Raw genomic sequence first — 69,474 nt, 5'->3', positions numbered from 1 at the left:
ACAGCTGGAAAAATTCGCACTTCGGGTCACTCGGATCTCAAGGTGCCACGACAACGCCAAATTTGGTCGCCAAGTTCAGCTGTTTTGGATCCCACGTCAACCAAAACGCCAAATAGTCATCCAACATGAAGGGAAAAAAATTGCAGTGAGGTGGCGTTGTTCAAGTTGAAAGGATGCTGGGCGGCTTTCCCAAACTGGTGCGGAGGAGACCTTTTAGCTGGCCTGCCATGTGCCTGTGGGACCTTTGAGCAAAAATGGGAAGACCAAAAAAGGAGAGGAGTGAAGAGGGGGGTTAGGAGGGAGGGGCACCAGACTGTAAACTGTTTGGGGATGATTTTGTGTGTGTGTGGGTGTGTTTTCACCCATCCTTACAGTGCTTAAGTATTTAGATCAAGTATAGTTTCAGCCAAAAAACTGCCCAATGGACTTCCTATTTGGGGGTGTGACCATGTCATGACCCCCCCCCCCCCCTCGACTCCCTATCCCCCACCCCCTACCAGGCCAGCCCCTCCCTTTGCTCTTCCATATCACATCCCGGCCAGACTCTCCCCTTTCAGTGTGTCGGGACGTCGGCTGCTGAAAAGGGGGCCATGCCGTTCAAGGTGGTCCTCAACGGGCCAGCCCCTTGGGGCTTTCGTCTGGTGGGCGGCAAGGACTTCAACCAGCCGCTGACCATCTCTAGGGTGAGTTTGGAACTTTATTCTTTGTTTTTTTTTCTTTAAGAAAGACAGAAAGAAAGTTCTTTTGGGAGTGAATGAGGGAGGTTCGGGAGGGGGGGTCAAAAATGTGACTGCACCTGTGCCACTATGTTTGCAGTAGGCTTAGATACAAATAGCAGCTTACGTTATACACACACACTCACACACATACCAATGGCCTGGGTATAAAAAGTCACCCCTTATTCAAATTCCACGTTTTGATGAAACCAAGAAAATGAATCCCTCCCCTTGACAAGATAGATCACACTTATACTATAAAAGGATGTGCACACTTTTGCAACCTCCTTCAGTCTTTCTAACAGGTTCTTCGTTACATTAATTGCGGCAAATTTTATCTTGTGTAATTTTTTTTTGACTACCACCAAACAAAAAATCTTATTTTTTTTGTAAGCACATGTGGGAGTTACCAAAATATAGAATGTAATATCAATACATATAATCACAAAATTGGTAAAATATGTTGACTTTCCCCAAACAGCCAGTGTACAGTATTTCCATCTCCGTTTATAGAACATCACCATACAATCTGATATGTCCAACAAGACGGTGGCCTGCATGGGTCAAAAAGACAAGCTAAGCTTATCCTTTTGGGACGTGGTTAGACAAACAAAAAATTACAACTCATCTTGTTCAAACAAATACTCGAAGTTGTAGTTGAAACGTACGCTTGCAGTGTGTACGACGTGTGAAAAGTGACACAAGTGCAGCAGCATAGCAACAATTTTGACGCGATTCGATCAAGTGATCCATCCCCACTGTCTGCACGCTATTTTTAGGAAAAGACATCAGGAACAACTGGAGCCATCATTTCAAGGCCAATATGTGCGCGCGCGCGCGCGCGCGTGTGTGTGTGTGTGTGTGTGTGTGTGTGTGTGTGTGTGTGTGTGTGTGTGTGTGTGTGTGTGTGTGTGTGTGTGTCTCCCCCCACTGCCTTTTTAGGACAGGAACATCACCTCCTGGTCTTTATGGGCAGCCAGTAGAATGTAAACATCAAGGATTTTATTTTCTTAAAGAGATACACACGCATTTTGATTGTAGTCAGTGTTCATCTCAAAGAAATGTCACAGCCAGTTTTTGTGCTCCCCTTATTTCTGCAAAGGCTATGATTTTTTTATTGTTTTTTTTAAACCCAAATCCGAATAAGTGATTTAGGATGAATGTTTAACTTTTTTTCCTATTTAAATATTTGGTCACAGCATTTTGAAAGTGTTCTTGAACTCATTCACTGCCATTCCCGAATTTATTCGGGAATTAATAATATGACGGGGAGCGCCGTTCCAGAATTTGTTTGGGTTTTGTTTTTTCTTGCGGGGGGTGCCGATAAAGCGTTACGTCAGATCTCTAGCAATGTTTTTTTTCTTTTCCACAAGGGGGCAGCATTGCACTTTTTTCCATGTTAGCGGTTTGTTGCAGCTTCAGGTGGCACTACATAAATCAATATGTATGTATTGTATTGTATTTTATACAGCCTTCCCCATTTCAAGCTCAGATAACTCCAGAGCCATATAACTTGGGAATTAACTTTCTTTCTGGTGCAAAAAGAGAGTCTAAGGTTTCTTACGCTGCATTGAATGTTGATGTCGTGCTAAAACTCAATATTCTGTGGGTCCTGGAATTCAAGTGACAATGACAAAAACCCTGACACTGGAGTGGACACATTTTCGCACTTCTGGCAGTTAATGAGTTAAAAAATCAGATGACATCGTTATGAGTCTAGTAATTGTAGAAATGACACTCCAAATGACAGCAGTAATAAAAATAAATGTATTTTACTTAATCGGTTCCCAGAGAGAGTGTGTAAGGCGAAAAGTGTGTATCCCAAAAATTTATTTGCCATATAAACCATTAAAATGAGAATAATCCGTTTTCAGGTCCCATAAAACATAATTTTCTACTTTCTAATTTTCTAAGCCTTTTGGGGGGGGGGGGGAATAGAGGACCAAAACAAGCCGGCTGCCATTTTGTTGTTAGAAGAACGGGCTCATTCGCGAACGACACATCACTCATTGAGGCAGCTCCGTGTGTATCCCGAAAGAAGTTCGTAGGCCAAGGTAAAATTTTCAGAAATTTAACGTTTGCGAACCGAAAAGTTTGTAAGCCAAGGGGTTCGTAAACCCCACTCACTTTATCACTTTATTTAAATAAAAAAAAATGCATTGAAAATACCTTCTTTTAATTTTTCCCCCAACTGAATTTTCATGAAAATGTTTTTTTTTAAAGAGCAAAGGAAAATATGTCTATTTTTAAGAAGTCCAATATTTTTGTAATATTTCTCATTTTTTGCAAACGGCAAAAAAACACAACGCTTAATTTTATCAAAACTGTCATGGTATGTAACCTAAAATGTTTCTCAAATTTTGGTTTGTTGTCTCGACATTGTAAAGTTGTGTCTCAGGACTTGTCGTTTGGCATTTTCAACTCTGCTTTCTTGTACTTTCCATGCAAATGAGACACACATGATCACCACATCAAAATCAGGCGTCAATATCCGCGGCATATAGTTGTTAACGTACTCCTCAGTATGCCGTGGTGTTTATTTTGGAGACTCAAACCATCCCCTTGAGGAAACATCTCCTTATTTGCTTGCCAGATGCTCGCTCATGCTCACCAGCTGCATGCTAATTTTGGCTGCATGACAGCGCCGACAAAGCCTCGGACCGTCTACGTTTTTGCCGTGAAGATTTTGCTTTGAGAGCGCATCCTGAAAATGACCTTTGGGAATTAAAATGCATCACCGAAGGTTTTTGCCAAGCAACAAATTTCTTGTCAGTTTTGCTTCCAGGTGAATGTGGAAATCGTTTACTGTCTATTGACTCATTCACAAATTTATTCGGGAATTAAAAATGTGACGTTGAGCGCCATTCCCAAATTTGTTCTGCGTTTTTTTTTTTTATGCTTGGGTGCTGATAAAGCGCTGGCCATAGCCTCTGGCAATGTTTTTTTCTTTTCCACAAGGGGGCAGCATTTTCATGTTCGCGCTTTGTTCCAGCTTCAGCTGTTGTTAAAGGGCTGTATAAACCAATATGTATGTATTGTATTCTATTTTGGACAGCCGCCCTCATTTCAAGCTCATATAACTCCAAACCCATATCATTTAGGAATTAACTCTTTTCATCAATGACAATGACAAATACCCTGGCGCTGGAATGGACACAATTGTGCACATCGTCTTGCAGTGAATGAGTTAATTTTGCTTTACGAATCATGATCTGTCAAAATTAGAAACACCTGTCGTCTTTTCTGCCGAAATAACATCCACTTTTATTTTTAGCTAATCGACAAGCAACTGATTTGCGTTCTTTGGTGGAGATTTAAAAATAACCCAAAACAGACATCACAGGCAAATCCAGAGACGATGTTGGTAAATTACGCCGAGTACTTTTCAAATGACTTGCATTGAGCGAATCCCGTAAAAAGAAGAAAGAAAACAAATGAAAGAAGGGAGTGGGAGGGGTCGGGGGGAGCTGTGCCAGTTTCGTACATTCCGAGCGGGAAAACATCTGATGCGTGCCATAAATCAGCACTCCCTCTTCAAGTCCATATTTATAGTCACATGACCTCATTGTGTGTGTGTGTGTGTGTGTGTGTGTGTGTGTGTGTGTGTGTGTGTGTGTGTGTGTGTGTGTGTGTGTGTGTGTGTGTGTGTGTGTGTGTGTGGTAATGGATAAGGTCATGCATCGGGAGCCAGAATATTGTTTGGCAACTTTTGGGTCGATCTTCTGCGACCTCTCGTTAGCCTTCTCTGATCTGACAGCAAGGACTATCTGATACTGTCTGGGGTGGTTGGGGGGGGGGGTGCACCAAGTCTGATGCAGTTGCGTAGGTTCCAAAAAAAAAGTTTGAGAATGGATGTCAAGACAGCGATGCCAGTCAAAGTGCAACGTTGCATTCCTTTTCATTTGGTGATCAGCACCGCTTTTGAGTCAAAGAAATAAATAAGACGGATGATAAGAGACCAACAAATGCCAATACAGTGATAACTGTATAACTCATTATTGCTCTTATTTTTTTCCTAATTATAATTAGTTCGCTAATAGATAACTAATAGCTAGCCAGCTAGATAGCTAGCGAGCAAGCATATCAAAGGTAGCCTTTCCAAGACATCAGGACACCTTTTAAAATTGTGAAGAAAACACACATTATATCTCATTTCATCATAGAGGTAACAATAAATTGAATAGATGTTTGAGTTGGCGGAGTTCAGTGTTGTTATTATTAGTTTTTATGGGGGGAGGGTGATTTTTTTTTTTTTTTTTTATAATAATAATACATTTCATTTCTAAGCGTCTTTCAAAGCTCTCAAGGTCACTTTACAGTCACAAAGTTCACTGCTTCTATTGTTCCAGAACACAAACCGCTACGACAGTCTTGAAACTCCGCTTTTGAAATGACCGGTCGTTCGAGGAATGAGTTTTTGAGTGTTTCCTTTTTCCTGCCACGGCAGATTACACCCGGCAGCAAGGCGGCCGTGGCCAACCTTTGCGCCGGCGACCTGATCGTGGCCATCGAGGGGGCGTCCGCCGCTGACATGCTGCACTGCGACGCTCAGAACAAAATCAAAGAGGCCACCCATCAGCTCACAATGACCGTGGAAAGGTGAGCGCTCTCTTATTGTCTTATCTTGACTTTGAATGGAAGAAAAACAACCCCAAAAGGGTTTGGTGGCACCTGACAGGCTGATTCCTTAGGTTTTTTTTTTTGGGGGGGGGGTCCTTCATTTTCTTTCTAAGATGTCGATGTAGCTTGAGTTTTTAAAAATGCTTAAAAATAAATCATTAATTTGCCGCCATTCCCGAATTAATTCAGGAATTGAACAGTGGAACGTGGAGTGTCATTCCCGAATTAGTTCGGTTTTGGTTTTTCTTAGGGGGCGTGCCGGTAAAGCGCTGGTCAGACCTCTGGCAATGTTTTTCATTTCCACAAGGGGGCAGTGTATCTACCCCGGTCAAGGATTGACGCTTTGTACTGATTTCACAAACGTTTATTGTGGAACACCGGGAACACCATAAAGGACATTGAAAAACGACAATTAACATTACAATAAGTTCGACAAGACATACAATAAATAAGCAAATTAATAACGTACCGTGTGCACCTTATTAACCAGAAGTAGATAAACTCTGACGTAGACTTTGTCGTAGACTCTGTCATTCTCGCTCTCTCTAGAAGTTACTCTCGTTCTGTCTCTCTGTAGCATTACTCTCGTTCTGTGTCTAGCGATTACTTTTTGTTGTCATGGCAACCAATGACAATATACCTGCCAGTTACAGGCAGCATTTGCCTTTCTTACAGCCGTCCACATTTCAAGTTTAGATAACTCCAGACCCATATCATTTAGGAATGAACTCTTTTTTTCTGATGAAAGAAGAGAGTCTAAGGTTTCTTAGGCTACGTTGAATGTTTATGTAGTCCTAAAACTCAATCTTCTGTGGTTCCTGGAATTCAAGTGACAATGACAAAAACCTTGGCACTGGAGTCGACACATTTTTGCACATCTGGCAGTCAATGAGTTAAGCACGCCCATACATGAGCTTCTGCAGCCATTTAACGCAAACTGGTTAGCGGTTGGCTAGCTGCTCGTCTGATCACTTTGATTCACTTTTGTGCATGTTAGCGCTTTGTTACAGCTTCAGGTGTTATTAAAGTGCTATATAAATCACTGTATTTATTGTATTTTGTACAGCCGCCCCCATTTCAAGTTCAGATAACTCCAGACTCATCTAATTTAGCAATTAACTCTTTTTTTAATGAAAGTAGGGAGTCAAGTTTCTTACACTACATTGAATGTTTACTGTATGTAGTCCTAAAAACTCAATATTCTGTGGGTGCTGCAATTTGAGTGAAAATGACAAAAACCCTGGCACTGGAGTGGAGACATTTTGCACATCATATGCCAGGGAATGTGTTAATAGGGAAAAATACCAGTAAAAAAATAAAAATCTGTCTGTCGGCCCATCCAATTTTATTTATTTATTTAGTTAGTTATGTGTATATGTTATTTGTATGTATATATTATTCGTTTGTTTGTGTATTTATTTATTTGTATGTTTGTTCATTTATTTTATTGCGGTGCTATTAGAGGCGAAGCAAAACTGTGGTCACCGCGGGTGATGGAGGACGGCAGCCCCTTCAAGATCAACCTGCAATCCGAGCCGCAGGTTTGTTGGGAAAGCTATGAAATTTGCACTTTGCAGCCTTCCCTGAAAGTATTTTCACAGGTGAAATTGAAAGCCATAAATAAATAAACTAATACATAAAACAATTGCAAAGAGGTTATTTTTGACAGTTCTGTTTGGGTTACTGTTTAGAGAGTTAATGGCGAGTTAATATACGGGGGAAGAAGCTTTAAAGAGTTGAAATGTCTGCTGGATTTGGTGCGCCTGCCTGAGGGGAGTAGCTGGAAAAGGTGGTGGGCAGGGTGTGCAGGGTCCAGTCGGATTTTTATTTATGTAATTATTTATTTATTTAATTAATTAATGTATTTATTTATGCGTGTATTTATTTATTCAGTGTGCAAGTCTCGAGGACTTGCACACTGGAAGAATCAAGTCAAGGGCGGGGAAAATCTGACTGGACCCTGCGCACCCTGCCCACCACCTTTTCCAGCTACTACCCTCAGGCAAGCGCACCAAATCCAGGAGACATTTAAATTAATGAATTAATATCTGATTAATTAATATCTAATTAATTAATTAATAATTAAATCATTAATTATATATTAATTAATTACTATAAATATATTAATATAAATAAATAAATAAATCATTCATGTTTACGCAATCAGGTTTGAATATTTTAACATGTCTGTTTTTTTTAATGTATTGGCACCATCTGCTGATGGGTTGGACAACTTTGACCTTTTGACCTTGGTTCAACGCAGGAGTACAAGGCCATCGGCGTGGCGCACAACCGGCGAGCTCAGCCTTTCGTGGCGGCGGCCAACCTGGACGACACGCATCAGGTGGTCAGCACCACTTACAATACCCCCATCGGCCTGTACTCTTCCGGAAACATCCAGGACGCCATGGAGGGGCAGATGAAAGGATTTGTGCACCCCAAGCCTGACAGGTCAGCAACGCCCTTCACCTTTCCATCGTATAACAAAACAAAACCCCCAAAAAATTACGTCGAATTAAATCATAATAACTAAATCATCATACAGTAAAGTCTCGTTATATCGATATTCAAGGGAGTCGGAAAAAATATCGATATAACCGGGACTATCGATATATCCGACCCTGTTTGCATGTAAATTTCTCCGTGCGTGCATAGAAATAGTATCGATATAACCGGGACTATCGATATATCCGATATCGATATAACGAGACTTTACTGTATATAATAATGTCAAAATAATAAAATTGTCATCATTACATCCATGTTTTATTCTAAAAAAAATAAATAAATCATAATTTAGATTTTTGTTTTAATAATTTCAAAACTCCCCCCAAAAGGGGAACATCTTAAATCATATCATTATAATTGAAATATTTCATGGCCAAAACAGGACAAAAAGGATGATTTGTCAAAATCAGATACTTTTTATTTGTGAAAATTACCGCGCCATGGTGTATATATATATATATATATATATATATATATATATATATATTTTGTAGCTACGAGTTGTCTCCAAAAGTTAACCAGCGTCCTGTTGCTCAGTCCTCGCGTCTGGTACACGACATGTCGCTATGACGATATTAATATCCATCGATTCATGTTTTGCTGTTACCTAACCTTATCAAAAAGCAACACATCCCTTGTTCTAGGCCATTTCCTGCTTAGACGGGCCGCACCGAGCATGTTGAGTCGCGGTTAGTATGTCGAGAGATGCGTCGGCTGGGCGTTTTAGGGCAGGAGGGATGACGCAGTGATTTACGCTACATATGTATATATGTGCATATATATATATATATATATATATATATATATATATATATATATATATATATATATATATATATATATATATATACAAATCAAAAGACTTGTTGCTATATAGGCATAGCACAGGCTAAAACGCGCTAACCTCCTTTTCTTGACGATGTGCACACAGCCCGAGGACGTTAGCTAACATCGAGGATTCGGACGTCTATCGCATGTTGCAAAGAGACCACGAAGAACCGGGACAACCTCGACAATCGGGATCCTTCAAGGCGCTGCAGGAATATGTCGAAAGCGACGGTCAGTTCACAAAATCGATTGTGGGCATTTTTTTGGGTTCAAATTTTGCAGCTACAATCAATCAAATACGGGATGTGGATGATGTCACTGTGGGAAATGATTGATTGGGGTTCTTGAATGGCCGAATGTGGTACGCAGGCACCAAGCCGATGGTGACCAGAACGGTCAAGGCGCCCACCACCAAACCCAGTGCACCTGCTGGAAATTTGCAGAAACTTCCCATCTGTGACAAGTGCGGAAATGGCATTGTGTGAGTACAACTTGGCATGCTATTCGTATCTCACCGTAGAAGTGAAGAATATACAAAAATGAGACCGCCCGAGCGCTGAAGCATAAATTCCATAAAATTCAGCTTTCCCGTAATCAGTCAGCTTGTAATTCTGTGCTGAACCACAAGATGGCAGTAAATCCCCCAAAAACAGGATCTGTCAGCCAAGGGTGTCAGTCATTTTTTGCTGCGGGCCACATTGTAGTTCCGCTTTCCTCTTATGGGCCATTTGAGGAAGCCTTTAGAATGTTTAATCCCCTCCACATATTCAACCTAGAGACCGCAATAAATTAATGAATAACTAGTTTTCAAATTTGAAGTAAAAAATCATGACTGTGATTGTGGTTCACATGTGACAATTTGACATTTTGGTTCGGACTTTAGCAAGCAAAATGGAATTTTACAAGTTTGATTTGCTTTTGCGGGCCAAATAAAATGAAGTAGCGGGACAGTTTTGGGCCCCGGGCCTTGACTTTGACACCTGTGCGCTAGCATCATGGATCGAAAGAGGACGCAAAATTATTTAACAATGGTTCATAAATGGCTGTATTTATTGAAATATTTCTTCTGTGAAAACAAAAACAAGAAAATTATCTTCAGAACGTGTAATCACTTTTTTTTTCATTCACAGTACTTTTCTTGTCTTAGTTTAAAAGACTTTTTTTATTGTTGATTTCATTGTTGATGTAATCTTTTTAATTTCTTAACTCAAACCTTTTTTGTCGCCTCATTTTTTACTTCTTATTTGATTTAAAATGTGGGCATTTAATTTTTAATTTGATAGTTTTTTTTTTTGTTTTGATTGGTCATGTGTTGATTTCTCGTACTGCTCCAGAGGGACGGTGGTAAAAGCTCGTGACAAGTTCCGCCACCCGACCTGCTTCGTGTGCGCCGACTGCGACCTCAACCTGAAGCAGAAAGGTTATTTCTTTGTGGAGGGTCAACTGTACTGCGAGGCTCACGCCCGGGCCAGGAGCAGGCCGCCACCTGAGACTCACGACTTGTAGTTCAGCATCAGACCCGGGATGGGACTTCACATCCCCACCTGGCACCTGGTTAGCGCCTTCCCGTTAGCCCAAATCGCATCACTTCCTGTTTACGATTGTCCCTATTTCCTGTTTGTGACTGACTCATCATCACACAAATAAAAATGGCTCCCTGAATTCATTGTATCTCTTGTGATGAAATGAGATGAAATGAATCTGCACAAATAGGGAGTCGGAAGGCGAACATGTAAGTGCTCTGTCTCTCTCTGAAAACAATCAAATTGTCTTTTTAATCATTTGACGTCTATACTTTGACCACAAAAAGCATTTTATTGTTTTTGTTTGTGTTTACAGGCCTTCAAGTCCTTTTTCCAGTAAAACATACACGAGCCAAAATCATGTCCCCACAAAGGAAGGGACCCACAGAATATTGAGTTTTAGGATGACATAAACATTCAATGCAGCGTATGAAACCCTAGACTCTCTTCTTTCATCAGAAAAAAATAGTTAATTCCTAAGTTATTTGGGTCTGGAGTTATCTGAGTTTGAAATGGGGGTGACTGTACAAAATACAATACATTTTGGTTTGAATAGCACTTTAACAACAGCTGACGCTGGAACAAAGCGCTAACATGGAAAACATTGAAATGCTTCCCCCTTGTGGAGGGGAAAAAAACATTGCCAGAGGCCATGGCCATTGCTGTATCGGCACCCAAGCATGAAAAAACAAAACCCGAACAAAGTACAGGTAACATCCAACTTACGACCGAGTTCCATTCCGACCAAACGGTCATAAGTCAAAATGGTCGTAAGTCGAAATACGTACATTCAAAATGTTGAATAGAGACTTGGAGGCTAAATGACTCGCAAACTCCCCCTTCTGGTGCCATCACACGGTCGATTGCTGTGCGAGAGTGAGGTGCTGGCTGCCTGGCCAAAATTGTCCTATGCGTTGCCGGCCCGTTAGCGCGTTGCGGTAACACCTGTAGAATTAAAATGTTAAAAATAAGGTCTGGAGGTCGTGGTCGTAAGTACAGGTGGTCGTAAGTCAAGCCGGTCGTAAGTCGGATGTTACCTGTATATGGGTCTGGAGTTATCTGAGCGGGGAGGGGGGCGGCTGTACAAAAGGGAAATGCTGCCCCCTAAAACATTGCCAGAGGTCTGACCAGCGCTTTATCGGCACCTCACCGCAAGAAAAAGCAAAACCCGAACACATTCGAGAATGACAGTGAGTGAGTTCAGGGCCAGTAGCACCCGGAGACAATGTATGGCAAAGTCTGCATTCAAAACCTGCTGGACTTGTAAACTGGAACGACGGCCATATTTGTCATCTTTTTCTGGACGTTAAAGGGCCGGTAACATGTGCAGACGTCCAAGAAGGCGCTCCTGTAGTTGCTGTTCATCCAACCATAGAGGATGGGGTTGACGAAGGTGGAGCACATGGCCACCACGTGGAAAGCGCTGAACAGCAACTTGAAGTCGTCCATGTAGACCACGCGGCTATCGATGTCCACGGCGAGCTGGAAGGCGTGCAGCGGCAGCCAGCTGACGGCGAAGACGGCCACCACCGTCACCAGCATCTTGGTGGTCTTGCGGCGCCGGCGGTGGGCTCGCGACAGGCGGCTGGCGTTCATCTGGAACCGGGTCATGGAAAATTCAAATGGATCAAGGTGCCATTGGTAACCGCGAACTAGTGTGCGTCCATTTTATTTATTTTTTTGTCAAACAATCTCGATATGTAATTTCCAAGATGCTACAAGAGGTTAGCAGAGCAATATATATTTTTTACAATTCGACGAGGTTATGGCCGAAACTCAGAAATGATCAAAATGTGATTTGGGCTTTCTCTCGTATGCGAAAAAAATGCCTGAATTACATGTTAAAAAAATGTATAACTTTGATTGAATAATTGTACTTTCCAGGAGTCTGAATTTTAACATTGGTCGTTATGATCGTAATTGGAAAGTTCAATATTTTATTCTGGAAATTGATGATAAAGCTCCTCTCCTCAGTTCAACATGCCAAAGCAATGTTGTTGCATTTGACTTGGATTTGGCACATAGTATAAAAAAATTGGAATTGGAAGGGAAAAAAAAGGATCCTGGTCATGTCACCAATTCCAAGCAAACCTTCACTGATTCGTTTATCTTTAATACTCACAAAATTATACAAACAAAAGACTCCTTATTCTCCATAAAATTATTTAACTCATTCGCTGGGAATTCCCAAAGAATTTGTTTGGGTTTTGTTTTTTTCTTGTGTGGGGGGGGGTGCGGATCAAGCTCTGATCAGACATCTGGCAATTCTTTCCCACGAGGGGGCAGCATTTGCCTTTTGTACAGCTGGCCCCACTTTCACTGCAGATAACTCTAGAACCAAATAAGCTAGAAATATAAAGTGCTATGTAAATCAATGTCTTCTTCTTTTCCTTTCGGCTTTTCCCTTCAAGGGGTCGCCACAGCAAATCAGTGCCCTCCATCGAATTGTACTTTGTACAGCCGCCCACATTTCCTGCTCAGATAACTCCAGGCCCATATAACTTAGGAATTAACTTTTTTTTTTTGGAAGAAAGAAGAGTATAAGGTTACCTACAATTTGGTTACTTACAATTTGATATTTGAATTTGATATTTATGTAGTCCTAAAACTCAATATTCTGTGGATACTGCAATTTGAGTGACAATGACAAAAACCCTGGCACTGGAGTGGACCCATTTTTTGCACATCGTCTGGCAGTGAATTATTTAATGAAGGCCAAAAAGGTCAAGGCAGGGCCGTGGAGTCTTATTATGGGCTACGGAAGCAGATACCTCTCTTCCCTTGATGATTCCTGCTTTGATATATGTTCAGAAGCACAAACAGGCGATGAAATAAAGAATAAATGAGATAAAATAAAGATTTGACCTTGGTCCAGATGCACGCGTAGGCCGCCGTGTTGACCGCCAAGGGCAGGCTGTACTGCAGCAGCATCATGGCCAGGCTGTAGGGGGCGCTGCCGCCCTCCTCGGGCCATTTTTCGGCACACACCCGGATGGACTCTCCGGGACCCAAATGGAAGATGGCGTACTCGCGGAAGATGGCCAACGGGCTGGCGAGTAGCGCGCTGACCACCCAGGTGACGGCCACCACGGCGCCGCACGCCCGCCGGGACATGCGCGGCGCCCCGTCCGGGCGTCGCGCCACGCAACGGAGCCGATCCACGGCGATGACGTTGAGCGTGATGGTGGACACGTGAACGGCGGCACCTTGAGCGCAGGGCAAGACGAAGCACAACACCCGTCCGAACGCCCACTCGCCGTGCAGGGTGTACGCCAAAGTGAAGGGCAGGCACAGGGCGGCCACCAGGAGGTCAGCCAGGGCCAGGTTGGCGATGAACAAGTTGGTGACGGTTCGCAGGCGGCGGAAACAAAACACCACGTAGATCACCAGGGCGTTGCCCGCCACGCCCAGGGCGATGATGGCGCCGTACGCCAGGATGAGCGCCACGCGCACGGCCGGCAGGCGGGTGCTGTCCTCCATGCTGGCCGGGTAGGCCGCTTGGTCCCAGGCGGGCGCTGTGCTGACCCGGCAGCAGTTAGCGGCGGGCTCGATTGAGGGCTGCCATTGGCTTGCGTTGGCGGCGTCCATTTTGTGGCCATCGGCCAACCTGCGGGATCAACGGATGGTTGACGTTTTCAACTCCGGGCGACTCTTATGTCGATTTTAACACTTTTAGGCGATTTTAATACTCCCATGACGGCGTGAAAGGGGGCATGGACAGCTGACTGATGCAAAACTGGGCTGAGCAAAGTGTTGGAACACGGAACTTCCAGAATGCAAAGCATAATCAATCGCACGGTGGCCCCCTTTGCACCCCGCCGACCAGACACATGCTCTGTATGAAAGGTGCCAATTTTATTTTTTAGCTTAAAGGACAACAGACGTCTCCGGACAAGTTGTGTCCATAATTTGTAATGGCTTCAAATGACTTCTACTGGGCATATTTTAATAAGATTCCACCGCATATAGCTATATTTTACGTTTTAAGACTCCTGCTGAACATTCAGGAAGTCTTGTTTTTGAGTTGGTGACGAGTCCGTACGTGACGTCACTAAAGGAACGCCCCACACCGAAAAAAAGACACATTGTAGCGGTCCTTCCATCACGTCAATGTATTTTGCTGTACTTGTTTGGTCTGGGGACCACGTGTTGCACCCAAAAGCTGCCAGAAGAGGGCGTCCAAGCTCCATATAAGGAATTTATCAGCCTGTGGAAACGGAGGTGGCCACAAGAGGTCGCCATTTTGTGCCTCTTTTTCGTTGAGACATCTCACCTCAATGTTGCCTCATAATGGCACGGAATAAATTATTTAATCGATGGCAAACATGTATGCTTTCCTCTTCAGAACTATTTGAATCATATTCATAACTGGATGTGTAACAAGAAAGCATATTCTCCGAGTCTGAAGCCATTGTTTTGATTCTCGAGCAATGCAAGATGTCTTGGTGTGACGTCACGAACTGGGGGCGGGACTTTCTGAAAATGCCCAATTCGCAGCTCAATTTTTTTGCAGATTTTGGACACTTTGAGTCATTTTTATTGCTGTTTTGCATTTGAATAAAAATATCATACTGCGAGTATAAAATGTTTTTCTGATGTCAGTTAGGAAACAAAAAAGTGACGTCGGTTGACCTTTAAATCTTAAATGGTGGTTTTGGGGATGATTTGGCATATTTGACAGAGTGAGAATATACCGTAAGTCACAAGTGTGAAAGTCAAGGCCCGGGGTCCAAACCTGGCCGCCACATCATTTTATTCGGCCCACCAAAGCAAATCAAACTTGTGAAATGGCATTTTTCTTGCTAAAGTCCGAACCAAAATGTTAAATTGTCACATGTAAACCACAATCACCGTCATTATTTTTCACTTCAACTTTGAAAATGAGTTATTCGTTAATTTGTTGTGCGCTCTAGATGTAATATGTGGAGGAGATGAAACATTCTAATGTCATCCCCAAATTCAAGACTTTGACACCCTTGCCGTAGTCTATTTCCGAATCAATGAGCCATGTGTCGCTGCGCGCTCGTTACCGTCACCAGCGGTAACCCCTTTCACGGTGCCTTTCAAATCTGCATCAGATTTTCTTTTTGAAAACTGCACATGAGGATTGAATTGCGTCATTTTCCAGATACACACGATGTCAATAAGACGGGACCTGTAATGTCCACTCTAAGATAAAAATACATTAAAAAAATGAAATAGGTGTCCAAGTCTCACCTCAAGTTGTGAAAAGAAGTGAACGTCAAGTCCTCTTGCAGTCCAGGTCCTTGCGCAGCTTGCGTTGAAGATGATGAGGCTGAATGAGGACGTCACGGAGAGTCAACGCTTCGTCTCTACTCAGAAGCCGTGTGAAAATGGGACCATCTCCGATCTCCCCGCTGCATGTCTCAACCCCACCAAACATCGCCACCCCTCCCCCCGCCGTCGCACAGGATGCTGCAGGTTGCAGGTCAGGTGGTTACGTGATCGTCCGTGACAAATTTTTCATATTTTGTTCGCTTGATTTGGAGGCCCGTATTACATTTAATTACAATTGTGTGCTGGTTTAGTGTATTCTTTATAACATCCCCTGAACATGGAAAGAACATCAACAACCAAATGTCGCTTAATTAATTAATTAAGCGTGTGTGTGTGTGTGTGTGTGTGTGTGTGTGTGTGTGTGTGTGTGTGTGTGTGTGTGTGTGTGTGTATATATATATATATATATATATATATATATATATATATATATATATATATATATATATATATATATATATACATGTGTGTGGTATATGTGTATATATGTGTATATACTATATGTGTGTTTGTGTGAATATATATATATATATATATATATATATATATATATATATATATATATATATATATATATATATATATATATATATATATCTCCAAACATCCATTTATATATATATATATGGATGTTTGGATATTATGTAATGATGATTTTCCCAAGATTGCATGATGCAACTCTAATCAGTCGACTTATAGTCATCTTTCAAAGGTTCCTAATGAGCAGGTTTATTTATGCAGTCCAGCAATTAAAATGCAATTTAATTCAAGGGCAGGAAAAAAAAAAGCTTTAAAGCGCATGTTTACATATTTGTTTATCTCGAGCGTTTTTCCATGAATGCTAATGAGGTAATCAAAATCCCTCCTCAAAGTCCACAGGGGTGTCGGGAAAGCGGGGAGGGCAAATCTGGAGGCGTCCCAACATGGCGGCCATCTGATGAGCTGAGCATGTCCTCCTTTGACTGTCGTTACCTCTTTGGTCAAGTCACCACCAATAAAAACTGAAAAGTACTCATCGGATATTTAGAATTGTTGGATGGCAAAATGAATAATTGCTTTATTTTTGTTGCTGCAATAGATACCATACATGATACTGTAGCCGTTGAGGAAGGAGCATACATGACTGAATGTGGAGATGTGTTTATTCCAACGGCTGACAAGTGGATCTGCCTTGAACATGGGAAAAAGCAGTAAAATAGTCTTATCATAACCACGCCCCTTGCTGTACACTTGCTGGGTGAGATACATTGTCTTAGTGCCCGCCACAATACAGTGAGATGTCAACTTACAAACTTAATTGGTTCCCAGACAGAGTGTGTAAGGGGAAAAGTGTGTATCTAAAAAAAATCCCATAGGAAACCATTAAAATGGGAATAATCCGTTCCCGGGTTTCCATAAAATATACTTTTCAACCAAATAAGCCTTAAAACTACACACAACATACCTTATTCTATGTATAATAAATGTGCTATTGTATTGTAATGAAAGAAATACACTGCATTGTATCATAAAGTCACTTTATTTACATTTGTGATGGTCATTTATGGAAGTCACCTTCCATAAGGACTGTTGGTAACTTAACCTCTGGTGCTGTTCGGTCGTGTGCTTCCGCCGAAGATCACTCCGCCAGCAGTGGTGGGTGTGTATTATGAAAATAGTGCTTATTATAAGGTTTAATTTTCATAAATTTGACGTTTGTAAGACAAAAAGTTTGTAAGTTGAGGTGTTTGTAAGTTGAGGTCTCACTGAACATTGATTATTACTAATCCTACTTACAATCGATAAATGATAAATGTGTTTTATATACATTGCATCTGTGGTTTGACAGCTTCTGAGCCACCCTGCTATGCCACATTTTGCCAGTAAACAAGAACATCCTTCATTTTATTTTTGGTCTGCATCCTTTCACACCGCCTCAGCTGTGGGAGAGATTCCAGCTTAGCATCCTTGGAGGCCTGGCGCTTTGGGAACAAAACCACAAACAAACACAAATGTGAAAAGAATAACGCACATGTGAGAAAATGGTCTGAACTCTGTTACTTGCTTACTAAGAAGGGGGAGGCTAAAAAAACAAGCTCGTGGCTGATTTCATGGCCGCTGTGGAAGGAATACAAGCTAGATCAGCCATTAAATGTTTGAAAGGGGGTCAGCGGGTACACCTGCAAGTCAAGAGGCTTGAAGCCTCTCCGTTAACAATCAATGCCTCCTTGTGTTTTTTTTTTGTCCTGGCTGCGCCAGTTCCAAGGCCCTTTAAAGCCCAGTCACGTCACTGATGTTATGAATTGGCGCCCACCCGCTGTCATTTAAAGGACAACCGACATCTCCGGACAAGTTGTGTCCATAATTTGTAAAATGGCTTCAAATGACTTCTACTGAGCGTATTTTACAATGATTCCACCACATAGAGCTATATTTTACGTTTTAAGACTCGCGCTGAATATTCAGGAAGTCTTGTTTTTGAGTTGGTGACGAGTCCGTACGTGATGTCACTAAAGGACCGCCCCTGACCGTAAAAAAGATGCATTGTAGCGATCCTTTCATCATGTCAATGTATTTTGCTGTATGTACTTGTTTGGTCTGGGGACCTCGTGTTGCACCCAAAAGCCGCCAGAAGGCCAGAAGAGGGCGTCCAAGCGCCATATAAGGAATTTATCAGCCTATGGAAACGGAGGTGGCCACAGGAGGTCGCCATTTTGTGCCTCTTTTTTTGGGTGAGAGATTTCCTCCCAATGTTGCCTCAAAATGGCACAAATAAATTCTTTAATCGATTGCAAACATGTATGCTTTCCTCTTCAGAACTATTGGAATCATATTCATAACTAGATGTGTAACAAGAAAGCATATTCTCCGAATCTGAAGCCATTGTTTTGATTCACTAGCAATGCAAGACGACTTTAAGTCATTTTTATTGGTGTTTTGCATTTGACTAAAAATATCATACTGCGTGTTTTGGGTATTTTAGATGCTATAAAACGTTTTTTCTGATGTCTAGGGTGAAATAATTTTATAGAGTCCCAAACGAAATATTTCTACGTTTCAAGTAAACATAATTACAATAACTTTAATAAATAAATCATGAGAAACAAATACTGTTTTTTTCTGCGAAGCGAGATGGTGACGCGCGGCAAACGCTGAAGTGTGACGTCCATAATAATAGCGGAGGCGTATCAAGCTGGTCGGAATTTGATTAGAAAAGCGATCGTTTCAATTTTATGTGAAGAGATCCAGAAATTTGAACAGTTAAATGTTTCTAAATCAAAACAAACATGCGGCTCAAACCTCTCAAGATGGAGGACACAGATTTGCTGTGGCGACCCCGTCAAGGGAAAAGCCGAAAGGAAAAGAAGAAGAAATGTTCCTAATTTTTCAGTAAAATTATGAAACTAAATATAAGAAATAAACCATGAAAACAAATAATTTCTATTTCTTACGTTTGACAAAGTATTCGTTTTTCCCCCGAAGCGGGATGGTGACGTTGGCAAACCCGGAAGTGTGGCATCATAGCAATTGCGGAAGCTTAAAAAGCCGGTTGGAAATCGATTTGAAAAACGACAGTTCAGAATTGATGTGAAGAGATCCAGATTTTTGAAGAGTTACATCTTTCTACCTTTCAAGTAAAATAATGAAACTAAATATAAGAAATAAACAACGAAAAAAAAAGTTTTTTATTGTTTACGTTCGTCAAAGTAACCCCCCCCCCCCACGAGATGGTGACGCTCGCAAACCAGGAAGTGTGGCATCGTAACAAGAGCGGAAGCTTACGAAGTCGTTCGGAAATCGATTCGAAAAGCGACGTTTCGAATTTATGTGAAGAGATCCATCTACTTAAAGAATTGGAGGTTGTCAGCAAGATGTATATCGGACCATATATGTACCAGCCAGATGCACAGAAAATATTGAACGCCTCGACATGGAGTGGAGACGAGACCCATCGAGATTGGAAGAACGGTAAACTATTTTCGCTTTTCTTGTGGACACTCAACCAATGCCTGAATGTCAACAATGTCTCGTCAGACGTCAAATGTCTTCGAATAACTCGATTAAAAGATCAGTTAACAGATAATCGACAATGCAGCGTAATGTCGAATCAAAATATGGTTGGGAAATTTCACTCAATACTTGCCTATTAACTCAAAATTGAGTTGAGACGTGGTACCCATGAAAAAAATCTGCTATTCAAACTAGGGTTTGTAGACTTGTCATGCCTGCCTTAAATGCACAATAAAACTAAAAAACCGCTAAGTGCCTCTGATTAACCCCAAATAAATGAAAGTGGTTCTTCGACACAGTGTTTTTCCTTTTAATTTCTCCTTGAGCAAAAAGAAAAAAAGAAAAAATATATATATATGGAATGCAACTCTATGATATCAGAAAGACTCTAAACCAGCATGTGGTACTTTAATTGGAACAATTTGTCACATTTAAATAAGAAAATAAAGTAACAGAGTGACGTGGAAAACGATTGTGGAGCATTTACAGCAAATATAAAACAATTTCCAAAATGTAGCAACAGAGGACGCCAAATCACCAACATAAGGCTTTTTTGTTGCGCGTTTGTAGCATTCAATTTGTACTGTATAAAAATAGACATTTAATTTCTGTGTATACCTTGATTGATGTAAATATATATATATATATAAATATTCATATTCATAAAATATTGTGTTGCACATATAGGTTGAAAGAAAAAAATAGATTTCTACTTTTAATCGCCGGTGCAATACTTAAATGTTATCTAAAAATTGTGATAATAATAATACATTTCAATTAAAGCACATTGATGTATTCATCTCTACGGATGTTATTGTGTCTATGATTTGTGTCATATATATTTTTTTTATATTAATTTTGTGATGAGTCAGTGGTTCTTTTTTTCAGTTTTGTGGACCCATACAGATTTTTTTTGCCCCTAAAATGCCTGCTGTAAACAACAATGGCCGAATTCCTCTTCAGTTTCTGTCATAGTTCATTGTGACATCTTTAGATGTTCATGTTATGATTGACATGTCCAATCCAGTGTCCTGTCAGTGGGATGAACTGGGGAGGGTGGGCGAATTTAATAACTTTCCATAAAGCTGCAGAGTATTTTTCCAGAGGGTTTTTTTTTCTATGGAGGGGGCGGTAGGCTGGAGCATGTCTAGGCTGCCATCCAGATGGTGAAAGACAGCAGCAATGTGGCCAAAAGGGTGATGGGTGTCGCACAGTCGAGATAAAGCAGGACGACCGCGCCGCACAAGGCTGTAACATACGAGCTGGTACGACTGCAGACAATCTTCCGCACCGTCGTGCAGAACTGTGGGGAAAGGGGGTGTGGGGGGTACAAACAACAGTCACAAATGTTAGTTTTAGGTGCAGGTATACTCCCAATAATCACAGTTTCATACACTGTGCGAGTCGTCAAGGGTGTTAAAGTGAAAGTGGACTTTTAGACTTCATGTTTCCCCAATTGGCAAGTTCTTTGGAACAAGAAATCCTCATAGACAAAAAAAAAAAAATCCTCATGAGTCAAGTGAGTCTATAAACGCGAGCCCGTTCACTTGAAATTGTTTGGTTTAAAAAAAACACGCTTTATCCCATTCCAAAATTGTGTTGGAGGCTGGCAAAAAGTATGACGGTGGAATGAGTTTGAAACTAAATTATCTGTTAAAGTGTTTACCGAAAACCTTTTTCAAGTTTATGAAAATGTCAAAGTTCTCTTGCTTGCTAAAAACGCAGGCACCGTCTTCTAAAAGGCTCGACTGTCAAAAATATGTTAAGTTTTATTGAATACTGAAAAAAGTCATTTATTCCATATTTATAGCCCATCTAAAAAAATCCTAAAAACCAAAGTGACTGACACAACCCAACCGCCATTTGAGCCGGCGTGTACCTGGTACGTTTGGTAGCTGATGGCCATGCCGTATCTGCAGTACATGACGTAGTGCTCGCAGTTGTACCACAGCAGGCTATAGGCCACCGCCCCCAGCAATTTCTCGGCCCTCCTGGCCACCTCGTCGGCATCCAGTGGCGGTTGCTTGCACACGTCGTCCATCCGGTTCACCAGCACCGTCGACCCGTACGCAAAGTCGCCTAGCGAGTCCACTCGCACGCTGGCCACCTTGGCCACGACGCCAAGAATCAAGCGGTTGTTGGTCACCATCTTGGCCACGGCCACCTTGTTGCCCGTGACGACGGGGAGAATGTCCGGGATGAGGTGGGCGACCCGACCCTCGCCCAGATAGATGCCGAAATGCGTGAAGAGGGTCCGGGGTACCTCCAGGAGGTCGCCCCTCTTGTATCGGGACAGGTCCAAGCCCGATCCGCGTTCGTCCTCCTCCCCCAGTTTCTTGTCCTTCTTGGAGATGGCAAAGAAATAGCTGAGCAGCTGGTAGAGGAACATGTTGGGAATGTGAGAGCCAAGCCACACCTGGGCGCTTTTATGGGGTCGCTCGGTGGGCCGGGTCGGGATTAGCGATTGGCCGACATCCCAAGCGCCATTGGAAAGAAAGGAGCTTTCTCTTAAGAACTCTGTGGCCGGTCTGGAATGTCAAATTGGGGGATTCATTTGCAGGGAATTAAGGTCGAGGCTCCGCGTCAGGTGCAAATCCTCATTCGGAAAAAGAAATAAATAATAATAATAATTGACGTTAGGCAAATAAAGCGCTTTCAGCGGGCAACTCCTCTCAGCGCCCAAAAAGGGATTCCAAAAATATGTATTTCCCAGTGGTGGGCCTGCAAGGCCTTCTCTGCTCACCTAAAAATATTTCAATCACAGGTGAATGCGAATCATATTTTGTGAATGAATGAATTCTTCTGAAATAATTCCAAATTGTCATTGTTGGACTTCCAGGTGTGTAGTTTCGTATTTCAGCATTTAACCAATCACATTTCAGCCATCATTTGTTACCAGGGTCAGAAATCTACCTGGACGCCTTCACAATCTATTCTGCAGGACCGGGAGCATTAAATGCGGTGTCAATGACTGTTGCTTTCACCAATCAGATTTCGAGTTGGCAACCCATGGCCTGCTGGAAGGCGCTGGAAACGTCTGAGTTTTGGCTAGTCACATGATTGGCTAGCCACTAGCCAATCATAGTATCACTAGCCGCGAGTGATAAGCGCGTCCTGGCCAGAGCTACACACTGTATCTGTTGCGAGCTGCATAAGCAAATACATTTTTGTGTTGATTTAATAGTGGTTTTGTCAACCAGAAATGGCTGAAGGAGGAGCAGAAATGGATTTGGATGCAGATATACTGTTAAAGCCATTTTCAAGATGCATTTGACAAGAATAGATGGATGTCTTTAAGAAAGGTTGGACAGCTCCGAAGCTAGATAAAATAGCAAATAATATTGCAATTTTATGAGGTTATCATAAATCCACATGTTCATAGTAAAAATTCGAACAGTTTAATGACAGTATTTCTTAAGTTTGTTCGAGTCACAAGTGATTTCCTGTCCAACGGCTTCCTCTAGTGGACATCTAGTAAATCACACCACACTCGCGACCGTGGAGTGATTCAGACATAGGACAAATGAAGGCCGAGGCGTGACATGCACGGCCCGCCATTGGCATTTTCAATTTGTTTAAAACGATTGTTTACCATCAGTATTCTGAAAAGCATACATGAAGTTTGTTGAAGTCAATCTTGTCTTTGATTTTTTTTTTTTGAAAACTCGTACGTTATTTTGTGTACTGTATTTTCACGACCATAAGGCGCATATAAACGTCTCAGATTTTTTTGAAAATGCGCGGTGCGCCCTGTAGTGCGGACGTATTAGAGGCCACCATGAGGCGGACGTGGTAGAGAACATGAGGGGGGGATGTGTGGGCGTGGCTTGTGTATACAAGAACAGATATGTGCTTTATGCAGAACATTGCTGTTTTAACAACTCAGAAAATGGCAAAGAGACATGGTTATGAAGCTCAGTTTAAACTGAAGGCTTTCCAAGGAGGTCCGTCTTGGTGCTGGCGTTTTATGAAACGGTGCCATTTTTCCATCCGGGCCAGGACTACGGCAGCGCAGCAACGTCGGGCGAATTATTCTGAAAAGCTGGCGAAAAAGCTTCGTTTCCTGTTGTGCTTGGCTGCCATGCTAACGTCGAGAAACTCCCGCCGATGGTGATTTTTAAAGGAAAGACTTTGCCTAAAGAGACATTTCCAGCAGGCGTCATTATTAAGGCAAACGAAAAGGGCTGGATGTTACGCCACAGTTTGCAAATGGATTGTGGATGCTTGGGGTAACGTGTCTGCTGGCACGGTGGTTCGAGCTTTCGGAAAAGCCGGCATCATTTCCGAGGAGCCGCACGGCACAGAAAGTAACTGACAGTGAGGAAAGCGAACCTGCCACGTTGGTTTAGCGCAGCTGTTCGATTCTGAGACAGAGGATGAGGACTTTGATGGGTTTGATGACTGACTGTTACCGGTAATGTGCTTGTTTTTACCATGCCGACGCCTATTGAGTGATGATTACAAAATTTTCTTACTTTGTGATTAATAAATAAAGAACTACCAAACTCAGTTTTGCTCCCGATCTGTTTTTATAAATACGCACACTTGTATGCCTGTGTGTTGTTGTGAGGCGGTCGTACGTATGGCAGTAGAGGATATGTACCGGTAGATAAAACTTGCGTGCGCCCAATGTGTATGTTAAATACAGAAATGGCACACATAAATGAGACTGCGCCTTTTCACACGGTGCGCCCTTTGGTCGTGAAAATACAGTAAGTGAAACTTTCTTTGTCCGAAAGCTTTGTCTTAGACTGTTGACCGTTTTCCAAAAATCTGGACCTATATTCATGTTGTTGAAAATGAAAGATTTTGTAAAATAATGTATGTGACGTTTGTTAAAAATTTCCCCCAAAACGTTATTTTGTAGCTTTCAAAAAACGTTTTATTTAATGTTTTTATTTCATAAAGTACCAAAAGTTCACCAAATATTTTAAAATCGGATTTTCGAAAACACCCATTACCTTTATTCAAGACTAAATGATCTTTACAAAATTGTCTGAAAAGTTCGCAAATACTAAAACAACGTGCATTGACTTATTTTTTTTTTTTGGGGGGGGGCATGTTTTCCCCGGTTTTAAGGCATTAGGAACAAATCCTCATTTGCGAAAAAGGTCGACATTCAATTGATAAACCGCTTTGGTTGTTGAACTCTTGCCATCGTGACTCAGCAGCTTTGAGTCATCCAGAAAAGCTTCTTTTTTTATTTCCTTTAAGTTGAATGAAGACGATATCTTTTATTTTATGGATTCTTTTTGGTCACTAAAATGCAAATTTTAACCTTTTTTTGGGATAGCGGCAACTGCGGCGGGCAGCTTATCGAGTTATCGGGTTCCAGGGTGCATGAAATTACAATTGTTGAAGACTTTACAAAGGACTTGCAAAAATGTTTGCTAATATTGTTTTTGTCAATTGCGGGGGGAAAAAAAGCATGCGATAAAATGGAATGTTTCAGTTTGTTGAGGAGAAGGGGAAAACAAATTTGATTTGATTTCTGAATTTTTTTTTTTTTTGGGAGGACAAATTTTCCTTGTCAACAAATCACACATGCACGTCGACAATTATTAAAAATATTTTTTTTATTATTTACACTTTTTTTTACAAAATAAAAACAAACAAAAAACATACACTTCAATGAAATAATCCAATTATCGTCATTCGACAGGAAGGAACTGAAACGTTTCAAAGGCGCTTCACGGACAACTCGAAACAAGTCGTTAACACTGATGGGAATTAGCCGGCCATCCAGAGAGTGAAGGGGATTAGAATTGTGGGTAATGTAGTTGAGGTGGCCATGCCGCCAAAGACCATAGAAATGATGCCCAGAATTCCCGTCACCAGAACGCTGCGTCGATCTCTGATCACCCATTTGATGCACTCGCAAAACTGCGGAGGGAACAAAAAATCAAATAAAATGCAAAAAAATATATATATTGTTGACAATCAGAATATTCCTCAACTCACTTCAATGTAGTTGCTTGTTGTCACCTTTTGGTTTGCGACCAACGGGTGGATAACTATCCAGAATTGAAAAGCATGACGTAGAGCGCCATTCGTGAATTTGTTCAAGTTTTGTTTTTTCTTGCGGAGGGTGTAGATCAAGCGCTGGCCAGACCTCTGGCAATGTTTTTCCCTTCCACGAGGGGGCAGCATTTGCATTTTGTCCATGTTAGCACTTTGTTACAGCTTCAGCTGTTGTTAAAGCGCTTTATAAGTCAATATGTATGTATTGCATTGTATTTTGGACAGCTGCCCCCATTTCAAGCTCAGATAACTCCCGACCCATATAACTTGGGAATTAAGTCTTTATTTCTGATAAAAGAAGAGAGGCTGAGGTTTCTAACGCTAGATTGAATGTTTATGTAGTCTTAAAACTGAATATTCTGTGGGTCCTGGAATTCGAGTGACAATGACAAAAACCCTGGTACTGCAGTGGACACATTTTTGCATGTCTGGCAGTGAATGAGTTACAAGGATGCCCAGAACGACCATTCAGCGTCGGGTCATTGTTTGTTTCACCCTGTCAGGTTTGTTTCGTCTTGTCATGTTTTAGTCATGGAATTGTTTGCTACTTTGGACCTTTTTGTTCTGATGACTTTGTTGTTTTTGTTCCTGGCAACTTTATTTTAAAAAAAATCAAATACACCCTTCTCCATATTCATGACACTTGTATGGCTAAATGATTTAGAAAAATTAGCTAATTGCAATATTGTGATTTCATTTTTTTCGGTCTGTTTGTTAATCATCGATCGAAGCTATAAGACAAAAAGAAATGATAATAATGATTAAGAAGTCTAATTTGAGGGGTTAGGGAATTCCTACACCTGCCTCACAATGCATAGGTGCACGGTTCCATTCCCGAACCTATTCTGTGGAGTTTGCATATTACATATTATTTTTTTCCGGGGTTTCTCCGGGTACTCCGGTGTCCTCCCACATTCCACAAATATACGTGGCAGATCAATGCAAGACTAAATTGTGGGATTGTAAATTGGAATGATTGTTTCTGTGTACCCCGCGATTGTTGAGCGCCCCCCAGCACACCCGCAAGTTTTGTGAGGAAAAGCAGTGCAGATCATGGATGGATGAAAAGAAATTAACCAAAAAAAGCCACTACAATCCTCTGGGATGGGGTGGTGGGGTCATCCTGTCGTTACCTGTTCGGTCTGTCGGCTGACAGCTCGTCCGTCTCTGCAGTGTGTGACAAAGTGCTCGCAGTTGTTCCACAGCAGACTATACGGGAATCTACCCAGCAATGCTTCCGCCCGGCGGGCCACCTCCTCCGCCGGCAGCGCCCCGTACCCATTCGCCGCCCCTTCAGGGCCGCCGCTTCCTTCCGCGTGGTATACCAGGACCCGGGAGCCATACGCAAAGTCCTCCAGGCTGTCCACGCGCACCGTGGCGCGCCGACACAAGCACCCGGCGATGAGCCGCCCGTTGCTCACCACCGTGGCCAAACGCCGCCGGTCGTCGGTGAGCACCGGGAGGATGTCCGGGATCAAGTGGGCCACCTTGTCGTCGCCCAGGTAGACGCCGAAATGGGTGAAGAGCGTGCGCGGTACCTCCAGGAGATCCCCCCGCCGAAGCGGCGGAGGAGGCGGAGGTGTAGACGAGCCTTGTCGGGGTTGGGCGGGACGCTCGTGCGCATGCGCCGAGCCCAAAACAAGCACTTTGAGCTTGCACAGGAGAGCGACTTTCTCCACAAGGAAGGCGAATAAGTTGATCATGATGACTCTCTCGCTCTGCTTCGAATGAACTCCTTTTTATTTGAAACGAGATGGGAGGGTGGATTGGTTGGTGGGGGGCTCCACTCGTACATCCAGCCCACCCGAAGTGCCTCTCACCACACGTGTACGTGTGTGTGTGTGTGTTTGTTTGTTTGTTGGGAATTAGCAGCACTTGAACACAAATGAGATTAAAGCAAAAAAAAAAGTCACGTTTGGCTTGATACTTGCAAAAATGTAAAGCCATCCACCCCCCAAATCCCTCACAAAACTGTGTACACAAGCATTGAGGAATATTCCATTGCTCCATCTGTGCTACCTGCCTCGCTAAGTAACGAGCCAGGGCAGGGATGTCAAAGTCCTTTTTTTTTTGCCGCCGGCCACATTGTAATTATGGTTTCCTCTCAAGGGCCATTATGAATTTGGGGAAGCCATTATGATTAATCCCGTCCACGTATTACATATAGAGCAAACAACAAATTAATGAATGACTAGTTTTCAAATCTGAAGTCAAGAATAATGACGTTATTGTGGTTTACATCCAAAAATATGAAATATTGGTTAGAATTTTAGCAAGCATCATGTAATTTCACAAGTGATTTGCTATTGCGGGCCGAAAAAAATGATGTGGCGGGCGGGATTTGGCCCCCGGGCCTTTACTCTGACACCAGTGAGCTAGGGAGTTACTTTGCTAACTGCGTCTTAAAAATTTGCTAGCTATCCTTTGAACAAGTAGCGAGTGGTGAGTGAAAAAAGGGGGGGTTCACCCCTAAAAAAGACGAATTTGAATAGAAAAAGAGGATATATATTCAATTTATTATATTTATATTGTGCCAGTTGTAAAAAAAAGCATAACTGTGCAAGCTGCAAACCTCCTGTTTTCCTAACTTTATTTCAAGTGTACAAAGAAGGTAACCTTTTTTGGCATTTCGAAAGCTAATAATGTGAAGTTTTACCATTGCTGGATTGTTTTAATCAATGTCCGGACATTCTTTTGATGCAAAATATTGCAAAATATTGCTCATTTTATAGTTATTTTATGTGGTGCACATCTGTATGTTTTTTTTCAGAGTATATTTACCATTTTGTGTTTGGGGGCCTTTTATCGAGCATATTCATCTTTATTAAGTTCATAGTGTTGCTTGTTCTGTAGCCATAAATACAGAGGGTTGTGTCAGGAAGGGCATCGGACGTCAAAGCTTCGCCAAAACAAACATGCGAATCAAATCTCTGAAGATGGAGGACACTGATTCACTGTGGTGACCCCTGAAGGGAAAAGCCGAAAAGAAAAGAAGGTTGGCGAGTTAATTAGCTGGTGAGTTAGGTAGCTTGCTAGCGAGTGAGTTACAGTGATACCTTGGCTTACGAACGCTGTAGCTCACGAACTTTTTGCCTTACAAACATTAAATTCGCGAGAATACGAACTCGTTTTCGGCGGACAAACCAAACCACACTGCGCCACGGTGGCTGGCGAACTAGTTTTCCACACCTCCTTTGAGTGTAGACGTGGTTTGCTATGGAGTGAAGTACTTTTGCTATTATGGGACCGAAAAAGACCCCACCACAGGCTAGTGTTAAACCGAAGAAGACACAAAAGAAAGTTACAGTCGAGCAGAAGAAGGAGATTATCGAAAAACACGAATGAGGTGTCCGTTTGTGTGACTTTGCATCCCAGTACCAGTATGCAAAGTCGACCATTGCTACGTGTGACTAAGGGTGTTTCTGTGTTGTCTAGGCAACAGTCTCTGGCAATAGAAGAGGTTGAAAAACTTCTATTGATTTGGATTAACGAAAATCAGCTAGCAAGGGACCGTGTGAATTAGGGTATTTCTTTAATTACAATACAATAGCACATTTATTATACATAAAATAAGGTATATTTTGTGTAGTTTTAAGGCTTATTTAGTAGAAAATTATGTTTTATGGGGACCTGTAAACGGATTATTCTCATTTTTAATGGTTTCTTATAGGAAATAAATGTTTGGCAAACAAACTTTTCGCCTTACACACACAACCAATTAAGTTCGTAAGTTTAGGTATCACTGTACTCAAATATCTATTGTATGACTTGGTTAGCTATATTGCCTCCACATTAGTGTGTTAATTAGCTCGCTATGTGGTGTGTTAGCTTACTAGCTGTTGATTAACTTTGATATCTTTCTTCAAAGTTCGTTAGCTATTTTGCTTCCAAGTTCGTTTGCTACCTAGCTAGCTAAGTCACCAGCTAGGGAGTTGCTTTGCTAACTATATGTCTTACAAGTTAGCTAGCTATCCCATTAACAAATAGCCAGTGGTGATTGAGAAGGGACCACCCCTAAAAAAGGCAGATTTTAATCGAAAGAATTATGTATTTATTTGAAGAAAATCGTTTTTATCCCCAGAAAGAAAATGAACAAAGAACTTATTTTTGAAATTAGAAATGTGCAATTACAGTGTGTACAATATCACTTGCAGCTTAGCGCAGATTCATCTACCTTTTTGTTGTTTTATCCCCCCATTTCAGTTTTCAGTATTTGGTTCATTTGTTTGTTTCCGAGTCACTTTGTTTTAGGTCAAAGTATGAAGCTGGCAGGCACCTTTTAAACGTTTGTTGTTTTTTTTTAATTTGGCGACAGGGTGAGACAAAAACTTTTGAACAAGAGGCTTTTTCTCTTGCCATCACGCTAGTTTTCAGCTGAGCAGCTTAGTTTAGTTTACCGTCCGCGACCGCCAATTGAACTCGTAGGCGGCTGGCGCGGGCCAACCTTTGCCCCCCCATTTGTCCTTGCAACCTGGGAGACTAGGATTGAGGCTGTCGGCGCGAGAAATAACTCGGCAAAACAATTCACATGTCGTTTGAAATGAAATGAATCAAAGTGTGTCGATGCAACATTCAAAACGAATGACTCCTTCCTACTTTTTGCTTTCAGCTTTTTCATTATGGCATTGATTATTTTATTTCTCCCAATAGGGGGAAGTTGTACCGTCGTTGGTGACGAAACCCTGCTTTTGTTGAAATGAAGCTCCTCAACTCAGTCGAGCATCAAGATTGTCCTTTTCATTCGTTCAAAGAGCTGTAAAACTTGCAATTAAAACAAAAAAAACGATGTATTTTTATTCTGATATTATTCAGCGCTTCACATGATCGTTCTGTTTAAATGGCGTTTGAATATGAGGCGATCGCTTGAATTTTTTTTTCTTTTTTGTTTTGAAATTCTTGCAGGGCTCGTTGCCGCTTGAGTCAACAATGGAGGCGCGCGTCCCGGGAACTTCCGGGTTCAGCCAAAAGTTAGGAAAGGCACGCTGGCACGGACCGAGACGCTTTCCATCTGCTGCGGGCTCACAAAGAGGCCAGCCGGTCGGTTCACTTCAAGTTCAGTTGAGTGTTGAGGTTCGTCCGCCGGTTCACACTCGGGTCGCTCTTTTGGCTTGACATCCGTCTTCTCCTCGCGCCTGCGTGTCATAAAGCGGGTCAGGCGGAGGGAAGGCCAAGATGGGATTCAGCGTATGAAGTCAACATGAGGCCACTGTCACGCTCGCTGTGGGGTGCAGCGGCAAATTTTAGACCCAATATGCTTGGCTTAAAAAAGGAACTGTTTGGCCTTGATGCTAGAAGAGGAATAATAATTAATAATTAATAATTAATAATTAATAATTAATAATTAATAATTAATAATTAATAATTAATAATTAATAATTAATAATCATCGATCAACGATAAATGGTAAATAATAAATACAACATAAAACAAAAAACACATAAAAGAAAAGCAAAAAGTATAAAATGTTAAAAAAATAAAATTAAATAGACAATTAGGAATTGAGGAGATGAGCTTTTTTCACCCCTGAGGAAAAAAATGCACACCAGATTTTGGAGAAAAAAAATAATAAGCTAAAAATATTCACTTTTTGGGCGAAGATTTGGCTTTTATTAATGTGAGAATTTATAAGAGATTAAAGTTTGTAAAATTCATGATCTGGTATTTTTCGGCCATTGTGTTCAAATGAATTATTATTATTATTATTATTATTGTTATTATTATTATTATTATTATTATTATTATTATTATTATTATTATTTTATTTTTTTATTATTTGTTTTTTTTTCATATTTTGTTTTGAAAAAACATAAAATTTCAAGAATAAAGCTCATTTTTTTATTGCCTTATTTATCTCTGTATTATTTTTCTGTGGTTATGGCTCGTGAGTACTCCGTTTCTTTCTTTCTTGGAGTACAACTCCCACTTGTGGTTTTGACCTGATACTACAACTGTACCACGACCGTGTATTCCCAGTGTTCCTTGCTTTCCAAATATTTCTTGTTGATCATCAGAATTAACTCATTCACTGCCAGACATGTGCAGAAATGGGTCGCTATATAGTTTTATCTCTAGTTCTTTTTATAATGTTACATGTGGTTTTTATTTATTTGTTTGTTTGTTTGTTTGTTTGTTTGTTTGTTTGTTTGTTTATTTTACATTGTCACTCAAATTCCATCACCCACAGAATATTGAGTTTGGGACTACATTAACACCCAATGCCACATAAGAAACCTTAGCCTCTCTTCTTTCACCCCCCCCCCCCCAAAAAAAAAATATAGTTAATTCCCAAATGATATCGGTCTTAAGTTATATGAGCTTGAAATGAGGGTGGCTGTCCAAAATACAATGCAATACATACACATTGGTTTATATAGTGCTTGAACAACAGCTGAAGTTGGAACAAAGCGCTAACATGGAAAAAAGGGAAATGCTGCCCCTTGTGGAAGGGAAAAAACATTGCTAGAGGTCATGGCAAGCGCTTTATCGGCACCCACACAAGAAAAAACAAAACCCGAACAAATTCGGCAATGGCGCTCTACGTAATATTTTAAATTCATGAATACATTTGTGAATGGCGGTGAATGAGTTAAAAAAAATGAAGAGCATATTTAATAGCGATGATGAAACGGAAAATCGAGCATCTCCGACTCGGTGAGCGAGAACATCAACACAAGTCAAATCTGGGAAATGATCCGAGTGGGCGTTTGAGTCATTGTCGGTGTGCGTGCGTTTTGTGTTGACGTTTGAACCTCTCCTCAAATATTAGACAGAGGACCTTGTCCCCGATAAATACGCTGTGGCAGTGAGGAGGACAGCTTCACACTCAGCGAAAGGGACTGAGACCACGAACCAAAATGGCCTCATCAGTGGTGGCCCACGCCGGGCTTGTTTTGCTTTTCTCCATGGCGTCGGCCGTAAGTCCAAAAATTTGCCTTTTTTTCATCGTTCTGGGGTTAGGGGAGGATAAAAAATTAATGATGCTTATTTTTGACAAAACAAAAGTTGCTTTTAATTTTCGAAGGAAAAATGGAGGCTGTTTTTTTCCCCCTCAGAATTTGTTTTTTATGAAACAGTCTGGCTGAATTTTTTGTTGTTGTTGCTTTTTTAGTCCCTTTTTGGGTTCTACATTTTTTGTTTTATTGCAATCTTTTTATTGAACACAGAAAGTTCATATTTAAAAGCAAAAAAGTATATAAGTATAAGATGGTGGCGTGTGAACACGCAGAGGCTCCCCTCTCTCTCCGGCAAATTGGCGTTTCATTGGTTGGAAAACTCTATATTGTAAGTTTTATTTAACTTTTAAAATATCACAGTTGTCAAAAAAATAAGGAATGTATATATTTTTTATGAGTAATTAATTAAATTAAATGTTTAATAATAATAAAAATAATAAATAAATTATTATTAAAAATAATAATTAATAATAATAAATAAATAAATTAAATAGTAATGAATGAGTTAATGAGTAATGAAACAAAATACTGAGTTTTTAATACATTTTCAGTCTGGAAAAAAATCTGGACTACATGGAAAATACATTTTCTCAGAATTTAATTTTTAAAACAAAGTTTGAAGGAATTACTTTTTCACATATTTCAGTGCTACAAAAAAAAAACCCTCCCATGTCCCCTCAAAATATTTTTCAAGCGACAAATGGAACAGAGCTCTCTTCTTCATTTTATTTCTTTGTTTTTTTAGCAAATCCGAGGAGATAACATCGGCGTCAGAAATGACAACAGCATGACGTGCCACCCCAACGACGGCTTTGTGAGTACTCGTCCAGATCCGCCCGCCGGGTCCCGAACCGTCGTCAGCATCACCAACGCGCCGTGTCGTCGTTGCAGGGCAAGTACTGCCCCACGACGTGCGGCGTGGCCGACTACATGCACAGATACACATCCAGCGCCCACGACCGTTTGGACCATCTGCAAAAAGAGCTGGACAGCATCCACAACCTGACAGAGGGAGCTCAAGAACGGGTCATCTCCATGAAAGACAGCATCCAAATAGTCCAGAAGAACATCCAGCCAGGTCGGTTGCTCATCGTACTGTCAAACTCAACATATCCACTTTACGCCTGAATGCTAACGTACAATGAGAAATTTTATAGGCATGCAGGCTAACAATTAGCATCAATGGGGTTTCCTCTTCATTTCAGAACTTTGCTGCTGTGTTACTTACGGGTAGAGTGAACGCTGGCACGAATGGCTGCCGCTGCTCACCCGCACAAAAAAAAAATCCAGTGACTGTAAAGTGTCCTCGAGAGTTTTGAAAGGCGCTTAGAAATTAAATGTATTATTATTATTATTATTATTATTATTATTATTATTACACTTCATGCCAAAGAACTCTAAATAATAAACGTGCAATAAAATATTGACGCAAGGCATATATTCTTTATCCCCTGCCAAGAGGATGTGTGGTCCTCCATGTCAACCATGAATGTCGCATTGTCAAAGAGGGCATATAAATTTAGGGGAAAAATGAATAAATAAATCTGCAAAAATAATACATTGTGACAGGATTCAGCTTGACATAGGCAATATTCACCTTGAAAGTGTGATTTTTTTTTTCTTCATGCGAAGCACATGGACAATTTTGTTTTCATGTCATATTAAGTCAGATTCGTCCAATTATTATATTTATTTTAGATTTTATTTTTTAGTTTATATTTATTTTCATCCATCGATTTCCAAATATGACGTCGAGCGCCATTCCCGAATTTATCCGGGTTTTGGTTTTTCATGCTTGGGTGCCGATAAAGCGCAAGTCTTTGGCAATGTTTTAACTTTTCCACAAGGCGGCAATATTTCCTTTTTTTTTCATGTTAGCGCCTTATTCCAGCTTCAGCTTTTGTTAAAACGGTATATAAACCAATATGTATTTATTGTCTTGTATTTTGGACAGCTGCCCTCATTTCAAGCGCAGATAACTCCAGACCCATATCATTTAGGAATTTAGTCTTTTTTTCTGATGAAAGAAGATCAGCTGGCAGTTAATGAGTTAAACGTCACGTTTGACACGCCACACTTGTCTTTCCAGATGTCTTCTTCCAAAAGTCGTCCAATATGCTGGAAGACGTCATCCGCTTTGAGAGGACCATCATTGAACAAGAGAAGCAAATCTTGTAAGTTTGACTCCGTTCTACATTTCTGTTTGTTTTATTGGTACAACAATATTTTTTTGTCTTTAGCCGTAAATATATTTGCCACAGAGGAGGACATAATATTCTGCCACACCGTCCTGTTGATTCAACCAATTTTTGTCCGCGTCCACCTACCCCTCCCCCGTTTCCCGCCACAGCCAACTGCAGGATGCGGTCGCCGCCAACGAGAGGAGGATGGCAGACTTGAAAACGCTCTCCATTCAGCTGCAGACGACGTGCAGCGAACCCTGCAAGGACAGTGTTGACATTCAGCCCACCACAGGAACAGGTACAAACCCCCCTCCCCTCCCAAAAGATGACCTTTAGATTATTTGTGTGCCGTTCGGTGTTTAGTCAGCGGCAGAAAAGTCAATACTGTACATTCGGGACATCGATGGAGGGGGTCAACAAACCACATTTTTTTAAGTAGCAGGAACAAACACTGTCTCGTTTATGACTGTTGGGAATTTCAAATTAAAAGCGAGTAAAATATTAATTCTGTGATAAATTTGCGTTTCCGGAATGTTAATAGGCGAGGGGGAGTGTGTGTGGGGGGTAAACAATTTTCAAGTAAAATTACCCCCAAAAAATTCTGGAATATATTTTTTTTTACTCAAGGAATATTTAGTCGGCAATTTCTTACTTGATTTAATACTGCATTTCCTTATGATTGTTGAAAATTATTATTCTTATACAGTTTTTCCCATTAACATTTTGTGTTAGGGAGCCTTTTACTGAGCGAGTTGCTTGTTCTGTAGCCACAAAGGGACATATGTCTTCTTGTGCCAGTCCCAAGCCCGCATAAATACAGAGGGCTGTGTCAGGAAGGGCATCCGACGTAAAAGCTTGGCCAAAACAAACATGCAGATCAAACCTCTAAAGATGGAAGACACTGATTTGCTGTGGCGACCCCTTGAAGGGAAAAGCCGAAAGGAGAAGAAGAAGAAGAATTAAACAAATGCTAAGATATTATTTATCCATTTTATTTTTGCATTTGTTAAAAGTAAAAGGCAAAAATGATCATTTCAAAATCCTTTTTTTTGTGTTTCATGTCATACCATAGTGCGAGATTAATTAACTCGTTCACTGCCAGAATGTGAAAAAATGTGTCCACTCCAGTGCCAGGGTATTTGTCATTGTCACTCAAATTGCACGACCCACAGAATATTGAGTTTTAGGATGACATAAACATTCAATGCAGCGTAAGAAACCTTAGACTCTGTTCTTTCATCAGAAAAAAGAGTTAACTCCTAAATGTTTTGGTTCTGAAGTTATATGAGCTTGAAATGAGGGTGGCTTTCCAAAATATCATGCAACGCATACATGTTGGTTTATATAGCGCTTTAACAAAAGCTGAAGCTGTAACAAAGCGCTAACATGGAAAAAATGGGAAATGCTGGCTGCACCCTTGTGGAAGGAAAAAAACATTACCAGAGGCCATGGCCAGCGCTTTATCGGCACCGAAGCATGAAAAGACAAAACCTGAACAAATTTGGGAATGGCGCTCAACATCATATTTTCAATTCACAAATACATTTGTGAATGGCAGTGAATGAGTTAATTATTTCATGCCTTTTTAACATTGCTGACATGATGCTTTTATCGATTTTGTTTCTTTGCATCAGATTGCCAGGATATCGCCAACAAAGGCGCCACAATCAGCGGAATTTACTATGTCAAACCGGCCCAAGCGACCCAACAGTTCCCGGTGTACTGCGAGATTGACAGCTTTGGCCGCGGCTTCACCGTCATCCAGCGGGTTCGTATCTTCCCGAACCGTAACACGTACACACACACCATGACGTGACGGAATGTCACCACTCACATATTTCAGAACTCTATCAAAGCAAAATACATCTTAGCTTAACTTAAAAGTGACACGACGGTACAGTACTGAAGCAAACCATTATGTTTGGTTTTTAAAAATAAATCCTTTCCCTGACGATACGGGATCAAAGCAAACCATGTTGGCATTAACCGGCGTTTGGTCGATGCTATTCAAACGGCCCGAGTGAGCATCTTTGTTCGCATCTGTAGAGACAGGACGGCAGCGTGGACTTCCACAAGGACTGGATCCAGTACAAGGAGGGCTTCGGTTACCTGTCCCCCGACGACAGCACTGAGTTCTGGCTGGGTAATGAGAAGATCCACCTTCTGTCCGTGAGCAGTAGCATCCCCATGGTGCTCAGGATAGAGCTGGTCGATTGGGAGGGCAACAAAAGGTAAGCGCAATTTTCATTTTAGTCATTTTACTAAGCTGTTCGAGAAAAAATTTCGGCCAAAACCTTTGAGGGGAGAAACAACAACACACAACCCCTCCCGAATACTTTTAACACATTTTTTTAACTGACCTCCTCACCCGCGCAAACATGACAAGCGATAACGCCAAAGCAAAACACGCGCCTCCTCCGAACTCGCCTTCTAGGTACGCCGACTACGCCATGTTCCGAGTCGCGCCGGAGGTGGACATGTACCGCCTGACGTACGGCTACTACTTTGGCGGCGACGCCGGCGACGCCTTCAACGGCTTTGACTTTGGCGACGACCCCAGCGACAAGTTCTTCACCTCGCACAACGGCATGCAGTTCAGCACCTTCGACAAAGACAACGACAAATACGACGGCAACTGCGCCCTGCAGGACGGCTCGGGCTGGTGGATGAACCGCTGCCACGCCGCCCATTTAAACGGCAAATACTACCAGGGTGAGTTATGACTGGACGCCGTCGGTCGCAAAAAAGTAGTCCCGCCCTGCCCAGAGTGTGCCATCATACGTAGTTCGCCTAAAATGTGGCGCTTTACCCTCACGCAGGTGGACGCTACACTGAAAAGGACGCCGGCGAATTCGGCTACGACAACGGAATCATCTGGGTGACGTGGCACAACCGCTGGTACTCCCTGAAGGAGACCACCATGAAGATCATCCCCGTAACGCGAATCGCGGCAGGTGGGGGGCAGCAGGCGGGCGTGAAGCAGTTTGGAGTGGTTTAAAAATAATCGTTATTGTTGGAAGCTCAGAATAAAGTGTTGTTTTTGTCCCAATACTTGATCATCTGAAAATCATTTCCTCGGTTGGATTTCCGGAACCAATTTTGCATTATCTGAATACAGACGCTCTCTACTTACAAACATTCAAGTTACGAACAACGGTACATACGAACATTTTTGCGGGTACGTCGAAAAAAATGTTTGGACAGGGATGGTGTTTGTTAGATTTTGTATTGTAAAGTTAAACTTGATTGTATTTATGTTCTCACGTAGATGTACATACTGTGTGTGTCTCTCTCTTTCTCTCTTACATGTAGTATTCTCTCCAGTTGTACATGTACATATCTTTATAGAGCATATATTTTATTCAATGTTTATTTTTCAGTACAAACCAATACAGGTTACTTGTATGAATCTAAAACATACTTATATCAGCCTTAAACATACATTCCATACAAAGTATAACAATGAAGCAACTTACAAACAAATTCACCTTACGGACGACCACTCGGAACGTACCTTGTTTGTAAGTTGGGGAGTGTCTGTAGTTTTCTTTGTGCTACGGCCCATTTTGATCCATACATCATAGTCTGTGTAGGTGTTTCGCGAAGCTTATTTTGAGTTTCATTCAGAAGGCAAAACAATTATGTTGCTTTTGGGTCTTTTCTTGATTCGGTTAACCATTAATTGGCAAACATGCGTTTGTACATTGAGTACACCAAACTTTGAACTGACGACTCACAAATTAACCCGCGACAAAAATACCAGAAATAATTAACCTAGTATGTATGTTCTGGAATAGAATAATAAAAAAATCCTAAATATTTTTGTAGCATTTTGTAGCCGATATCTCCAATTGAATCTCAAGTTTTTAAATTCATGGCTACCAAAAAAAACTTCGGACAGGGGTTTAAAAAAACTAAAAAATGTAAAAAAATTCTCATCCCACAGGTGAATAAGGTAACTGGAAGCAGGTGAGTGACATTATTGTCCATTAAATGTGCTTTCCTGAATTGGTCCGTCACACACAAGCAAAAGGTAGGACGAGAAGTTCAACGCTGAGAAAATAGTCCATTTCAGGACTGTGTTGCTCAATATACAATTGCCTGGAAAGGATGTGATTCTCGCCTACGTTCACAACAACAACATAAAGTTTAGCGCCACGTTCTCTCTCTCCCCATATAAATCCTCGTCTATATTCCTCGAGTTTTTGGTAATTGGGGTCCCTGAGTCCTTTGGATCAAATTAATGGACACCCTGAGCGCACCGTGACGTCTGGCGGCGGTATAATCTGGCTGCCTGATTAGCAGTGTGACAAAGGCAGCAGGCTGCACAGATGGGGATACGCGCGCAGTCAGTCAGGTCGCGTATAGCAACCATTGAGGAGCTTGTGGCGGGGATTTGCAGTGTTTGTTTATTTATTTTGACCTAGGGATGTCCAAACTAAAGTTTTTCACTGACCAACGACATTTCCTCAAAATTGCTGCTGGTGGTATGCCGGTTCCTGTCTCTCCCAAGTTCAGTTGTATTCAACTTTTATCGCTCAAGATCCGTTTTTGCCTGCTCCATGAATAAATGGAGTTTTTCGTGGGTGGCCGTTAGAAGAAACGATTGTGGACGCCCCGGATAGAATCTAAAAATAATCATCAGTGGGAGATGTATCAGCAATGTGCATACACGCTGTTGATTCTGGTTCTCTTGCGCAGCCCTTCTTGGGCAGACGCCTCCAACCTGACTCTGTCCGTCCCGGAGGGACTCCCCCCTCACACTGTGGTTGGCGACCTGGCAACCAGTCTAAGCGGGCCGACTGTTGGTTTCTTCATCTCAGAGAGCCGCGACTCGCACGTCTTCCACGATCTGGAGATTGACCCAGAGACAGGGATCATCACCACAACAAAAGTTCTAGACCGAGAGACCCGTGACCGCTACGAATTTGTGGTTGCTACACTTGCCGGGGAGGTGGTCAGAGTGCGCATAAACGTGGAGGACATCAACGACCATTCGCCGGCGTTCCACTCGGAGGAAGTGGATCTGAGGGTGTCCGAGTTGAGCCCACCTGGTAGCCGCTTCCACCTCGAAGGAGCTCACGATCGGGATGGAGGGGAATTTGGCACTCAGGGATACCGGATCCGAGAGTCCCTAATGGGGGAGATCTTCAGGCTGGACCAGCACAGTGCTGACAGAAACCACCTTAGTCTGGATCTGGTTTTGGTCAGCAGAGTGGACAGAGAAGCGCAAGATTTTTACACTCTGACTGTGGAGGCCTTTGACGGCGGAATCCCCGCCCGGATCGGAATCCTGCTTGTAAATATCCGGGTAATGGATGAAAATGACAACCCACCTGTGTTCAACCGGAGCAAGTACGATGCGACCGTACTGGAAAATGCTCCGGTAGGATCATCTGTGTGCCAAGTTGGCGCCGTGGATCTGGACCTGGGCGACAATGCCAAGGTCAGCTACCAGATCAACCGGCGACAGAGTGACTCAGATGAATTCTTCTCCGTTCACGAGACCAATGGGGTGGTTTTCCTCAACAAGCCACTGGATTTCGAAACCCAGGTATCATACATGTGTTACTTCGCCTTTATCTACTCCATCCTAGAAGTTCTGTCCTCGTTCAAGTTTTTATTCATGTTTTATGCAGATATTGCACGAGGTGATTATCACAGCCAGAGACAACGGAGACCAGCCAGAGTCCGGCAGCACCTTGGTCGTTGTGAAAGTACAGAATGTCAATGACAACAGTCCGGTTATCAGCGTGCTTTTCCTCAGTGAAACCGGGGAAGCGCTGGTCTCAGAGGCCGCCGGGATCGGTGACTATGTGGCCCGGATTTCTGTGTCCGACCCGGACGACCAAAGCGAGGCGGTTTCGGTCGAGCTTGAAGGTGGTGACGGAAAGTTTGCCCTCAAACAGACTGACGACTCCCTGTATGCATTGTGCGTAAGCGCCCCGCTCGACAGGGAACAGAAGGACCTTTATCAGTTGCAGATCCAAGCCTCGGATTTTGGGAGCCCCCGTTTGAGCAGCGAGACTGCTCTTCTCATGAAAGTGTCAGACGCCAATGATTGCAACCCAGTCTTTGAGAGGGACATGTTTGTGGTCCAGATCTCCGAGGAGGCCCCAATGGGGACATCCGTGATCCAGATGGAAACCCAGGACTCTGACCAGGGAGTCAACGCTGATGTGACCTACTCCATCCTCATGCCCGACTGGGACTGCCCAGTCGGTGTGGATGCGGAATCCGGCCTGGTCTTCACAACCGGGGCCCTGGACTGGGAGAGGCAGACAGAAGTATGCTTATTCCTGGTGGTGGCTGAGGACCAAGGGGAACCGGCTAGGTCAACCAGTGCCACCGTCAGCTTGGTGTTGGAAGATGTCAACGACAACCAGCCGGTGTTCCAGCGGAAAGTTTACAATGCTAGCTTGACGGAACACAGCGCTCCCGGGACTTGTTTTTTACAAGTACGTACTCAATGTTTACAGAAACTCACATTTTAGGTTCAACAAAGACTGAATTGGCTTTGGTGTAACAAAAAAACACTCAAACGTGACGCCTGAGATGTGGAAAATTAAGCACAAAATTTTTCTCTTTTTGTGTGTGAGCAGGAAGTTAGCTTGCTAACAGGATTAGTTTGCTAGATTAAGGAAGACTGACTACGTGTTGTCACTAACATAGCCCATTAGCCACCAATATACAACCCGATCTGGAAACAGTCCACTTAGATCTAACATGTTTGTTTATCTAATGGCACAACCATGTTGATGTCTCTCAAAAATCTATATCTAATATAACTAGTAGCATGTCCTGTATTTATTTATTTATTTATTTTTCATAGGTTGTGGCCAATGATGCGGACAGTCCGGAGTTTAGCGTTCTGGTCTATTCCCTGCCTGATGACTTTGAGGAGATGGATCAGAACCAAAACCTGTTCCACATCAATTCACAAACTGGAGAGATGTGCGTCTCCGGGGATATCGATAGAGACGGCGGACACAGTGTCCGCGATATTCTGGTCAGGGCGGAGGATCCGGTTTGTACACCAACAAATATATTTGCAAAGACTCACAAGTTTGATTTGAGGCTCATTGGGAATTTTTGAAATTATTTTTGATGTAAGATAAAAACTTGTTTGAGGTTCACAAAAAATGCATACATAAGGTTTTTTTTTCTGACAAAGACTCTAAACTGTCTTTTTCCATTCATACCAAATTGTCTTTGATGTTTTTTTAAAAAATGTGTCGCGGAATGCGTAATTTAGCAACCAAAGATGAATTTTCTATTGTTTTTATTGTTGCTTTTGTTTTCTGATTCGTGGCTTGCTAGGGTGGCCTCAGCGCGTACACCTTCGTACACGTAGACATCCAGGACGTCAACGATAACGCGCCGGCGTTCATCCCCGAGCGCTACTCCACCGGCGTTAGCAATCACGCGCCACCCGGCACGGAGCTACTGGGAGTGGCAGCCTACGACGCAGACGATGGTCGTTTCGGCCACATCACCTACCACATCGCGCCGGGCGACATGTCTTCTCTGTTTGGCGTCGATAAAGAAACAGGTATTCCAAATTGCAGGATAAACCCGACGGCTTAAGTGTGCACAAGTCCTCCTCACAGCGGGAAGCAGGGCAGATTTGTCCAGATTTTTTTTTTTTACATTTAGCAGATTAGCATAGCTAGAACAAGAGTCCAGGTTCAAAATCAATCCTTGGTCACGTTTTCCTTCCAGGAACACTGTACCTCACGTCCTCGTTAACTCACCTGGACGCCGCAAGGATCACGTTATCCATCACGGCGCAGGACGGCGGTGGCCTGACATCGATCCGACCAGCCGAGGTGACCGTCGAGATCTTGACGAGTGTCCACGGCACTGCCGTGTTTGAGACATTTTACTACACCTTCAGCGTTCCGGAGGATGCCCTACCGGGCACCGAAGTGGGCACCGTGCGGGCTGAGAATCCACTGGGTACTTTTCCTCCAATGAATTCATCCAATCATTTTTTTCATAAACAGTATCCTATATGCACATGTATTTTATTGATTTAATTTTTTGGGGTTGGTGCGATTGTGTAGCTGAGATTAAAAAAGGATAAACCTGGAAGTGTGCCAAGCAGGGCTGAAGCTTAATGACAGCAGAGCAGACACATGAAGCCACTTCATTAATTAATGGATTAATGCCTTCAAGCTTAAAATCTGAAGCAATACGGTTAGCCCGAGGCGTCATTAAACTAGTCTGTAATCTTAATAAAGCCGGGTTGTGACAAACAATGGGGGATAATAATGCTGTAATTACTCTGTATTTACACATTAAGGCATTACAACATCAGAAAAATATATTTTAATATCCAAACTGGAGGACCCAGCACAACCCCAGACACAGGTTTGGGGTCATAAATCATCTTGTGTTTCACAGACGCCACCGAATCCATCTCCTACCGCATTGCTTGCGGCGACCCGCATGGGCTGTTCGCCGTGGATGCAGAGTCAGGTCTGATCAGGACAGTGAAGAATCTGGACCACGAGACTCAACCATACGCTCTGCTCTTCCTCCAAGCCTACGCCCAATCCTCCCCGGTCTATGGTGGGGTTCGGGTCAATATCACTGTGGATGACGTGAATGACGCCGCGCCCGTTTTCCCCAAAGTTGAGGATGCCGTTTTTGTATCGGAAAACACTGCAGTGGGCACCACGGTGTACATTGCCCACGCCCAGGATGATGATAGCGTCATCCATGGCCGGGTGACCTATCACTTGAGAAGTCACCACGCCGGGGTTTTTGCGGTGGACCCAAACCTTGGAACGGTGACACTCAACCGAACACTGAAGATGGACCCTCGGGGCAGGTATTACTTGAACTAAAGAACCGTTCATGTTTGGTGACAAACCTGCGAAACCTGGAGCACTCCTATATTTTATGTTAAGCAGATTCCTTACTTACAGACAGTGTATTGTAGGTGTTCAAATACCTGACATGTTTCGGCGACTACTTCTGCCTTCGTCAGGTGTCACGGTAAGTAGTCGCCGAACTCAGGTATTTGAACACCTACAATACACTGTCTGTAAGTAAGGAATCTGCTTAACATTAGGTATCAAGTAGACAGGATGAATTTAGTACAACGACTCCTATATTTTGCCTAATTTTTGTCCCCAGGCCAATTCTGTTGGAAATCACAGCCGAAGATGGCGGGAATCCTTCGCGCAGCGCCACCCTGATGCTGATGGTGAACGTGGACCAGGCTGCACCCAATGACAGGCTGGCCTTTGAGACGCTTGTCTACCAGGTGGAGATCAGTGAGGGATACCAAAGGGACTCCAGAGTGATCCAGTTGAGGGCCCACCGGATCAACGGATCTGAAACCACGACCCCGTTTTACTCCCTTGAGGAGGAAGTGGGTTTCCCTCCGTATCCCTTTCGGATCCATCCTGGAAGCGGTTGGCTGTACCTCTCCGATGATCTGGACTATGAGCGGGAATCAACCTATCGCTTCAGAGCGATCGCCACATTGGGCAAGGCCAACACGACAGCCGTGGTGGTGGTTCTGGTGCTGGACATCAATGACAATTCGCCGGTTTTCGGCAGGGCCACGTACTACTTCGTCCTGCCGGAGGGGCCGTCGCCTCAGGGACTGGTTGGACAGGTCAGCGCCACTGACCGGGACTCTGGGCAAAACGGTCGGCTGACGTACATCCTGATCTCGGATGGAAAGTTCTTCCGGATCAATGCTCAAACGGGTATGGCTAACTCGCTAACTAGCAACCAATATACTTACCTACTATGTTTCTTTAGTACTCTGTATTGACTCATACATTGCCATCCTCAAATTTATTCGGGAATTGAAAAGCATGACGTGGATCACAATTCCTGAATTTGTGTAGGTTTCGGTTTTTCTTGCGGGGGAGCCGATATAGCTCTGGTAAGACCTCTGGCAATGTTTTTTCCCTTCCATGAGGGGGAACCATTTCCCTTTTGTCAATGTTCGCGCTTTGTTGCAGCTTCAGCTATTGTCAAAGCGCTATATAAACCAATATGTATGATTGTTGTATTTGGGACAGCCGCCCTCATTTCAAGCTCATATAACTCCAGACCCATATAATTTAGGAATTAACTCTTTTTTTCTGATGAAAGAAGAGAGTCTGAGGTTTCTTACACTGCAATGAATGTTTATTTAGTCCTACGACTCAATAATCTGTGGGTCCTGCAACTTGAGTGAAAATGACAAAAACCCTGGCACTGGAGTGGACACATTTTTGCACGTCGTCTGGCAGTCAATGAGTTAACAACCTACTTAGTAGGTGCATACTTGCTAGTACCCACCAAATTCCTGTTAATTTGGGATTAAATTATTTCAGTTTTTTAATTAATTGTCGACTCTGACTATCAAATCAATTTATGGCGAGTACTCCCTCCCCACTGCCCACTTACTTCCTCATCCATCTGCAAATTGCCATTTGTCGTGGTTTCATGACACACCTCCTTAACTTCCTGTAACGCGCAGGCGAGATTGCCAACTGGATGGAGTTGGACCGAGAGCAACAATGCCAGCACACGCTGGAGGTGATGGTTGCCGACCAGGGCAGCCCACGACGCAACGCCACCGCCATTGTCTCCATCTTGGTCACGGACATCAATGACAACACGCCGCAGTTTAGGCACCTGGCGGGTAGCAAGGAGCGCAATATCCAGGTGAGCGTGGTGTATGTTTGTGTGTGCGTGTGTATATATGTCTGAGTAGATGTGTGTATGTATGTGTTTATGTGTGTAGATGTGTCTGTGTGTCATGTGTCTGTGTGTGTGTGTTTGGTTGTATATGTGTGTGTAGACGTGTATATGCAGATATGTGTGTGCGTCTTTATGTCTGTGTAGATGTGCGAGTGTGTGTGTACACGTCTGTGTGGTTGTTTGTGTGTATTTGTGTTTTTATGAGTGTGTGTGTGTGTGTGTGTGTGTGTGTGTGTGTGTGTGTGTGTGTGTGTGTGTGTGTGTGTGTGTGTGTGTCTGTGCATGTGTGTGTGTCTGTGTTTGTGTCTGTGTGTGTCAATTTTATATTTGCCAAACTTTCTTTACTACAAAGATCGATTGATTTGTTTATTTTACTTTTTACTTGACTTACCTTTGAAAGTGTGTGTGTGTTTATTTATTTTTGTCAGATATCATCCAGAATCCCAACAGGATCCCTGGTGACAAACGCATTTGCCAAAGACTCGGATGGGGCTGAAAACGGAACGGTCACTTTGTCATTACTAACTGGTCAGTCCACCCTCTCAAATCGGAGTGAGTCATTTGAAGTAGAGTGACCCAAAATCTGCCCCCCCCCCCCATATGTGCATCTGTCTATCAGTCGGTCCGGACGGTCGAAATTTGAGACATTTTGAGATTGACGCAAAGAGTGGAGATATCAGGACCACGTCCCTGTTCAAGCAAAGCGCAGAAGCTATTTACATCCTCCAGGTGACAGCCCGCGACGGCGGATCGCCACCACTAGAGGACACCACGCTCATTCACGTGCAGGTACGACAAGAACCCCCCCCCCCCCCCCAATGTCCCCTCAGGTTGACCCATTGCATGGATTTACCACCAGGGGGCAGCAGTTGACACACTTGCCCTTTGTAGCAGGAGATTGGATGACTTTCGGGCAGGCAGGTGGGTGGTGGGGTTTCAGTTCACGTAATGTTGGTTTGTCGCTGTATGACCTCCGCCATGAGCTGGTGACCACTCCAAGGTGTAGGCCACCTTTCAGACTTCTTTTCTGCTTTATAATGAATCCGCCCAACATGGCGCCTCCCTGCTACCAATTACCTTTCTGTTACCTACCCACCAACCAACCACCCACAAAATCTTAACGGGGGTGCTTCCTTTCCAGGTTTATGGGTCAGATGACCTGTCCGGACAAGCCTCCCCAACAGTAGTCAGACGTCTGTGGGTCAGAGAAGATGACCCGCCGGGTACGGTGATCGGTTCTGTTAGCATCACGTCTCCCGGGAAGGAAGTGGTCTACTCCATCTCCGATGGTGACGATGACTCACGTTTTGGTGTCAATTCCCAATCGGGCGACATCTTTGTCTACCAGACTCTGGACTACGAGACGGTTACCCAGTACTCACTCACTGCGCTCGCCGAGGATGTCGCTGGTGGGAACACGACGGTGCGGGTAGTTGTGACGGTAGAGGACGTGAACGATAACCCGCCGTGGTTCACCGAGAGAATGATAGAGATCGGCTTGATGGAAGACGCCCCTGTCGGGTTCCTGGTTTTTGCTTTTTGCGCCAGAGACGAAGATGGGACATACCAGAACAGCGCCCTGAGGTACTCCCTCGCTTCGCCCCCAGGATTCCCCTTCCAGATGGATATACGGAGTGGTGGATTGAAGGTGGCAGTGCCACTAGACCAGGAGACCAGGCCGGAATACTCTTTCACCGTAACCGCCAGCGACGTGGCAGAGAGGCGGGTTGAGCGTAGGCATGCGTCTGTGATGGCGAGAGTCTTTCTGATGGACATCAATGATAATCAGCCCGCGTTTAAGTCCGCGGATGTGGTCCAGGTGCCAGAAGATTTGGCGGAAGGCAGCCTGCTCCACCGTTTTGTGGCACTGGATGCGGACAAAGGGGAAAATGCGATGGTTTCTTACATCCTGCAGACGGGGAACCAGCAAGGGTTGTTCGCCCTGGAGGAGAAAACAGGTACCGATTGACCGACGTCTGCTCTGTGAACACATTTTAATGGAACCAAGTTGAAATGAAGTGAGTTGAGTTCATCTTGAAAGAGCTCAACGTCAAATCTGACTTGAGTGTTCTGATCGTCCAGGCCTCTTGCGACTCTCGGCGGCATTGGATTTTGAGACGGCGTGTCTCCACCGGTTGACGGTGGTCGCGGTCGACACCGGCCTACCTCCGCTCTCATCTAGCCAGACGCTGACAGTAGAGGTGATCGACGTCAACGACTGCCCGCCCGTCTTCGGTCACGACATTTACGTCGCCACCGTGGTCGAGAACAGGGAGGCCGGGGAGACTGTGGTCCAAGTGTCCGCCACTGACGAGGATTCGGGTACAGTCAAACCTTGGTTTTCCAACATCTGGGTTCTGGACCAAAATGTCACATTTTTTATGCCTTGGTTTACAACCGAAAATGGGTTCTCGACCAAATTGAGTGTACCTGAATGCACCACTCGACTCCACTCTGCTTCCTTCTACCATGTCTCCAATTCCAATTAAAAAAAAGCAGACATTGATTATAATGGGAAATGTTTCGGTTTTTGACCAAATTGGTTTTCGAACAGGTTTTTGGAACAGATTATGGTCAAAAACGCAGGTTTAACTGTATTTTCAAGGCCCAATTACCCTAACATTATCCTTCCTTGCCAGTGATCCAAGACAACTTCTGCCTTCCACAATTCCAATTTTTAAAAATGACTCAAAATAATCCACCACCAACTTGCACAGTCGTAAATCAGTCATTGCGCCGGATAGTTGACCCCGTATAAATGACCTGTGGGGGGGTCAAGTTAGTCTTGCGCTTACAATGTCAGCCATGTCATACGACAGCCATGCAATTCGTTTTCTCGCCAGCCGTTCAGGAAAAGCATCAGCTTGCACAATGGAAATAAACAGAAAGCTGAGAAATCATCTCAACCGTCCAACCGCTAATCACAGGCATTTATTTATTTGAACATGGGGGTGCTTCCCAATAGCATTTATTTGGCTTGCTGCTGCCGACAGTGCAGCTCTGTTCCAAATGCTCTTGTTGCTTCGATGGCAGCTTCTGGTATTTACTTTTTTTTCCTTGGGGTGTGGGGGGGGGGGGGTCACAGGGGGTTCTTGCAAACATTGGAGGGGGTAAGTAGAGTCTAAAAACAGCAAGCGGGGAGTTTGTGAGGGTGGGGTGGGGGTTTGTCAAAGGTCTCCTCTGGTGATGATGTTGATAATCTGAGCCATCTGTGACAATAATGTCTGTGCTCCTTGTCCACTATTACGCACCGAAAATGTTGAGGTTACGCGGATGCCTTCGTCAAAGCAAATGTGACACACTTTGGATGTAAAAGGGAAGGAACGACAAATTCTTGGAAAAGATACAAATTATTAACCCATTCACTGCCAGGCATTTGCAAAAATGCGTCCACTCCAGTGCCAGGGTTTTTGTCATTGTCACTTGAATTCCAGGACCCACAGAATATTGAGTCTTTGGACTACATCAACATTCAATACCACGAAAGAAACATTAGACTCTCTTCTTTCATCAGAACAAAATAGTTAATTCCTAAATTATATGGGTCTGGAGTTATATGAGCTTGAGATGAGGGCGGCTGTCCAATGCAATACACACATTGGTTTGTATAATACAGCTGAAGCTGGAACAAAGCACTAATATGGAAAAAAGGGAAATGCTGTCCCCCTTGTGGAAAAGAAAAAACATTGCCAGAAGCCATGACCACCGCTTTATGGGCACCCAAGCGTGAAAGAACAAATTCGGGAATGGCTATCTACGTCATATTTTCAGTTCCCGAATAAATCAGTGAATGAGAATGAACGAGTTAAGCACCCTGAATTTTTCTAAATTAGAAATATATATATTTTTTTGAGTCATTTTTCAGTTCCAAAAATTTGACTTTTAAATAAATACAGTGTATAAACATTTTTTTACTTTCAAAATATACTATAAAGTATAATATATAGTGATGAAATATACATTTCTGATGAAAAAAAAACTATTTTTGCTCCCACTGGCACCAAACAACAACATTTGCTTTAATCATATGATGGTAATTTAATTTACAAAAAAAAAAAAAAAAAAATCGAAAAAAAATATAGAAAAGTAGATAGTAGATCACTTTATTTTTCATCATGGTAAAATTGACCTTTCAGAGGAGAATGCAGTGGTATGGTACAGTCTATTACCAGGACCGGGCTCTGAACTCTTCAGCATCAACCCGTACACCGGCCTGATCACCACATTGGCCTTCCTGGACCGAGAGCAGCAGTCACACTTCACCCTGCGAGGTAGGACCACCACTACCCCTGACCCCTTCACTCCCCAATAACACTCACTTCATCCATGCTGCAGCAAACTGTTTTCAGATGTGCCCATCAGTTAACATGGCGAACCATGAGACGTGATCGTGAAATGTAATAACAGGAAAAGCTGAATGATGTAAGGTGGCGACAGAATCACGGCAGGCTCTTGACTTGAGCGAAATACTCAAAAAATGTGGAAGACAAGTGAAGGCAAAGATAAAATATGGCAACAAGCAAAAGAAGTTCAGCTGCTTATAAAAGTCAAAACCGGCAGCTGTTGTCCTGGGTGTTGAGCAATCATTCAGATGATCAATGCAGTGTACAGTGGTACCTTGGCTTACGCACTTAACTGGTTCCCAGACAGAGTGTGTAAGGCGAAAAGTGTGTATCCCAAAAATTAATTTCCCATAGGAAACCATTAAAATGAGAATAATCCGTTCCCAGGTCCCCATAAAACATAATTTTCTACTTTCTAATTTTCTAAGCCTTAAAACTACACACTTTTTATGTACAGTTTTTATGTGTTTTTACACTTTTTATGTATAATAAATGTGCTATGGTATTATAATTAAAGAAATAAACTGTACTGTAGAATAAAGTTGTTTTATTTACCCTTGTGATGGTCGTTGATGGCTTGATGGAATGGAGTGGCCGGTTTCCTGAACACTTGATGAGGAACGTAACCTTCTTTCACCATCTTGAGGAATGATCCTTGTAGGTGCTTTCTCTGTGATAATTTTATCTAGTTCCTCATCAATTGTGTTCTCTTTAGCTGGGTTGATAGCTTTTTGCATCAAGTGTACAGATGGCTTGTGCGGGTTGTTTGTGGAGCCTGTTTGATGGGATATTTTAACCTTACAGTCTACACTCTGCTTTTGAATTATCAAAGTTGAAACTCTCTCACTGTCGTCTGCCTGTCTAATGTTTAACCCACCTCCCCTCACTGCAGCGTTCTTGAGCAATCACATTACACACGCTTTAACCAAAGACTGGGGGCGGGGAATAGAGGACAAAAAAGTCATTTTGTTGTTAGAAGAACGGGCTCATTCGCGAACAACACATCACTCATTGAGGCAGCTCGGTGTGTATCCCGAAAAAGTTCGTATGCCAAGGTAAAAATTTCATATATTTAACGTTCATAAACCGAAAGGTTTGTAAGCCAATGTGTTCAGAAACTGAGGTATCACTGTAGTTGCAAAGGTTGCAATTTTGGAGAAAAACAAATTCTATTTGATTACAGTAAAGTCTCGTTATATCGATATCGGATATATCGATAGTCCCGGTTATATCGATACTATTTCTATGCACGCACGGAGAAAATTACATGCAAACAGGGTCGGATATATCGATAGTCCCGGTTATATCGATATTTTTTCGGACTCCCTTGAATATCGATATAACGAGACTTTACTGTATTTGGCAAAAAAAAAATCCACGCTTGTTTTTACCCACATTACAGGTGATCATGAAATATAATAACAGGGAAGACATATTTGTGTAATGACAGACCAGAAATAACAAAAAGACTCAAATATGTTGTAGAAAAAGTTGAGGCAATGATGGAATGCGTAGAAAAGTGACGGCGGTTCAGAAAAAAAAGGTCCCGGAAGCTAACAATTGGGAGTGTGTTCCAATACCTTAGCTGACATGAGATCTGAAAATGAAAAGCACAATCAGAAAAGCCTGAATGACATCAAAGTGCGTCAGAATAATGCTGTATGTTTTTATGAAGAAATACAAATCCAATAGGTGGCCGAAAAGTGAAGGCGAAAATAAAATGTGTACAGTGATACCTCGGCTAACGAACGCTTTAGCTAACGAATTTTTCGCCTTGCGAACGTTAAATTCTCGAGAATATAATCTTGGCATGCAAACTATTTTTCAGGAAACACATGGAGCGCCACAATGAGTGATGTGTCACTCACAATCCGGTTCTTGGAGCTGGATCTCTGAAGTGAATGAGGAGCTGCAAATGGCAGCCGACTTTTTTTTGTCCTCTATTCCCCATTCTCAGTCTTCGGTTAAAGCCGCACGTGATTGGTCAAGATCTGTGGTTGAGGAGGGTGGGGACACACGCAGCAGTGAGCGGTGGAGGAGTTACAGATGCTGCACATGAACAGGAAAGGTAGATGACAGAGCTTGAACCAAAAAAAACAAAAGTGAAAATAAAAAAAACTAAAGTGAAAAGGTGAGAACATGGATAGAAAACAGTGAAATTTGGACTCGTTTGATAGTTGAAAGGCAGAGTGTAGACTGCAAGGTTAAAATACCCCATCAATCAGGGTCCACAAATAACCTGCACAAGCCATCTGTACAATTTGAAGAGTAGACAAGCAAGGGAACCAGCTATTAATGAAGTTTCTTTGCAATGCGGAGCTCCTCGTGATCCAAGTCCCTCAAAAGAAGCAGGACCGCATCGAGAGTGTGTGTCTGCAAGGATGCGTTTAAATCAAATGGTAAAAATTAAAAGGCAAAGTTTTCATTAGTGCTGCTTAATAAAAAGTTAAGGCTACCTTTTTCGTGGATGATTTGGTTGATTGAGAATGGACACATGGGAATTGGTCTCTGGACTGGGCCTTCATACTCAAATCCGCTCTGACATGACAAAAATCAATAGAGATGAATATAGAGTACATTTTATTTCTTTAATTACAATGCCATAGCGCATTTATTATACATAAAATAAGGTATGTTTTGTGTCGTTTTAAGTCTTATTAAGTATAAAATTATGTTTTATGGGGACTTGGGAATGGATTATTCTCATTTTAATGGTTTCCTATGGGAAATTAATGTTTGGAATACACACTTTTCGCCTTACACACACTTTCTGCGAACCAATTAAGTTCGTAAGCCAAGGTATCACTGTATGTGAAGTGAAGGGGATTCAATTTGCCAATGTGGATTTTTGTTCTCAGTTCAGGCCCGTGACAGCGGCCCGAGGCCCCTTTCAAATATCGCCAAGGTGCTGTGTTCTGTGCGAGACGAAAACGACAACACGCCGGCCTTCTCGCAATCGTCCTTCCAGATCAGCATTCCGGAAAACCTGCCACCCGGCATCGTGCACGCCGCTAGAGCTTTCGACCCGGATATCGGGGAGAACGGCACCATTCGCTACTCCATCCTTGGTGAGGGTGTCGCTCTGCGTCGAAAAGCCATTGTCAGCTCATTTTAAGACAACGCAACGGGCAGATCTTGGAGTTGTGTGAAAGTTGCTAAAATATTTATAGTTCGACGGCCAATTGACAATCAATTGTCAAAAACAATTTTCGTTTATTTTTCAAGTCAATTCAATCAAATTTTTGTGAGTTTTTTTTCAGTAAAAAAAAAAGAATTCAATAAAAACATCTTACAAAAATATATTTATTTTGTAAAGCCATTTAATCTCAAGACAAATGTATTTTTTTATGAAGAAAGATAAAAAAATTAAAATATATATAGATAAAAAAGCACATAAAATCATGTTTTGAAAAGGTGATTTTGTTCCATTATTTTACGAATATTTCATTTCTAGAAAAAAATGTCCCCACATTTTTTTTTTCAATTAAATCTAAAAGTGTTTTTTTTCTGTTGACAATTGTTTTATTTCAAGCTATTTAAAAAAAGTCATACTTGATCTTGAGTTGAACATTTCCCATTAAAAATGTGTTCCTTTCAATATAAAGATATTTTTGACATTTTTTTCAATCTATTGAATTTTTGGTCATCAATGTGATTGTCTTCAGGGGAGGACCACGGTGTCTTTGCTATCAACAGCCACTCAGGGGCCATTAAGATCCTTCAGACTCTGGACCGCGAGGACCATCAGACCTACACACTGACCATCCAAGCCCACGACTGTGGCCCCGTACCACTCAGCTCCACCACACAGTTCCAACTCCTCATCTGGGACCAGAACGACAACGCCCCAACCTTCACGCAGGACAGTTACCGCGCCTCCATCAGTGAGGGTCTTCCTCCAGGGTGGCCAGTCCTAAGCGTCACAGCCCTGGACCCTGACCACGGGTCCAATGGCGTTGTGATGTACTCGCTGACAGACGCAGGGAGCCAGGGTGCGTTTTCCATCAACGCCTCCACTGGTGCGCTTAGGACTACCAGGACCCTGGACCGGGAGACCAGGGCCCAGTTCTCTCTCAAAGTTCTGGCAACAGATGGTGGCAATAAAGGCCCGTTGAGTTCAGTAGTGTCGGTAACTATCCTGGTGGACGACGTCAATGACAATGCTCCCATCTGCAAAGCACATCCTGTCGATGCACTAGTCTCCGTGGACACTTTGCCGAACCGAGTGATCGCTACGGTGACGGCGACAGATGCCGACTTGGGCCTCAACGGGACCGTTGTTTTTTTCCCGCCCGATGACCAGGAGAACCTATTCGACATCAATCTAGAGACGGGGGAAATCTCCATGAGGCGGCGGGTGAGGGTGGGGTTCTCCGGCAGGACGTTGCGGGTGGCGGTATCGGATCGTGGAAATCCGGCCCTGACGTCAGTCTGCCTAGTGTTTGTCCACCTCGAAGGAGAACTCGAAGACTTGCAATTCACACACCAGGTCTACAACACCACTATCGCGGAAAACAGCAAAGCCGGTGAGTGGTACTGTGATGAGTTTTTGCTTTGAGGTGATATCTTTTAGTCCAGATCCATAATCAGGGGAAAATCTATTTAATTTTGTAGGCGTGTATATCATGAAAAAAAGGCTCAAAAAGCAATACCTACAATGGAAGGTATTCTTGCTCGGTAGTTCCATCCAGAACATTTGAAAAAAAAATCTGTCTATCGTGAATAGCCCCACAAAAAAATTGTCTCAAGAAACCATGCCCCCAATACATGGGAGTTTGGTAGGCCTATCTTCCATAAATAAACCCACAAAATACTTTCAGGGGATTCCAGCACATCCTGGACCCTCGTGAGGCTAAACAGATGAGAAAATGTCAGGATGGATAGCATATGTAGAGCCTCCTAAAAAAGTGTCAATTAGCCTTGTCAGCCATTTTGTTTTCAGTAAAGATATTTTACACCAACGAACTTTAGGGGTCGGAGTGCCACTTTTCAGCATGATTACCACATCGGTTGGTTTTTCAGGCATGTGGATCACGACGGTCGATGCCAGTGAACAATCCAACGTCCGGTTGGAAAGGATTTCATACACCCTATTCCCCGAAGACGACGAGGGCGCCTTTTCCATCGATTCCCACACAGGTCACCACAAACAAAAGTCTAGTCGCTTTCTTTATACTAACGCCGATATGCTAATTTCTCATTCTCTTGTAATCAGCCGTTTTATTTTCCATGACGCCATCCACCAAAAACATCTTTCCCAGACAAAAAAATGAAACATCGGTGCCATCTTTCTTTGCCAAATGCAAATTATCTGCTTCATCGACCAATTGTTTCCAGGCCCCACATTTAGGGATCGTGTTCCAGCCCCCCCCCCCCCCCCCAAAAAAAAAAAAAAAAAAAACATCTCCTTCTCCTGGATAGATTAGAATAATGAGATACTCATGTTGTTTTTGTTGATTGTACAACTTCCCAGAGGTAGGGGACTTGCAACACATGACCTGATCCGAGTGTGACTTCCAGTAAATTGTCCACTTTTGAGTCTCACTTAGGCTGAAACTTACAAAAGATTTTACTTCACACAGAGCCAGTATCCATCACGTTCACATTTTCAAGATCAGAAAATCTGAAAAATCGGATGGCAGCCAAATTCGCAAAGATGTGAACGTGAACTTTACAATTTAGCTCACGGAAAGCTGGTCAACCATAATTTGGTAGCCTCGTCTATCGCGAGTTGACACACAAAAAAAAGTCTGAAGAAGCCATGGTCTGCCATTTTTATCTTCAAGCGGCCATTTTGGCCTTCCGGAATGAATTCAGCCCCCACCACAAACCCACTTTCATTTCACACTGTCCAATTCAGTCGAATTATTTATCATCAGAGGACCCACAAAAAAGTCAGTTGAAAAAAAAACATGCTTGAAAATGGAAGTCCGGCAATTACTACTTCCCTGAAACTATATGTTTGCTGAATTTGGTTGCCAATGTGGCAGGTGAGATTCGGGTATGGAAAGACGACAGGTTGGACTTTGAGACAAACCCCAAGATGGAGCTGGTGGTCCTAGCAGAGAAGGGGCGGCGTATGGCCTATTGCAAGGTGGGCGTTACCCTGCGAGACGTCAACGACAACGCCCCCATCTTTGAGCATGACTCCTACCGGACTGCGGTGTGGGAAGGCCAATTGCGCAACACCTATGTCATGCAGGTTAGCACATCTGGTCCCAAATGGTTTCGGGACTTTTTTTTCGACCCCCCCCCCCGTTCAACAGTGCGATAGCATTTTGAATACAAAGTTACAAGTGTGCAGTTAATTGTTTAATATTCCCTGCAGGTTTTCACCCGTGACGCTGACAGCGGGGCAAACGGGCAAATTCAGTTTTCCATCATCTCTGGGAATCACAACGACGTTTTCATCCTGCACTCGGTCCGTGGAATCCTCACCACCAACGCAATGCTGGACCGCGAGATTACGCCTTCGTACAGGTATGCTAACGCAACTCCGAAAAGGAAACCGTGGCCCAAACATTTTTTTTTTTCCAGTATGTGAATCACATATGAGGACTTTAAATGGTCCTCAGGTGTGAATGTGAAATGGGACCATTCCGGAGATTTGTTCATTCCCTTGATGCTCCTATTTCAGGCTTGTTGTACAAGCGTTGGACAAAGGAACCCCTCCTCTCAGCAGTTCCACCATCATCTGGGTCCAAGTGGTGGATGTCAATGACAACAGTCCTGCCATCCCTCCAATGAAAACTGTTCTCCTATCTGAGAGTAAGACCACCTCCCGAAACTTTCAAATCTAAGACTCACATGCCATCGCCTGTATCCTGTAGATCTACCAGCAGGGTCCGCGGTGACGCAAGTGATGGCAAATGACGTGGACCTCAGCCCTGTCATCACCTTTAGCTTAGCGGGGGACGCTGCCACTGAAGGTCCCTTTGCTGTGGACCGGTACACCGGCGTGGTCACACTGACCCGACCTTTAGATTTTGAGGAAGAGGTTGAGTTCACGCTGACCATCTGGGCATCGGACTCTCTCCACCGAACGTCCGGGGAGTTGAAAGTCCAGGTGCTGGATGTGAACGACAACAGGCCAGTATTCCACCAGGTCTCGTACCAGGTTTGTGTCACTGATCGGAAGACAGACAGCCACTGTGTCAATGAGTGAGTCATTCATCTAGTTTTTTTTGTTGTTATGTTCAAGGCGGAATTGTCCGAACTGACTCCGGCGGACACGCTTGTCTTGAACGTGTCCGCCACTGACAAGGACTCTGGACCGAATGGCAAAATCACCTACAGGCTGCTTTCGTCCCTTATACAAGGCTTTTACATCCAAGCAGAGACTGGTAAGAAGATTAATGAACCCTGCTCGAAGAAATCTCTGCCCTTTGCCAGAACCGCAGATGCCAGTTGTGAAAAAGAAAGTTAACTGCGAGCAAAACCCTTTGCCCGTTGCGACAATAAGCCATTATTTCAGTGACCACAACTGACTGATAACTCTTTGTTGTGAGACTGCGTCCAAATTTCGTTTTAGCGTTTTTTGGAGCGGAGTCAGAAGACCCACAGACTTGCAAAACAAATGTGACAGCGCCAAAATTGCATGCGCCAGTTGGGTAAATAATTGCCAACTTGTTTTCATTTTAAGGCTTATTTTTGTAATTAAAATTCAAGTACTTTTGTCGCCGTAGTTTGCCTCTATTCAACCGCCCCACCCCACCCAAAAACATAATTCATGGGCTTGAGGAAACAACGAACATTAAATATGAGAATAATTGCCCGGCTTCCTGTCAAGGAGTGCAAAAAAGTGAAACTAATGCCGCCATCCGATATGCAACTTCCCTGGCTAAAATGGCCTCCTGATGTTTGTGAAACAGTATCATAGCCGAGTGAAAATTAATCAAGCCAATGTGTGGAAAAATTCAGGGCACCAAAGACGGATAATAAATCGGTCGGTGGGGGTTATACATTACTGCCACTCAAGTGTGTCGTAATGGTGTCCACATGGTTTTGGTTAAAATAAAGCCGGCGCACGGCTAACGCTAACATGAGAAAAGGATGTGTTAATGGTTCACGTGTTACGGCACCATAACAGCAGCCCTACTGTGTCATATAAATTAAATTAAGACATTTTAGTCGCAAGTGATCTTTTTTTTTTTTACGTTGCGACGCTGGAAAGGAACAAGCTAGCCGGTACAATTTGTCAAGACAGGGTTCTAAGTTAGACACGCAGATAACCCACGGTGGGCGAAAAACCACTGCTGGGTGAGCAGATTTGTTGTTGTTGTTGTTACAGTTTGGGATGTTCTTAATTTGTTTTTAACTGTTTTTGTTTTTATGTCAGATTTTTACTTTTTGTACATCTTCTTCTTTTCTTTTCGGCTTTTCCCCTCAGGGGTCGCCACAGCGACTCAATGTCCTCCATCTATCCCGGTTTTGTGCATCCTCTTCTCGCACACCAGCTACCTTCATGTCCTCTTTGACCACATCCATAAACCTCCTCTTCGGTCTTCCTCTCGGTCTCCTGCCTGGCAGTTCAAGACTCAGCATCCTTCTCCCGATATAGTCACTCTCTCTCCTCTGGACATGTCCAAACCATCTCGGTCTGGCCTCTCTGACTTTCTCTCCAAAGCCTCTAACATGAGTTGTCCCTCTAATGTACTCATTCCTGATCCTATCCAACCTGGTCACTCCCAAAGAAAACCTCAACATCTTTAGCTCTGCTACCTTCAGCTCTGCTTCCTGTCTTTTCTTCAGTGGCACTGTCTCCAGTCCAAACATCATGGCTGGTCTCACCACGTTTTATACACTTTTCCTTTCATCCTAGCTGAAAACCTTCTATCGCACATCACACCTGACATTTTTCTCCAGCCGCTCCAGCCTGCCTGGACACAGATTCTGATTCAAAGTTGAATGGTCACAGCTATTAGCTATTACCATAGGATGTTGCTCTGATGGGAAATGTTGCCAGCCCACCTATATTTGAAAGTGATGACATGGCACCCCACCAGGAAGTAAAGATTGGTTAGAGAAGAAGCTGATCGCGACTGGCTAGCCCTGGTTTTACTCATTTTCCGAAGGGGGCAAGGAAGCGCATCTGTGACACATCATGCGATGGAAACTTGGGAGTTTTGCCGTTTTGTGCGCTTGAGTTCCACCAAGAACACTTTGGGGAGCGGTGTCTTCTTCAATTTGTCACCATATGTCATCTCCCGTGGGTCCTCAAGATCAGGACACAGAGTCCACGTTTAACAAGAGTTACTCTGTTGTCTTTATAGTGTCGTGTGGGAAGAAGTCGACCAAAATAACAATAAAATTGCCTTTCAACAAAAACACTCAACTATGTTTGCCAAGCTGGTTGTCTTTCTACTTCATTGTAACCCTTTGTTTTGTATTTCAGGATCGCTTTTCACGAATAAGGCTATCAAGGCCACTGCCAAGAGCAACCCCATTCGTCTTCTCATCGAGGCTCAAGACGGAGGAGATCCCACGTTCTCTACCATTACGTCCGTCGATTTGCTGATACTGGACACCAACGACCACACGCCGCGCTTTCCAGAGGATGTCTACAGCGTCACTGTCACGGAGAACGTGCCAATTGGCACCACCCTGTTAACCATTTTTGCGTCCAACCAAGACTGGAGCCACCGAAACACGCATCTGGACTACGCCCTCGTTGCGGGAAACATAGAGAGGCGTTTCTGCTTGGAAGTCAAAAGAACACAAGTCGAGAATCGGATGAGCAATGTCGCCCAGCTGGTAGTATGTGGACCGCTGGACCGTGAGACCATTCAGGACTACGCACTTAACGTGAGAGTATTTGATCGAGGGACGCCACGTCTCAACAGTTCCACAGTTGTCGATGTGACTGTCTTGGATTGCAACGACAATGCGCCGGTTTTTAAGAATGCAGAATATCATGTTGAAGTCAGCGAAAACAGCCACAAGGGCACCGGCCTGATGCAGGTCAATGCAACGGATTCTGACATGGGAGTCAACGGTGTGTTGCGCTATGAGATAATCTTTGGGAACAGCGGAGGATGCTTTGAGCTGGACCCTGATTCTGGATTTTTGACTGTCAACTCCTCGCTAGACTACGAGGAAGTCTACCAATACACCCTTACCATCCAGGTGTCTGATAGCGCAGAGTTAACAGAAGATCAGAAAGTGGCATTCACCACGGTTTACATCGCGGTGTTGGACGAGAACGACAACAGTCCCTATTTCCTGTTCCCCACATTGAACTGCTCCGTGCCGGAGAACCTCCCGGCGTTCACCCATGTCTGCGCCGTCCGGGGTCTCGACAAAGATGTGGGCGTCTATGGAGAACTAACCTACTCCGTACTGTCCTCCTGTTTCGTCGTAGATTTTGGTGGGATGGAGAGGAAGGAATCGTCTGCCTTGGCCGTAGACCCAAAATCTGGTGATGTTCACACCCGTCAGATGTTAGATTATGAACGTGAGAGCAAGTATTGCTTGGTGGTGGAAGCACGGGACAAAGGCGACAGGGCGTCAACGGTCCGAGTGCTCATTTCTGTCAAAGGAGTGGACGAGTTTAGTCCTTTCTTCACCCAGAAGCAGTACCACTTCCTCTTCCCCCAAAACGCAAAGCCAGGCGATACCGTTGGTTCTGTGATGGCCCTGGACCAGGATGGCGGCACAGATGGGGTGGTGGAGTACTCCCTTCAGGACCCACCCTCATTCTTCTCTATCAGCAAAACCTTCGGAGCCATCTATGCGTCGGGACCCGTGGTCCACAGACGGGGCGGTGAGGACTTGCTGGAACTGAATGTGTCTGCCAGGAGTCCCCGACACGGGTCTCGGACAAATTCTTGTCAGGTTTTTGTCAATGTCTCCAGCTCAACTGAGGTGGTTGTTGGTCTGTCGCTTGACGGCCACATGCTCACTCTGAGCATCTCACTTGCCGTATTCCTGCTGACCCTCGTTTTTTTTGTCGGCTTGGTAATCAGATACAAATTGAAAGAGGCCGGCCTGAAAAATCTGCCCACCAACCTGAATCAATCGGACTGTGCCTTCTCTATGCAGGACATGAAACCTGGCATCGCCGTAAAAAATTGTGACGCGTCCAGCTGCCAAACACCATCTAGCTGGAGCGGACGCGGTTCGGCGGAAGGCGAGACTGCCGAAGACCAAGAGATCAAGTGGATTAATCAGCATCCCTGCTGCAAAAGAGATGAGAAACAGACTTTGGAAAACGTAAACGCGCATCCTGCGTCTTACCAGTCTGTAGATGTCATCACAGGGCTCTGTCGATCCTCCGGTATATGTTTAGTTTCATCCATAACCGGCACGGAAAGTGTGAAGAACTTCAAAGAAGGGGGAGGCGAGGGACTACTTGTACGGATCAGAGAAAGGAATCTAGAGGGGAAATCTGCAGATTCTCTGGAGTGTCTGAGTGGGTACGACAGATGGGACTACTTGCTCGATTGGGAGCCTTGCTTCCAGACTCTAGCATCGGTTTTCACCGATATTGGGAAGCTCCCGGATCAGGAGCACCAAGGGGGCCACGAGGAACCAGCACACCCGCCACCCCTCATAACATCTGTGGCCCAGCCGGGTGTGCGGACGGTCCCACCCCGCAAACCGCTACGGGCACTCAGCCTGCGGAGGCGGCCCCCCTACCCCAGGTACGCTTACCCCCCCTTGGACAGGAACACGGGACTCACACCGACGGCCATGACACCAACATTCTCCCCTTCGCTTTCGTCACTCACCATCAGGACCCCCAATGCCTCACCCAACGTATGCGACCCGAGTGTCAGGGGGATTAGACTGGACTCTGGACCCCTCACCGCAAGCCTGCTGGAAGCCGAAATCCAAGTATGACCCAGTGTTTAACTTTTGTACATCATAGCTTGTCAAATATTTTGTAAACAAAGGAAGAAAACATTTTCAGCTGAATTCTATGATACAGTGTGTCTGTAGAGAGAAGACCAGATCATAGAATGTTTTGTTCACGTTCCAAAAAACTGGTCATGGTCTGAACTGTTCTTCATAAGAACATGAGAAGATTGGCTTAGTTGTACTCTATAGGAAAAGTTGAACCATTTTTTTCCGTTGAGAGTGGATCATTATTTTCCTGTCTTCTGATTGGCTCAGCCAAATCGTTTATTTATCTGATTGGTTGACTGTACCACATGTACATAAATCTGATTTAGGGGGAAGGACAATGTTTGACAGGCATTTTTCAAGAAAACACAGTTGCTGGCTACATTGTTTCAACATTGCCATTTTTGTGACGATGGTATTTATTCCCTTATGTGGCAAAAAGGCCTCTACGTTCATGCCACACGAAGTTATGTAGCATCTTCGAGTTAGCCTTAAGTCCTCACTGAAGTCAAGTCCTCTAAAACTCACCTCTGACATTGGATTCAATCGATTAAATCCAGTCCAGAGTAGCTTTGGTGTACCACTGTCCCAAAGTCGTGTTACTCCCTAATTCGAGAACGTTACATAAAGGTGGCCATTTCATCTAACGTGCCTCTCTCTGTTTTTCTGAGCAAGCTAAGCAAACGTTGAGGCGTCCAGCCTGCTGAAACCTCTGCCAGACGTCTCTTGGCAAAGACAATAAACACTGCGGCCTTGACCCTGCGTGTAATCACCTGGAGGTGCGCTGTTATTTATTAACTGGCGTCTGTGTGCGCCTTGCCTCTTTTTCCTTCCACGGTATTTTTGATTCCAGGCTGATGGAGCAGATCTCTCACAGTATCGAGTGATCTGGCCCAAAAAAAAGTGGCCCCTCCCATAACACTCCGGCTATCACGCAGTCAGTCAGTGGGCAAATTTTTTAACATTAACACTTAGGAATTAACTCTTTTTTTCCTGATGAAAGAAGAGAGTCTAAGGTTTCTTATTCTGCATTGAATATTTATGCAGTCCTAAAACTCAATATTCTGTGGGTCCTGGAATTTGAGTGACAATAACAAAAACTCTGGCACTGAAGTGGACACATTTTTGAACATGTCTGGCTATGAATGAGTTAAGAACAAATGGCAAAATTGTGGGTGCTTAAAATTAAAATGGTATCCGTGCTTTAGTGTTGATGACTTAAGACTAAAAAAAAGATAGTAGCAACCATGATTGTTACCGCCCCCCCATCTCTCCCCCTGCCCCAACAAATGGCCATCCCCTTCCACCACCATTTACGCAATCCCGCTGACTGACTCCCAAACAAACAAAAGAGCGCAGAAAGCACGCCTGACCCTCCTCGGTGGCGGTAATTGATCACAGACATCCTTCCTTACCTCGTCTTTCATGAAAAGCATGTGGCGCATCAAGCAAATCCTCCCCCAATGTTTTCTGCATGCTCCCAATGACTCGTTATCGTTCACTGTCAGTATAAAAAAATCACATGAAGTGCTTTTGGGGCAGCTCATGTTCCAACCTCGGACCCACTGTTGTGATTTTGTACCCCACCCTCCACCCACTCCCCTAAAAAACCACACACAAAAAAAAACAAAAAAACAAAACGATGTGATTCTAGCCCTTGACATTTTTTTTCTTTTTTGATGTAAACAAAAAAAAAAGACACGTATGTTCGATTTCAGACGTCAAGCTCAAAACTGACATATTTTTGGAAAGCTAATGTATTTATGTATTGTAATGTATTGTATGTATTTCTGTGTAAGCTCTCAGTCGTACAGGAGTGGAAGAAACCTTTTCATCGAAAGCTAATATTTGAAATAAAATAGCTACTAAATGTGCCAATTTTTGGCCCAATGGGGAATTACCGTATTTTCTGGAATATAAGGCGCACCTTCAACAAATGATATTTAAAAACCTTCTTCCATGCATAAGGTGCACCGCATTATAAGGTGCACCTTCAACTAATAACATTTTAAAACGTTTTCCATGCATAAGGTGCACCGCATTACAAGGGGCACCTTCAACAAATGACAGATTTAAAAACATTTTTCATGCATAAGGTGCACCGCATTATGAGGCGCATGGTCTGCTTTTGAATAAATATTTTCTTTTCGGTGCACCTTATTTTTTGCAGAAAATACGGTAGTTGATTTCGTCACGGCTGTTTTTTTTTTTTTTTTTTTAACGTTTTCATGCCAGTAAGGCTTTTTGTCGTCATATTTTCTTAGAAACTTTAATTGTCTGAATAAAACTTGAAAGTAGTTCCACTAGACTAGACGAATGCGCTTTAACGAGGGGTGGGTGTAGTTTTTTTTTCGGGGGAGTTTCGAGAAAGAGAGTTAACGCAGCCTTAAGCATTACATTTGGATTCAATCAAATCACTCATGTTGTTTTTTTGTTTTTTGTTTTTTTTTTTTGGGGGGGGGGACTGGGGGTTTTCGTTGGGGGGCTAGTGAGGCTGCAACATGATATAAAACAGACGGTGGAAGCCTGGCAGGAATGACACCTTCATTTTTTCCCCTCCTGTGTTTATTTTTTTTAGCCTCATGAAATGACCGGGTTGAATTCCAGCTCCTGTGCGGAGTTTGCTTGTTCTCCTGTGCCTGGGTGGGTTTTCTTCGGGTACTCCGGTTTCCTCCCACATTCCAAAAATATGCATAGCAGGTGAATGCAACTCTTGCGAATTGTCCCTCAGTGTGAGTGTGAAAGATTGTTTGTCTCTTTGTGCCCTGCGATTGGCTGGCAACCGGTTCAGGGTGTCCCCGACTGATGGATCGGCTCCAGTGATTTTTAAAGGACAACCGACACCATTTTTTATGTTTCCTAACTGACATCCGAAAAACGTTTTATGGCATCTAAAATACCCAAAACATGCAGGCTGATATTTTTAGTCAAATGCAAAACACCAATAAAAATGAGTTAAAGTGTCCGCCCCCTTGTTCGTGACATCACGCCAGGACGTCTTTGCCTTGCTCTAGAATCAAAACAATGGCTTCAGATTCGGAGAAGATGCTATCTTGTTACTCATCCAGTTATGAATATGATTCAAATAGTTCTGAAGAGGAAAGAATAAATGTTTGCAATCGATTAAAGGAGTCATCCCATATCAATTCGAGCCGTCAAGGACAGCATGTAGTGTCCCAGAAAATGCACAAGATGGCGCACAAGCTCTGTTCGAAAATGGGCTGATTTGTCTGCTGGAAATTTGTGTCAGCTAGCATCAAATAGTAGTCTTGGTGCAACACACAACAATTCACCATCGCGTTATTTGTGTGTTTTCCTTCTAATTTCTCTATTAACACGGATCAACACGAACTTTTCAGACCAAACAAAAGTACCCAAAATGCATTGTGTGTCGCTTTCTCGGTCAGGGGCGTTCCCTCCGTGACGTCACGGTAGGTATCGTCACCAACTCAAAAACAAGACTTCCTGAATATTCAGCGCGAGTCTTAAAACGTAAAATATAGCTATATGAGGTGGAATCTTTGTAATATACGCTCAGTAGAAGTCATTTAAGAGAACAAAAAAAACCAAAGGGGGTTGTGTCATCAGCAACGTATTGCTTCTGTCGGCTAAGCCCCAACATGTGACCTGTCTGCCTCGCGAGGACTGGCCTCAAGGTTGGTGTCTGTGATGAGCATGCCAGGTAACCTTTGACCCCTTGTGCTAAAACAGCAGGTCTTGTTTGGGAGCTGGAAACAGGATTGCAGGTGACCCACCACCCAACCCCAAATGTTTCAGTGATGGATGGGGTCGAAATAGGACATGGCCCCAACCCCAACCCCTCCCTTGCCCCCCCCCCCAGCCTTGAAGATGGATGCCCCTCACAAACTGAGCTATGACATTCATTTTCACCTTCGTCGACATGTCAGGAACCAAACAACTGGTGGGCCAAACAACTTTAGGGTCAAGTTGTCATCCTCCCCCAACACCCCTTACGGCCCCTACGCCCCGCCCCGCTACACACACACACACACCCCCTGTAGACCACTACTGCGTGTCCCTGACTCTAAACATCCCCCTGGTCTAAAAATGGCTTGGCCGTGTGGCAAATTGGGAGGGATTAAACACACCCGATTAGGGACCCCATGTTGAACTTATTTGAGTGGGACGCATAAAAGCCTGACTGTGAATATGACAGACTCTCAATCACCAACTGTGCAGCTTCACGTTTTTCACGTACAAAAACTACGGAAATATTACACAATTAATCAAACAATTACTTAATAATTTAACTCGTTCACCGCCATTCACAAATGTTTTCGAGAATTGAAAATATGACGCAGAGCCCCATTCTATGAATTTTTCGGGTTTGGTTTTTACATGCTTGGTTACCGATAAAGCGCTGGCCATGGCCTCTGGCAATGTTTTTCCCTCCCAAGAGGGGGCAGCAGTTGCCTTTTGTTCATTTTAGTGCTTTGTTACCGCTTTAACTGTTGTTAAAGCCCTATATAAATCAATATGTATATATTGCATTGTATTTTGGACAGCCACCCCCATTTCAAGATCAGATAACTCCAGACCCATATAACTTAGGAATTTACTCTTTCTTGCTGATGAAATAAGGTTTCTAATGCTGCATTGAATGTTTATGTAGTCCTAAAACTCAATATTGTGTGGGTCCTGGAATTCGAGTGACAATGACAAAAACCCTGGCACTGGAGTGGACACATTTTTTTACCATGTTTGGTTATGTTAAGAACAAATGGCAAAGTTGTGGGTGCTTAAAATTAAAATGGTATCCGTGCTTAAAGATGATTTAAGATTTAAAAAAAGATAGTAGCAACCATTATTGGGTCCTGGAATTCAAGTGACAATGACAAAAACCCTGGCATTGGAGTAGACACATCTTTGCAAATCGTCTGGCAGTGAATGAGTTAATTCATTGTTTAATTAATTACAGTTGCTTCTTTTTCAAAATTAGTTGATTTTTTTTCATCAAATCATTTCTTTAAACAGGTTTTTCGTTCTTTCTCCAGGGAGAAAATCTGAAAAAAATGCCTTTTTTTCCCCAAGAATGTTGTTTTATTTTCTCATTTTCTGAAACGAATTGCTTATTTTTCGAGAAAATAAAATTATTTTTTTCCTTGAAGTTGGACTCTGTCAAGTAAGAAATGTTTTCTTGTGTAAATGTGGCTGGAATAAATAAGTCATATTTCTGAGGGGAAAATCTTTTGAGCAAATGTCTTCCCAGAGAAGAAAGTTTTTTTTTTTGGGGGGGGGGGGGGCAGGGGGGAGTCGATGATCAACTGGCCAACTTTTTTTTCAAGTAAAATGATAGTTTCCAGTAAATTTTGCACATGCATATTTGTTAATCATCCAACAAATTTGAATCCAACAAACGATGACGACGCCGCTATTCAACAAATAAAAACAATCAGAAGAAAAAAAGTCACTGAATAAGTTTTGCGTTCCCACCATGAAAACAAAGATGAATTTCAATGCCAAGACCACGTTTCCAACGTGTGACGCCAGAATTATCTCAGCATCAGTAAAGCTCATTGAGTAGCGTAAAATCCTCACAAACTTCGCACGCAAGACCAATGAACTGTTTTGTTTGGTTGTTATTTTTCTTTTTGGTTTTGTTTTTTAATCAGGAGGAGTTGACATCTGAGAAGAAGCAGAGGTGTGGGGGTCCAGATTGGGTTACCTAGACCGGCCCCTAACCCACTTCCAACCCCCCCCCCCCCCCCCCCCCCCCCCCCCCCCCCCCCCCCCCGGAGGCGCTTAGGTGCCCCACAATCCTCCTAATGATGGAAAATGAACGGTCCATTGAGCAAACTTTAAACGCCCCCCCCGGTTGACATTTTCCTTGACTATTTGCAGCACGCCTCCGAAAACCGGATAAGACGGACAACCTGCCGAAATGGCTAATTTGGCGCAAATGAGGCTAAACACGTCAAGCCCATTTTGTTATGATTTCCACAAGGATGGTCACCGAAAAAAAAGAGTGAGATAAAAATAAGACGTGTTAAAATTAGCTGTCACTCACCATGTAGATAGAACAATAGACACACGAGACAAATGGGTAAATCTTAAATCTGAAAAAAATTGCACATTTGACAATTAAAAACCTTTAGGAGAAATGGTAATTGAGAGACACAATTCATAGTCTGACAGGAAGTTAGTTTTTGGATAAATAAGCAGAACAATCGAAGATATTGTCAAAATGATTGTCCCCATAAACAGCTGTCAACAGGCCGTATTTTGCTGTATTCTGTACGATTTTTGCACGTTTTTAGATGTGTGCTGCATACAAGAAAGTTTGTATGGGTGCAAAAATTGTTCAATCTAATTTGGAGATATTTTCGATTCCATTTTAGTCATTACATATTAGCAGGTTTCTTCAGCCGTCATCTGTACTTCTTTGAAGGTGTCGGATGTTTCGCCTTTTATCCAAGATGCTTCGTCAGCGAACTAAAGTCTTGCTGGTAGTTTCGGCCCTATATAAATATCCCTACTGTCCAGACTCTGCTCGGATTGGTCCCTGCTCTCAGGTTGGGGGGAGCAGAGGACTACTCCCTAGATAGCGGTCAAGATTGTAATTACACCCTGAAAACGCGACTACGTCATTGACTATAAGGGGGGGGGGGGGGCGGTGGACGAAATAAAAGGAACTCTTCTTCTTTTCCTTTCGGCTTTTCTTTTGACGGGGTCGCCACAGCAAATCAGTGTCCTCCATCTTTAGAGGTTTGATCCGCATGTTTGTTTTGGCCAAGCTTTTATGTCGGATGCCCTTCCTGACACAACCCTCTGTATTTATCCGGGCTTGGGACTGGCACAAGAAGACACTGGCTTGTGTCCCTTCTGGCTCCAGAACAAGCAACTCGCTCAGTAAAAGGCTCCCAAACACAAAATGGTCATCGGCACAGCAACATTCAAAAAAGCAAAAACTATACTCACCATTTCATGACAATGCTCTGAACTTACCGTGAAATGGGCATCTCTTTCCTTACATTACATCACAAACAGAACAGGAACTATGGATCTGTGATCAATAACAGTTTTTGTATTTAAAAAAAATGTCACATAAACCTTTATTTGGAAAATAAATGTGAATTTTAAAAGAAGAGCCCTCTTTTTCCAAACGCCCCGCCCCTCTTTCAACGCCCCTTCCTCACACCCCCTTCCAGCCTCTTGTAGGTGAACTCCTCCCTGAATTTTGACTGAAGAAAAGTTTCCGAGCGGAGCCCCGGCAGGCAGTCCAGTACCCACTCACACGATGACGCCGGCTGTGGCATCGGCCGCGGCGTGGGCCCTCCTGCCGCCGCTGCTGTTGAGACTGCTGCTGCTGACGTCGTCGGCCGGGGCGTCCGGCGAAGTCTCGGAGGAGCGCCAGTACAAGCGCAGCCAGTGCAAGGCCATCCCGGCATCGCTGCAGCTGTGCCGGGATATGGAGTACAGCGAGATGCGCCTCCCCAACCTGCTGGGCCACGAGAGCATGAGCGAGGCGGTGCAACAGGCGTCCTCGTGGATCCCGCTGGTGCACAAGCGCTGCCACCCGGACACCCGCAAGTTCTTGTGCTCGCTCTTTGCGCCCGTGTGCCTGGCCGACCTGGACGAAGCCGTCCGGCCTTGCCGTTCGCTGTGCGAGGGGGTCGAGCGCGGCTGCGCGCCCGTCATGGCCGCCTTCGGCTTCCCGTGGCCCCCCATGCTCGATTGCCGAGCGTTCCCCGCAGACGACGGCGATCACCTCTGCATCCCGCCCGCGGACATCCGCAACGCCGTGCCCGACGTCGGGGAAGGTGCGGGGCAGAGGGGGGCGGAGGGCAACAACTATAGCACGCCAAACTCACGTTGTCGTTCAATTTTTCAGATTGGAAACAAAGTCAGCGTTAAGAAAATAAATGTACATTTTTGCAATTTCGACACAAAATTTACACTTTTAAAAAAAGTTA

The 69,474-nt window shown here is 43.4% G+C and overlaps 7 protein-coding genes across 7 annotated transcripts in view; 4 read left to right on the top strand and 3 right to left on the bottom strand.

The window, feature by feature from the left end:
* The first annotated feature begins 523 nt into the window (after positions 1–523).
* LOC148892543 (PDZ and LIM domain protein 3-like) lies at positions 524–10,334 on the top strand. The gene is made up of 7 exons (XM_089005519.1): positions 524–683; positions 5,164–5,315; positions 6,799–6,877; positions 7,600–7,787; positions 8,776–8,903; positions 9,042–9,153; positions 10,007–10,334. The coding sequence occupies exons 1-7, from the start codon at positions 591–593 to the stop codon at positions 10,176–10,178; spliced, it is 924 nt and encodes a 307-aa protein (XP_088861645.1). The 5' UTR covers positions 524–590; the 3' UTR covers positions 10,179–10,334.
* A 182-nt stretch (positions 10,335–10,516) lies between these two features.
* Positions 10,517–14,950, bottom strand: LOC148892542 (neuropeptide Y receptor type 2-like). Its single transcript, XM_089005520.1, has 2 exons — positions 13,061–14,950; positions 10,517–11,791 (listed from the first exon to the last, which is right to left on the bottom strand). The coding sequence occupies exons 1-2, from the start codon at positions 13,781–13,783 to the stop codon at positions 11,441–11,443; spliced, it is 1,074 nt and encodes a 357-aa protein (XP_088861646.1). The 5' UTR covers positions 13,784–14,950; the 3' UTR covers positions 10,517–11,440.
* A 4,517-nt stretch (positions 14,951–19,467) lies between these two features.
* LOC148892541 (lecithin retinol acyltransferase-like) lies at positions 19,468–22,391 on the bottom strand. Its single transcript, XM_089005961.1, has 2 exons — positions 21,363–22,391; positions 19,468–20,786 (listed from the first exon to the last, which is right to left on the bottom strand). The coding sequence occupies exons 1-2, from the start codon at positions 21,870–21,872 to the stop codon at positions 20,631–20,633; spliced, it is 666 nt and encodes a 221-aa protein (XP_088862087.1). The 5' UTR covers positions 21,873–22,391; the 3' UTR covers positions 19,468–20,630.
* Positions 22,392–25,077: 2,686 nt separating this feature from the next.
* Positions 25,078–27,231, bottom strand: LOC148892540 (lecithin retinol acyltransferase-like). The gene is made up of 2 exons (XM_089006187.1): positions 26,638–27,231; positions 25,078–25,366 (listed from the first exon to the last, which is right to left on the bottom strand). The coding sequence occupies exons 1-2, from the start codon at positions 27,205–27,207 to the stop codon at positions 25,214–25,216; spliced, it is 723 nt and encodes a 240-aa protein (XP_088862313.1). The 5' UTR covers positions 27,208–27,231; the 3' UTR covers positions 25,078–25,213.
* A 5,031-nt stretch (positions 27,232–32,262) lies between these two features.
* fgg (fibrinogen gamma chain) lies at positions 32,263–37,691 on the top strand. The gene is made up of 9 exons (XM_089005960.1): positions 32,263–32,418; positions 33,203–33,271; positions 33,349–33,535; positions 34,547–34,631; positions 34,808–34,938; positions 36,275–36,408; positions 36,687–36,871; positions 37,075–37,352; positions 37,460–37,691. The coding sequence occupies exons 1-9, from the start codon at positions 32,359–32,361 to the stop codon at positions 37,636–37,638; spliced, it is 1,308 nt and encodes a 435-aa protein (XP_088862086.1). The 5' UTR covers positions 32,263–32,358; the 3' UTR covers positions 37,639–37,691.
* Positions 37,692–38,672: 981 nt separating this feature from the next.
* On the top strand, positions 38,673–63,944 carry dchs2 (dachsous cadherin-related 2). The gene is made up of 23 exons (XM_089006463.1): positions 38,673–40,194; positions 40,280–41,098; positions 41,473–41,667; positions 41,961–42,192; positions 42,363–42,599; positions 43,047–43,476; positions 43,785–44,365; positions 45,130–45,317; positions 45,782–45,881; positions 45,973–46,142; positions 46,495–47,311; positions 47,436–47,675; positions 49,490–49,624; positions 52,555–52,764; positions 53,362–54,222; positions 54,719–54,835; positions 55,687–55,898; positions 56,025–56,176; positions 56,334–56,464; positions 56,527–56,813; positions 56,898–57,039; positions 59,091–61,531; positions 62,216–63,944. The coding sequence occupies exons 1-23, from the start codon at positions 39,292–39,294 to the stop codon at positions 62,228–62,230; spliced, it is 9,615 nt and encodes a 3,204-aa protein (XP_088862589.1). The 5' UTR covers positions 38,673–39,291; the 3' UTR covers positions 62,231–63,944.
* Positions 63,945–68,755: 4,811 nt separating this feature from the next.
* Positions 68,756–69,474, top strand: part of LOC148892537 (secreted frizzled-related protein 2-like) — a 4,051-nt gene continuing 3,332 nt past the window's right edge. The window contains exon 1 of the mRNA XM_089006042.1: positions 68,756–69,321. Within this exon, the coding sequence (XP_088862168.1) occupies positions 68,799–69,321 (523 nt within the window). The 5' untranslated portion in view covers positions 68,756–68,798. The remainder of the gene's footprint in view (positions 69,322–69,474) is intronic.

Source organism: Hippocampus bargibanti, linkage group LG10 (assembly GCF_051943395.1).
Source record: "Hippocampus bargibanti isolate YZ-2025 linkage group LG10, ASM5194339v1, whole genome shotgun sequence".
Classification (NCBI taxonomy): Eukaryota; Metazoa; Chordata; class Actinopteri; order Syngnathiformes; family Syngnathidae; genus Hippocampus; species Hippocampus bargibanti.
Note: the sequence above shows the minus strand (reverse complement) of the source record. Positions and strands in the feature narration are given on the sequence as shown.

Excerpts from the sequence above, each read along its gene's own strand:
- LOC148892541 (XM_089005961.1), bottom strand. The coding sequence starts at position 21,872 with ATGTTCCTCTACCAGCTGCTCAGCTATTTCTTTGCCATCTCCAAGAAG. Across the intron at positions 20,787-21,362 it reads TCAGCTACCAAACGTACCAG|TTCTGCACGACGGTGCGGAA; the intron begins GTACACGCCGGC and ends CTTTCCCCACAG.
- fgg (XM_089005960.1), top strand. The coding sequence starts at position 32,359 with ATGGCCTCATCAGTGGTGGCCCACGCCGGGCTTGTTTTGCTTTTCTCC. Across the intron at positions 33,536-34,546 it reads CCAGAAGAACATCCAGCCAG|ATGTCTTCTTCCAAAAGTCG; the intron begins GTCGGTTGCTCA and ends TTGTCTTTCCAG. Across the intron at positions 34,632-34,807 it reads GAACAAGAGAAGCAAATCTT|CCAACTGCAGGATGCGGTCG; the intron begins GTAAGTTTGACT and ends TTCCCGCCACAG.
- LOC148892543 (XM_089005519.1), top strand. The coding sequence starts at position 591 with ATGCCGTTCAAGGTGGTCCTCAACGGGCCAGCCCCTTGGGGCTTTCGT. Across the intron at positions 6,878-7,599 it reads ACCTGCAATCCGAGCCGCAG|GAGTACAAGGCCATCGGCGT; the intron begins GTTTGTTGGGAA and ends GGTTCAACGCAG. Across the intron at positions 8,904-9,041 it reads GGAATATGTCGAAAGCGACG|GCACCAAGCCGATGGTGACC; the intron begins GTCAGTTCACAA and ends TGTGGTACGCAG.
- LOC148892540 (XM_089006187.1), bottom strand. The coding sequence starts at position 27,207 with ATGATCAACTTATTCGCCTTCCTTGTGGAGAAAGTCGCTCTCCTGTGC. Across the intron at positions 25,367-26,637 it reads TCAGCCGACAGACCGAACAG|TTTTGCGAGTGCATCAAATG; the intron begins GTAACGACAGGA and ends TTCCCTCCGCAG.
- dchs2 (XM_089006463.1), top strand. The coding sequence starts at position 39,292 with ATGTATCAGCAATGTGCATACACGCTGTTGATTCTGGTTCTCTTGCGC. Across the intron at positions 46,143-46,494 it reads CCACGCTCATTCACGTGCAG|GTTTATGGGTCAGATGACCT; the intron begins GTACGACAAGAA and ends CTTCCTTTCCAG. Across the intron at positions 56,465-56,526 it reads AACTGTTCTCCTATCTGAGA|ATCTACCAGCAGGGTCCGCG; the intron begins GTAAGACCACCT and ends TGTATCCTGTAG.
- LOC148892542 (XM_089005520.1), bottom strand. The coding sequence starts at position 13,783 with ATGGACGCCGCCAACGCAAGCCAATGGCAGCCCTCAATCGAGCCCGCC. Across the intron at positions 11,792-13,060 it reads ACGCGTGCATCTGGACCAAG|ATGAACGCCAGCCGCCTGTC; the intron begins GTCAAATCTTTA and ends ACCCGGTTCCAG.